The 72,089-nt window shown below is 48.3% G+C and overlaps 1 protein-coding gene across 1 annotated transcript; it reads left to right on the forward strand.

Annotated features, from left to right (window-relative positions):
- Positions 1–21,526: 21,526 nt before the first annotated feature.
- LOC146768987 (uncharacterized) lies at positions 21,527–54,514 on the forward strand. Its single transcript, XM_085640581.1, has 3 exons — positions 21,527–21,633; positions 52,676–53,105; positions 53,933–54,514. The coding sequence occupies exons 1-3, from the start codon at positions 21,527–21,529 to the stop codon at positions 54,395–54,397; spliced, it is 1,002 nt and encodes a 333-aa protein (XP_085496707.1). The 3' UTR covers positions 54,398–54,514.
- The last annotated feature ends 17,575 nt before the right edge of the window (positions 54,515–72,089 follow it).

Below are 72,089 nucleotides of genomic sequence, written 5' to 3' on the forward strand. Positions count from 1 at the left end.
ACTCCTCCCCTTCCTCTGACCTCTTGGATCCGCCCTCCTTAGCCACTAGACTGCTGGCTATCTTACACTGTGTGAAGTCACTGGGTCCATCGAGCCCCTCGGATCTCCCCCAGTTCCAATGACCAACTCTGTAAACGCAGTTTGAATGCAACAGGACTGGGAGTCCAGGGTGGGCTTCGAATGTTGAACCACTCAGCGTCTGGAGAGAGGAGGCACCGGCCGGAGGGGGAGCGCACGAGAGAAGGAGGGAGGGCCGAGAGCAGGGGGAGAAGTGAGGTCTGCGAGGGAAGCGAGCCGAGCCCCACCCTGCCTGCCTCACAGCAGCGCCGAGCACACCAACACCCTGAAATATATAGCACCACACCGGAGGAGATGGGGGGATTGCACCCGAGAGCGCAGAGTGGAAGAGGGGGGGAAGGAGGAAGGGACGAGGGAGGGAAAGAAGTAAAGAGAAGGGAGATGCATTTAGACAACAGTAGAGCAAGAAAGGGGTGGCTTCTAAGAAGCAGGCACGATATATTGCAATTTGTAGCACAATACGGTTCTTTAACAAGTAGACGCCAGAACAGCGGCTTACACGCGCCGTCATTGCCAAAACCTCATCCTGGAAGCCTGGAGGCTGTGATAACCAGTCGCAAACCAATCTGAGAGTCGACCCAGTGCATGCTCCAGGCGTGAAGGCAGCGTGCTTGCACGAAGCCTGGAGCATTGGCTCGTCTGCTTTATGGCTGTGGTAAAGACTTTTCTTATCTGCTTTTTAAAATAAATAAGCAGATAAGAAAAGTCTTCACAACAGCCGCAAAGCAGGCTATCGTGTCCGGAGGGGCAGTCCGAAAAGCGGACAGGGTGTCAACCAAAAACCCCCTTTTCCAATGGGAAGCCACCGTTTACCATAAACGCTGATGCTACCCAATGGAAAAGAGGGGCGTGGCTTAGAGTCCCTTTTACAAATCTTGTATTTACAATATCTCTCGCAGAGGCAGAGCAGGGCTTTGCGCTGCCACGCCCAGGCGAGACCTAAAAAAGGGTGACAATGAAGCCAACCAATAGTGAGTAAAGGGGGACTAAAAGATACATTATATGTGCCTCTTAGTTGCCACTTTCTAAGAGTTTAGCAGTGCCTGAAGCCAAGTTAGACTGAACGACGTGTCCAGGATCACACTACCTTGAGTGGAGGTGGAGGGGTAGCCAGAATAGAATACACTGTTTGCCCGTAAACTGGCTGCAGTGAATACCTGGTCTTTTCGTCTCATTAAACACAGCATTATTCAGACACAAACAGCAACGAGTAAGGGAAACTCTCAAAAGTGTCAAGGAAAATTACTTTGGTTGTCTTGGAAGCGAACAACTAAAATATGAGTTTGTCCGAGGAAGAGCTGTCGCACAAAACAACGCACTGTTTTCAAACATCCTTTCGCTAAACTGTGCAAATAACTGAATGCTGGTGAAAAATGGGTAGGTTTGCCTACACAAAGAAAAAGCAATGAACACCACCACAAAAGGTTAACCAACATTGGCAAATCTGACCTTTACAGTTTCACTGTGGAAAATTAGAACATATGTGCATTACAGCGTCATTGTCAACACTGGGCAAAAAAGTGCCCTACTGCTCGCATCTGGATAGTGTAAACCTAGGCATAAGATCATTCATATAGGATTCTAGAAAAATAGCACCCACATGCTATGGTGGGGTACTCTGTTCGCACTGTGTTTAGAATGTAAAATTATGTTTTAATAATGGGGCTTGTAATTATTATGGTTTTGTGCTCATTTGAGCCATCATGAACACTAATACCAAAGACAAGGTGATGTGCTGGCAGTGACATCTATTAAAAAGATATGTCACTGCTGTCACCTCCTGTGACAGACAGATTTGTGAGGAAAATTCTAAGGAAGGTTAAAGAGTAGCAAGGTTCGCTGAGGATTTGGGACAGCCTTCTGGTGGAGTGGGGTCTCATCTTATGTGTTTGCATTAGAGCCCACGGTCACCAAGTTATGTTACTGGTGAAAAGAGATGTCTCCATCCTACAATACCTAGACAGCACCCTAATCTACCTTAACATGTCTTTACCACTAGACATGCTCATTCTGTACCTGTAAACGTTTACAACATTTAAAGAACTTCTTTTTTCTAAACCCGCAAAAAAACCAAATACATCCTCTTCTTCTCCAAGAACATAAAGTCTTTCAGCCCTAACCTGCTCAAGCAATTACACACTATTATTTAAAGATTTCTAAAGTACAACGGCTACTCAATAGAGTGTCCCAGCGCTAAGCAGCAAGTCTGATCCCTAAATAACAGAGGTACTAAAAGACAGAACCAAAGAGAAAGGTCTTAAGAAAAAGTCTCTTATAGGCCAGAATGTCTCTGGAAGCAGGGAGCTAAATTGGGCGGGCATTCCACTCCCTGGCAGCCAGATAATAGAAGCAGCTACTGCCCTACTTTTTTCGTCCAAGTTGGATGACCGAAGAGACTGAGCTGGTTGGTACGGTGCAAATCTGTTGACAAATACGGAGGGCCTTTGTGGTAAAAAGCTCTGTGTGCCAGATCCAAAACTCTGAACTTTACACATTCTTTTATAGGCAACCACTGCAGTTCCTTTAGGCCTGGCTGAATATTGTGGGCTCTCCTGGGAAGGCACAGTAGAAGCCTGGCAGCCGCGATCTACACCAGCTGTAATCTATTCAGGAGATAGGCAGGTAGGCCTCAGTACAGAGAGTGAGCATAATCCAGCCTTGAGGTGGTCAAGGCCTGGATCACTGTTTTCTGCTGCGGGAGAGGGAGAAGTTAGAGGAACATTAACATTTTTAGCAGGCCAAAGTAGGTGCCTACCACCCCGCCACACGGGGGCTAAAGAAGCAGTAGTATTGAATTTTACCCCAAAATTGCACGCTACCGTGGTAAGGGGAGATGGCGCTGGATATCCTTGGGCCAATGGTCATTGTCCCAGCTGGGTGGAGGGACCCCAAGTAGCAGAATTTCTGTCTTGTTAGTATTACATTGAAGGCCACTATCAGATGTCAAGCAGGTTTGAAAGTTACGCAGTTCATTAGGTGAATGTCTGTAAAGGGTGAGGAGCAGTTGTGTATCATCTGCATAAAATACTGTCTGTACTCCAAAGGATTCAATTGGGGTGCCAAAAGGTGTCATATACACATTGAAAACAATGTGGGGCCTAGAGCAGACCCTTGAGGGACCCCATAACCCAATGGATTAGAATCAGAGGCAATTGGAACAATCCAGACTGACTGGGACCAGTCTGTCAAAAAGGAACAGAGTCATGCCCATAACCGCAGACACCTATGGCTTCGAGGTGATGCAGGAGTATCAGATGTGAGTTCAGGTCAAAAGCCACGGATAGATCAAGGAGGATCAGTGCCACCTTCTTCCTTTGTCCTACCACAAGCCTAATTGTATCGGAAACCTCTAACAGTGTGATCTCGGTGCTGAAACCCAGGCAGAAGCCAGACTGGGCAGGGTGAAGAAGTGCATTTTGTTCTCAAAAAGCAGAGAGCTACTTGTTTATGAGCTTCTGTAAAATCTTGGTAAAGAGTGGCGGCAGAGAAATGGGACGGAAATTGGCAAAATTGGTCTTGTCTGCCGAGGGATTGTTTAACCCCTTCGCTGTGGCGCGAATTCCGCTGCAGCGCTGGGGGGGGTTTGGGGGCAGTGCGGTGGCGCTGTGCTCATGACGGGACCACGCCGTCATGAGTCACGGGCGAGCTGTGCTCATGATGGCGTGGTTCCGTCACGACTCCGCCCACTGCGCTAATCGCCCGCACAGGCGGGGAATTAGCGCCGCGTGGGTGGAGCGGCCGCCAACGGCCGCAGCATGACGGAACCACGCCATCATGAGCACACGCCGCCCGTGGCTCATGACGGCGTGGTCCCGTCATGAGCGCACAAGGGGTTAAAAGAGGAATCAACTTGGCCAGCTTCCAACCACTGGGCACAGTAGCCAAACGAATTGACCGATTTTGAAGCTTGTTTAGAACAGAGGTGATGGCTGTACAATTGGCGGCACAAATGTGAGGACGACAGGGGCCATCTGGTAACCCTGATTTGCAGGCACTAAAGGTCTGAGTGGACTCCTCAGGTAAAATCAAGGCAAATTCCTGTAGCAATTGACCGTGAGAGGGCTCTAGTCCCACCTGCAGTGCCGTGTGGTCACTGACCCTCATTGAGTCAGCATCCGTGAGATGTAAAGCATCCACGATGGTTTGGGTTTTAGTGTCAAAGAAGTTGAACAATTGGGGACATAGTTTAAGAGAAGGTTTTAAAGGCTAAAGCAAGGCTTCCGGGTCCATAAACTTTGATGATTTGAAATATCTCCTCGTACTTGTTTTGAGACATGTACCATCTGTCTGTAACACCGTCAGACTGAACTTTCTTAATTGCACAATGGTAAATATTGAGAGCGTTCTTGTAGAGTGCTTTATCATTACAGAGGTAATAAAGACCCCAATCCCTTTCCATTTTCTTACAGGTGCTTACAAAGCACCATAAGCTCCTCACTAACACAAGGGGTTGACTATCTTTTTCTTGAAGAATTAACATCTCTTCGTTTAATAGGTGTGATGTGGTTAGCCACCTGTGTAAGCCAGGAGTTGATCAACTGACATCGACCTCCGTGTCTCCAGCTATAGGTGGAGTGAGTACTTGCTCGTATAATCAAAATCTTTAAAGTGGCAAACTATTACCTCTGAGTCCTGACAAGATTAAGCTATTCTTGTCTCTTTTCTACTAAAAATACTGTCATGACTGGACTTCGGCCATGCCGTCCTTTTGGGCGTCCTACATGCCAAACTAGATGTGTGTCTTTATATCTGAAATTCGATCACATTACTTGAATTCCCATCGAGTTACACTGGCCTCTTAATAAGGCATGGATAACATTTAAAGTTGATGCCTAGCAAACAACCAACACTAATTATCCATTATACTTCTCCCACCAAGGCACAAGTCCTTAAAAAAGAAGTGGGACACTAACCAAGTTATGCAGTATGTAAGTAACATCACAGCACATGGCATCGCACGTGACATCACAACCCATGACCTCACAGGAAGTGATATCACAAAAAAATCACATCAGATTGTAAGACCTCACATATGTTAAGCAGGTCTATCATGAGTATATTTGAGTGCATTACAATATTGAACAAATTAGATTTTGCGTCGCAGTTGTGCCAAAAAAGTGATGCAACACGGTGAAAAATCTAGGTCTCCACTTATACATTTATTTATTAAAGCTCTGCCAGAAAGAAATTTGCTAAAAGGAGAAACATTGCAGTAAATCTGTTCTGCTTAATTGGTTGCAATGGCTGTATTTTAAAATATCTAATGGGGTTAAGGTACCTGCTGCAGAGATCTTTGTATGGCAGCTAAATCTCAGGGGAATAACAATGGTAAGACAACTCTGGTGGTTAAAGCAAAAAGGAGGTGCAACAGGTACCGAAGTCGAATCAGTCTTGTTATTTCAGAAACCTTTGTTGATACCTTTTCTTTCATTGAATACAGTTCCTAATAAAAACAAACAGCTTAGCCAACACGTTTCGTTCCAAACTGCGGAAAATTCGTCAGGGCTTGAAAAAGGATATCGGAAAATTCAGAGGTCACACAATAGAATATAAGTAAGTAAATAGACAACCACTTAAGTACAAGTGAAAAGGAGTTTATAACAGGTTGAGACAATTGTGCACTTCATGGTTTTTCAGTATGCATGCAGCTTTGAGCAAATGTGCAGGTCTTTTTGTGGTAAAAAAAAAAGAACACCCCCATCCTCCTTTCCAGCCTCCCAGTTAAATGCCTGATGCCCGGTCCGGCCTGTGCAACCTTGCTACCACCCTCCAATGGTGACCCTCCTCTTCACATAGACCCTCTCTCATGTGTGTTTAATTTATTTTATAGTGCTCCTCATCCCAACTAAGTAGGACAGGGTGTCGGAGTGTGTTACATCACACACATATTATATAGAGACAATGACTCATCTATATAAATGTGAAAGTCAATCTTTAGGAAATGTATTTAAGATAATGGGGGTTACAAGGTGCAGTCATTCTTTCATCCATAATTCATTCATTCTGTCCTTCCATCTGTGTGCCCATCCATATCAATATTCAACCATTTGCAAACCTACCCATCATCTATCCTTCCATCCATCTATCATTCCACTCATCCATCTCTCCAACCACCCTTTCACTCATCCATCTCTCCGTTCATCCTTTCACCTTATCCATCCGTACACTCATCCATCCACTCTTCCTCTCATCCATCCACCCAGCCAGCCTTCTACCCTTTCACCCATCCTTTCACTTACTCATTCATCCACCCAGTCACTCATCCTTCCACCCTTAGTCATCCATTCATCCTCCCTTTCTTTCTCCATCCCCCTTTCATTTAGCCATCCATCCATCTACTCATCCATTCAGGAATCCATCCATTGACTATCACTCATCCATCCTTTCACTCATCCATCATTTCTCTCATCCATCATTTCTCTCATCCATCATTTCTCTCATCCATCCACCCTTTCACTCCTACACTCATCCATCCGCTCTCATCCATCCACCCTTTCACTCACTCATCCAGGATTACATCCACCCTTTCACTCATCCATCCATCCACTTATCAATTCATCAATCCATCAGTTCACTCATCCATCCACCCAATAACTCGCCTGTCATCCACCCTTTCACTCATCCATCCATCGACTCATCCATCCTTTTACCCGTCCATCTACCCTTCCACCCATACATCCATCTATTTACCTTTCCTCTCATCCATCCTTCCACTCTTCCATCCATTCACCCTTTCATTCATCCATTCACCCTTTCACTAATCCATACAGCCACCCACCCATCCCTTCACTTCACTTCCACACCTTTAAAATTAATTAGGAGCTGAGCCTTTGTCTGCAGAGTTGCAGACAAAAGAGGCCCATCAACTACTTCACCCCTGCTGTAGTTTAATGCAAGGGGTGGGGCAGGGGAGAGCCCACTATGCCCCTGTACATAGGCAATCCGAAAAAGTGGAAGTCATGAGTCATGCACGATGCACAGTGCCACTGTCACATGGTGTTGTTTGCAGGGCTTTAAGTGGGATGAAAAAACTGGGGGGGGGGGGGGGGTCTCTCTAAAGGAGATTTTCCATGTAATTAAGGGCATGGCTTAAAAGACCCAGGCTAAAAATCTGTGCTTAGCATAGTGCGCTGCAGGGCACAAGTCCTAAACAAGTATTGGCATAGCCAATAGGTCTCGCTTTTGGGACCTTATAAGTGATTAGCCATGCAACACTTGATGTGGTTTAGTTGAAGGATATTGTGCTGGATAATGAAATACTTATAATGTCCCAAAGGCGAGACCTATTGGCTATGCATTGGGGAGTCGTTTAAGTGTTTATGTAGAGCTATTGACTTTGCCAATGTTTCTAAGCTGTGCTGTAGACAAGTGTGGCTGCTGTGCAGCATGCTGAGAAGTTGTAATTAAAATGTGTAAGAAGCACTGACTGAGGCTGTGGCAACCCCAGCTGAGGCTGTGGCGGCCCCGACTGAGGCTGCTGCTGAATATCTCTCCCATTCGGACTCCCATTTCACTGGACTTCCGCCGAGGCCCCTTGCCCCTGGATTTCCACTCAACCGCGTGGGCTGTGCGGGCCTTCGTGTAGGCTGTGCGTAGGGGTCGCTTCAGAACTCCCAACAGGGCCACGGCTTAGTCTTGCTTTACCCAAGCACTTTCATGAACACACCTTTTTTCTGCACATACAAAAATTAACACATCTCATGAATATATACATATTTTTCTACAAAGGCACCCACAGAATACATGTTCTTGCCATAGTACTAGATGTCTATTTAATTCCATCTGCAACAACGGGGCTGGTGCGAGAGGGGAGAGTGGACTGAGAATGTGGGATGGTACGAGGAGGGAGAATAGGGCTGTGGCTTATGGGTATGGTGCTGGTTTGAGGATCGTGTGACACCTCCAGCCATTCCGGGCTTTCCATTCACTGAAATGCTTCATTACGTAATTTTTTTTTTATACATTGCGAGTTGGGTCTCAAAAACACAAAAAAGCATATTAATAATAATGGATAAAATCCATGGTTGCCAAAGAAGTCAAGCTTTTCATAAAATCAGATGGATGCTGAGATATATGTTGGAACGTGGATTTCCAATACTGTAACTGCTTAATCCACATTTAAAGCAAACATAAGCCCCGCACAGCTACTTTAAGGAAGTGCACTTTTCATTCACGTCATACTAATAAACAATGAAATGGCAATAAAATATTTTTGAATAGCGTATAGAGAATATGTTTTATTAAGCTATACTAAAAAGCAACGCTGGTATAGTAGAAGCCGCAGGGCAAGTTTTTCGAACACAATAAAACCAGATTGACTCTATTCGTTCGGTTGCATCCGGCAAGGCCATGGGCCCCAATGGTATTCCCATCGAGCTCTACAAGCTACGCCCGGATGTGTTGGCGCCCCACCTGCGCGCGATGTTCCTGGCGGCCCACTCGCAGGGTTCCCTCCCGCCGGACCAGCGTCTGGCCACAATTGTGGTGATCCACAAGGAGGGGAAGCCCCGTGAACGGGTCACATCCTATAGGCCGATTTCGCTTTTGAACGCGGAGCCCAAAATCCTCGCCAAGGTGTTGGCCAACCGGTTGGTTGGCGTGGTGGGCGATTTGGTCCACCAAGACCAATCAGGCTTTATACCGCACCGCAACACGGCGCTCAATCTGCGGCGCTTGCACGGGGTGCTCGCGCGTGTCCCATTTGTGCGGGAGCCGGCCATCTTGGCGTCCTTGGACGCCACCATGGCGTTTGATACGCTTGAATGGCCATACATCTGGGCGATGCTGGCGAAATTCGGGTTCGGCCCGGGTTTCATTAGCTGGGTCAAATTGCTATATTTGGGCCCATTGGCGCAGGTGGTAGTGAATGGGCGAGTCTCGGCCCCGTTCGCGCTGGGGAGGGGTACGCGACAGGGTTGCCCCCTGTCGCCTCTCCTGTTTGCCCTGGCCCTGGAGCCCCTGGCGGAGTGGCTGCGGTGGCACCCTTCTATCCGTGGTCTCCGCTGGACCCCCGAGCATGAGGACCGTGTGTCCCTCTATGCTGACGATATCCTTCTGTATCTCGCCTCCCCGCGTAAATCGCTGATCGTCCTGGTTGATGTTTTGCGCTCATTTGGTCGCAACTCAGGCCTGGTCATCAACTGGGCGAAATCCTGTGTCTATGTGCTTTCCGGGGAGGCTCCGGCCCTACCACGGGACTGTCCGATCCAGATTGCCTCCCACGGTTTTCGATACCTGGGTATCTATATCACACTTGACCCGGAGGCCCGCTATGAGCGGAATTTGCTACCCCCCCTCCAGCGCTTGAGGGAGGACGTGGTGCGCTGGCGGCGTCTGCCGCTCTCGCCGCTCGGCCGGGCGGCCTTGTTTAAAATGATGTCCCTGCCGCGCTTCCTCTACGCCCTCCAGAATACTATGGACTTGGTCCCGGCACGCTATTTCCGTGAGGTGGAGGGCCTCCAGCGGCGCCTGTTCTGGGACGGGAGGCCGCGCATTGCTCTGGCTAAATTGACGCTCCCGTGGTACGATGGGGGGGTCGCCCTCCCGGACATTAAACGGTATTACTGGGCCTCCCAACTAGCTGCAATTAATCATGGCCTTTATGGGCCCGCCTTGAACCCGGCATTTGAGATGGATAAGATGCTCCTACCCGGTGGCGATTACAATCGCGCGCTCTACTCTGGCGCGCCCGACTCCCGTTTGACGGGACCGACGCGTGTCATGGTGCGTGTCTGGCACGCGGCTAATGCAGCTATGGGGTGGAAGGACCGTTTGACCCGGGCGTCACCGCTGTATGCATCTGAGAGGTTGGGCTCCCTGTGGACGTCGAAGGGCTTCGAGAAGTGGGACACGATCGGAATCAGCACGGTGGGAGATCTCTGGACGAGGGGGGGATTCAAAACTTTTGAGACGCTGCAGGCGGAGTTTCAGCTGCAGGGCAGAGAGTACTTTCGGTACCTACAAGTCCGCCATGCGCTGGGCTCCGTCTTCCCGGACGTCGCATCCATTCCGGAGTCTTCCCCCCTGGAGGACAGAGTGCTGGACGGCCATGTACCGGACAGCACGATCTCCCTCATATACAAAAAACTGATCAACGATAGATCGTGCCTGCTGACTAGTCTCCGCGAGGCCTGGGTTGCCGACGGGCTGGAACTGGACGACGAGGATTGGATTTCCGCGGTGGCCTCTCCGAAAGAGGTGGCCATCCCGGCTCGCCTTCGTTTCGTCCAGCTCAAGATCCTTCACCGGGTTTACGTGACGGGGCCAAGGCTTCTGCGTATGGGTTTTGCTGGTGACGGAATGTGTAAGCGTGGCTGTGGTGCGTTGGCGACTTTCATGCATATACTGTGGGAGTGCCCGAAGGTGGAGCGATTCTGGCGTGGTGTGCATGAGGTCCTGCGTGTGGTTACGCGTGTCGCGCTGCTGCCTGAAGCGAGGAGATGCTTGCTGAATGTATGGGAACCGAATGACTATTCGGTCCCGCAGACGCGGTGGGTGACTCTGGGATACATGATAGCTAAGCGTGACATTGCTCAATTGTGGGGATCCCAGAGGCCCCCTGCGGTGTCGGCCTGGAAAGAGCATATGGATTGGTGTATGTTTCGTGAAAAGGTGGTGTATGTGGCGAGGGGTAAGCCTGGGGAGTGGGTGAAACTCTGGGGCCCCTGGAACGCCTACCGCGGGGGTATTTGTGAGCCACCACTGCTACCGGCTGCCTCGCCTGCTCCGTCTCCCTAGATGGCCCCCCTCCCTCGGCCGCGGGCGCGCGGTCCCCCAGTCCCTGATCTACTCCCATTCCCCTCCTCAGAGTTCTGCTGCTGGTTTGGATCCCCCACTTATGGAGCACGTGCTGTCACTTTGGATCGCGGGTTGCCTTGCGGGTGTGGTTTTTTGGTGTTGTTTTGTTTTAAGAAAAGGGAACCGTACTGTGGGCTTGGAGCTGTGTGGCCTGCACCATTGATTACTCCTGTTTCACTGCTCTGTACTGCCGAGAGACTTTTACTGTATGTATGCAATATGCTTCTGTCATTCTAGCGGCCGGCCGGGTGGTTGTAGGCCCATACCTGTAACTTTTACAAACTGCAATAAACGGTTTCAAAAAAAAAAAAAAAGAAAAAAAAAAAAAAAAAAACCAGATTGACTAATGGAAGTGTGAGTGGCAGTGTCTGTGTGTGAGTGTGACAAATTTCAAATGTATGAAAGAGTGCAAGAGGTATAGTGAGAATGTGTGAGTTTGTTTGTTATGAGTCCTAGTGTGCTGCTGGTGTGGCATAACTGGAGGTTATTCTTGCCTAATGGACAAGGGCAGTAATAGCATATGGATGGGGAGGGGGAGTGTTACCTATGGCAAACTGCAGGCCCTGGCATGCTTCTATGAAAACATGATCATTGGCTGTGGGGACTCAAACCATCTTACTGAGAAAGCCGCTAACCCAGTCATACCCATTGGGAGGGACACATCACGCGCCACCACACCTGGCCGAAGGCTCTGACATGATGAATGTAATTCTTAGCATATGGGGTGGATCCATAGCAAAATATTTGAACTCATATTTGAGGTAACTCTTGTCATAAGATTTCCTGTACTCATTTTATAGGTGGTGTCAATGGCAAAACGCTGACCCTTGTATACTGGAGGGAATTTTTAAAGGTGCCCATGAGTGTGACTTAAGTATGCATGGTAAAATTTGTGCCACTGTTTTATTGAATGTACTCCTTGGCATAAGTGGCTCACCCATGAAAAATTGATGACCGTGGTATAGTGGAAGTCATTTCTGACTTAAGACATTTGAAAAAAAACAAGATCTACTCCTAGGAAAGGCCAGGCTTCCCTGGTGCACCATGAAAGTACTGGAATATTTCATGAATGCCCTATAAGGGTCTACAGCATTTTAGAAATATGATCCCAAAAGTTTCAAAAAACGATCTTGGTAGAAGTCTACTTACTCTCCCTTAAATCATCTACAAGAGATCTGTTCACTTGTTTTGCTTGCTGGGATTTGGGGGGAGTATCACACCCCATCACTTACATAGATCAGTTTCCTCATATAATGGGTATGAGGAGAGCTTGCACCCCATTTCTGGAAATGCTTGTCCTGCCCTATTCCTGGGAGCAGGACTGGCTGTACGGCAGTGCGACTGGTGCAGCAGCGCCTGGCATGGACTTTGGTGGAGGACTCTGCGTTTAAAAATAATTTTCGGTATAAAGGCTCATGAACTTCCTTGTGCATCAGGCAGTTTTCAGGCAACAATACAAATGTCAAGATAACTCTGGGGATTAATGTTCTTACTGGTGAGAGTTCGGAATGTGGTCCAGTTGTAGTTTTGGTTCATCGTACAGTAGATCGGAGGGTTAATGTGCCTGCTGCAAAGAACATGTACCATGCAGATCACAGAACTGAGGGTGAGTGAACTATGAGTAGCACTATTAAAAAAAATGAAATGTACATCAGAGAGGCTATGGAGAGATGAGGTGCAATGTTGGAGAGTGGTAGTCAGGGAATTCATGGAGAAGGTGGTTATGGGGGAGGGGAGTGCCCAAAAAGACTGTCTTAACGGCTGCCACCAGTGCACCAGCCAGCCCTGGCTGGGAGTCTGAGGCCCCCACCCAACCGAAGTTCGGGTCTAGTTGTGCCTCTTAGGAGACGGTCCAGCCAGAAGATTCAGGGAAGGGAGAACAATTGTAGCAGAAGAAAGAAGAGAGTGAGAATCGCTGGAAGGAAAAGAAAGCGGCTGAACCTCGAGCGACGAGGAAAGAGCAGATGGAAAAGGAGATAGCGCTACAAAAGTTTGTAGAGGAATCATGGAGCGACAAAAGAGAAGCAGAGTGTAAAAAGTGGGAATAAAATCATAAAAGATACAAGCAAGAGGTCGTGGATAAGGAACAAGAGGAAGTAATCTCTGGCAGTTAAAACTAAATTTACAAAGCGTCTCAAAGCCATCTCTGACCGTTTAGACGCTACAGTGCATAGAATGTGACTTCTTATACTCCGAATGAAATAAGAGCTGCAAGACATGATGCAGTTCTTGGGCCATCAGGTAATGTGTACACTAATACTTCAAGTCAACGGTGAATGGATTGAGACATTTTGTACCAGGCTTTAGACCTATTCTCTGAAGAAGGGTTTGTATTCATGGACGTCATTTAAGGGTCGCAGCTGCAACCCCTGTCGTGACCCTTGCTACCCCTGGCACTGCTTTTGCAGCCCCTGGCCTCAGAGGTGGTAAACTCAGTCCCTGGAACGCAGGGGCAGCTCTTCCTATTGGACACTGGTTGAAGCTCCACTTGCCTGGTTTTCTGTCAATTTGTTATTATACAAACAGTGAATAATATTATCCACTATTAGTGTAATAAAAAAAGGGGCATATGAGCTGGAATATGACCCTATTTGAGTAAGAAATGCTGTTAAATGTATGTTGTATGCATGCTTGCGGGTGAGAGTCTGTTTATGAGCGCAAGAGTGTGTAAATGTGTTAGTATGTGTAAGCCATGCGGGACTGGCACAGATAACAGTTGTGGGGCGGGGGCGTGTGAGGGGGAAAGTAAACCAACTGTAACCACTTACCTTACGCTCTCCGCATTGCAAAGAAAACCACTTAACTTGCGCTCAGCGCATCACCGACTTGATGATGCGGCGAGCGCAAGGTAAGTGAATTTATTAATTTTATTTTACTTTTCTTATCCCGTCGTATATCCACTATCCCCCCCCCACCCCCTGCTGTTACTTCTGCCGGACGCACCTGGTGTAAGCATGTGTGTGTGATTTAAAGTAAAGGTGATATGGCTTTCAATGTCACTTCCGCTACCCCAGGTATTTTGGTGAATTGACGTCAATGTTTGTATTAGCCACATCTTCTCTGGAAAATTAGATTATTACTAGAGGTGGGCGAGCCAACAGATTAACAGGCAGAGCCGAGCTGAGTTTAAGGCCAGGCTCGACTCTTCCAGCCTGTGCATGAGCCGAGCCGTGAATAATATATTTGCTATGTAAATGATACAACAAACATCATGAAAAATCTTGATAAAGTCTACTCAAAATTTTAAAAAGTAAATCTTTAACATGCGAAAGTTTTGACATTAATATGTCACATTATTCTTCTGAACCGAGAAGTACATAAATACATACATTTGAAGATAAACCATTAGTGAATTTAGTAAACTGAGAGGCAAGACAGTTGTCATGTAAACCCTGTACTGGCTCAGATTATTAAGAGCAACATTGTAGTCTATTAAATCAAACACAATCGTTTTTTATACAACTGGCATTCCAAACTTACATTTGAAAGTGCTTGTATATGGTGAAATAAAGAAACAGATGTTACAGTGAAATAAAATATTTGCCCAAGATCACACAATTTAAGCAGGGAAGCCACGAATTATCAACGTTTCCTGGTGTCACATTGTACAAATCAGCTACTAAATAGGTATCTATTTGTCTTCCCTTTTTTTATGTTAACACTTTGTTTTTATCTTTTTGTCCATTTTTTTGCAGTTTTTATATAGTTAACTTGACCCAAATGTATTGAAGCACTTTACATGAACATCAAATTACATTATACAAGGTTGCAGCTGTGTTTTATAGGCTTCAGAAGATTAAGTGGTCAGGTGAGCAGCACAGTATTTTGAGCCGACGCAGAGACTCATACCTGGTTCCCCCAATTCCAAAGTCTGCAGCTCTGGCCATAACGCCACATCCTGATTGCTAGGTAGAGGGAGGACGGGCGGCAGAAGCCGCTTGAAAGTCCAGCTCGTTATGGGCTTGAGGGTCCAACAGGACCGCAAACTGAGCCAGAGCCAGGCTTCAGGCTCGAGCCTGGCTCGAGCCTTCAGAGACTCACCCAACGCTACTCATTACCAGCGTTTGCAGGTTGTTGTGCCAAGTGATATCCTGTAATTCACTGTGTTGCAAAAGGTACGGATCACGGCAGAGCAAACTCTTGCCCAAATTGTATCTTCTCATACTTATTTTCTGCCCATTTTAATCTCTGATAATGGTGAACCCCACCTGACTTTAGGAACTTTACTTATGTTGATGCTAACTCTTGTTTTCTGGCTCGTCACATTGGTTTTATTTTGTGAGCGTAGCAGTACTGACCACTGATCCTCAGCACTGATGGCCCACTAATGAGTCTACTATCAGGAGCCACGGATACGTGTACCGCAAGAGGCTCAGATGCATGTACTGTGAGGGCAGCACCGGTGCATGTACTGCCAGGTACCACTGATGCATGCACGGATTATGGCCTCTCATGGAGGTCCAAGGTGGGACTACTGATGCAGCAGGACCAGGGTGAGGACACTATTGAAGCTGGACCAGGATGGGGACAAGGATGGAGCAGGACCAGGGTGAGGGCACTATTGAAGCTGGACCAGGAAGGGGCAAGGATGGAGCAGGACCAGGGTGAGGACACTATTGCAGCGGGACCAGGAAGGGGCAAGGATGGAGCAGGACCAGAGTGAGGACACTATTGAAGCTGGACCAGGAGGGGGACAAGGATGGAGCAGGACCAGGGTGAGGACACTATTTCAGCGGGACCAGAAGGGGGACAAGGATGGAGCAGGACCAGGGTGAGGACACTACTGCAGCGGGACCAGGAGGGGGACAAGGATGGAGCAAGTACCAGGGTGAGGACACTACTGCAGCTGGACCAGGAGGGGGACAAGGATGGAGCAAGGACCAGGGTGAGGACACTACTGCAGCGGGACCAGGAGGGGGACAAGGATGGAGCAGGACCAGGGTGAGGACACTACTGCAGCGGGACCAGGAGGGGGACAAGGATGGAGCAAGGGCCAGGGTGACGACACTACTGCAGCTGGACCAGGAGGGGGACAAGGATGGAGCAAGGACCAGGGTGAGGACACTACTGCAGCGGGACCAGGAGGGGGACAAGGATGGAGCAGGGACTACTGACACAGCAGGACCAGGGTGAGGACACTATTGCAGCTGCACCAGGAGGGGGACAAGGATGGAGCAAGGACTACTGACACAGCAGGACCAGGGTGAGGACACTATTGCAGCTGGACCAGGATAGGGACAATGATGGAACAAGGACTACTGACACAGCAGGACCAGGGTGAGGACACTATTGCAGCTGCACCAGGAGGGGGACAAGGATGGAGAAAGGACAACTGATGCAGCAGGACCAGATGAGGACACAATTGCAGCTGGACCAGGAGGGGGACAAGGATGGAGCAAGGACTACTGATGCAGGAGGACCAAGATGAGGACCCTATTGCAGCTGGACCAGAAGGGGGACAAGGATCGAGCAGGACCAGGGTGAGGACACTACTGCAGCGGGACCAGGAGGGGGACAAGGATGGAGCAGGGACTACTGACACAGCAGGACCAGGGTGAGGACACTATTGCAGCTGCACAAGGAGGGGGACAAGGATGGAACAAGGACTACTGACGCAGCATGACCAGGGTGAGGACACTATTGCAGCTGCACCAGGAGGGGGACAAGGATGGAACAAGGACTACTGATGCAGCAGGACAAGGGTGAGGATACTATTGCAGCCGGACCAGGATGGAGCAGGGACTACTGACGCAGCAGGACCAGAATGAGGACACTATTGCATCTGGACCAGGAGGGGGACAATGATGAAGCAGGACCAGGGTGAGGACACTATTTTAGCTGGATCAGGATGGGGACAATGATGGCGCAAGGACTACTGATGCAGCAGGACCAGGGTGAGGACACTACTGCAGGGGGACCAGGATGGAGCAGGGACCAGGGTGAGGACACTACTGCAGCGGGACCAGGAGGGGGACAAGGATGGAGCAGGGACTACTGACACAGCAGGACCAGGGTGAGGACACTATTGCAGCTGCACCAGGAGGGGGACAATGATGGAACAAGGACTACTGATTCAGCAGGACAAGGGTGAGGATACTATTGCAGCTGGACCAGGATGGAGCAGGGACTACGGTGAGGACACTATTGCATCTGGACCAGGAGGGGGACAATGATGGAGCAAGGACTACTGACACAGCAGGACCAGGGTGAGGACACTATTGCAGCTGCACCAGGAGGGGGACAAGGATGGAGAAAGGACAACTGATGCAGCAGGACCAGATGAGGACACAATTGCAGCTGGACCAGGAGGGGGACAAGGATGGAGCAAGGACTACTGATGCAGGAGGACCAAGATGAGGACCCTATTGCAGCTGGACCAGGAGGGGGACAAGGATCGAGCAGGACCAGGGTGAGGACACTACTGCAGCGGGACCAGGAGGGGGACAAGGATGGAGCAGGGACTACTGACACAGCAGGACCAGGGTGAGGACACTATTGCAGCTGCACAAGGAGGGGGACAAGGATGGAACAAGGACTACTGACGCAGCATGACCAGGGTGAGGACACTATTGCAGCTGCACCAGGAGGGGGACAAGGATGGAACAAGGACTACTGATGCAGCAGGACAAGGGTGAGGATACTATTGCAGCCGGACCAGGATGGAGCAGGGACTACTGACGCAGCAGGACCAGGGTGAGGACACTATTGCATCTGGACCAGGAGGGGGACAATGATGAAGCAGGACCAGGGTGAGGACACTATTTTAGCTGGATCAGGATGGGGACAATGATGGCGCAAGGACTACTGACGCAGCAGGACCAGGGTGAGGACACTACTGCAGGGGGACCAGGATGGAGCAGGGACCAGGGTGAGGACACTACTGCAGCGGGACCAGGAGGGGGACAAGGATGGAGCAGGGACTACTGACACAGCAGGACCAGGGTGAGGACACTATTGCAGCTGCACCAGGAGGGGGACAAGGATGGAGCAAGGACTACTGATGCAGCAGGACCAGGGTGAGGACACTACTACAGCGGGACCAGGAGGGGGACAAGGATGGAGCAGGGACTACTGACGCAGCAGGACCAGGGTGAGGTCACTATTGCAGCTGGACCAGGAGGGGGACAAGGATGGAGCAGGACCAGGGTGAGGACACTATTGCAGCGGGACCAGGAGGGGGACAAGGATGGAGCAGGCACTACTGATGCAGCAGGACCAGGGTGAGGATACTACTGCAGCTGGACCATGAGGGGGACAAGGATGGAGCAAGGACTACTGACGCAGCAGGACCAGGGTGAGGACACTATTTCAGCGGGACCAGAAGGGGGACAAGGATGGAGCAGGACCAGGGTGAGGACACTACTGCAGCGGGACCAGGAGGGGGACAAGGATGGAGCAAGTACCAGGGTGAGGACACTACTGCAGCTGGACCAGGAGGGGGACAAGGATGGAGCAAGGACCAGGGTGAGGACACTACTGCAGCAGGACCAGGAGGGGGACAAGGATGGAGCAGGACCAGGGTGAGGACACTACTGCAGCGGGACCAGGAGGGGGACAAGGATGGAGCAAGGGCCAGGGTGACGACACTACTGCAGCTGGACCAGGAGGGGGACAAGGATGGAGCAAGGACCAGGGTGAGGACACTACTGCAGCGGGACCAGGAGGGGGACAAGGATGGAGCAGGGACTACTGACACAGCAGGACCAGGGTGAGGACACTATTGCAGCTGCACCAGGAGGGGGACAAGGATGGAGCAAGGACTACTGACACAGCAGGACCAGGGTGAGGACACTATTGCAGCTGGACCAGCATGGGGACAATGATGGAGCAAGGACTACTGACACAGCAGGACCAGGGTGAGGACACTATTGCAGCTGCACCAGGAGGGGGACAAGGATGGAGCAAGGACTACTGATGCAGGAGGACCAAGATGAGGACCCTATTGCAGCTGGACCAGGAGGGGGACAAGGATCGAGCAGGACCAGGGTGAGGACACTACTGCAGCGGGACCAGGAGGGGGACAAGGATAGAGCAGGGACTACTGACACAGCAGGACCAGGGTGAGGACTCTATTGCAGCTGCACAAGGAGGGGGACAAGGATGGAACAAGGACTACTGACGCAGCATGACCAGGGTGAGGACACTATTGCAGCTGCACCAGGAGGGGGACAAGGATGGAACAAGGACTACTGATGCAGCAGGACAAGGGTGAGGATACTATTGCAGCCGGACCAGGATGGAGCAGGGACTACTGACGCAGCAGGACCAGGGTGAGGACACTATTGCATCTGGACCAGGAGGGGGACAATGATGAAGCAGGACCAGAGTGAGGACACTATTTTAGCTGGATCAGGATGGGGACAATGATGGCGCAAGGACTACTGACGCAGCAGGACCAGGGTGAGGACACTACTGCAGGGGGACCAGGATGGAGCAGGGACCAGGGTGAGGACACTACTGCAGCGGGACCAGGAGGGGGACAAGGATGGAGCAGGGACTACTGACACAGCAGGACCAGGGTGAGGACACTATTGCAGCTGCACCAGGAGGGGGACAATGATGGAACAAGGACTACTGATTCAGCAGGACAAGGGTGAGGATACTATTGCAGCTGGACCAGGATGGAGCAGGGACTACTGACGCAGCAGGACCAGGGTGAGGACACTATTGCATCTGGACCAGGAGGGGGACAATGATGGAGCAAGGACTACTGACACAGCAGCACCAGGGTGAGGACACTATTGCAGCTGCACCAGGAGGGGGACAAGGATGGAGAAAGGACAACTGATGCAGCAGGACCAGATGAGGACACAATTGCAGCTGGACCAGGAGGGGGACAAGGATGGAGCAAGGACTACTGATGCAGGAGGACCAAGATGAGGACCCTATTGCAGCTGGACCAGGAGGGGGACAAGGATCGAGCAGGACCAGGGTGAGGACACTACTGCAGCGGGACCAGGAGGGGGACAAGGATGGAGCAGGGACTACTGACACAGCAGGACCAGGGTGAGGACACTATTGCAGCTGCACAAGGAGGGGGACAAGGATGGAACAAGGACTACTGACGCAGCATGACCAGGGTGAGGACACTATTGCAGCTGCACCAGGAGGGGGACAAGGATGGAACAAGGACTACTGATGCAGCAGGACAAGGGTGAGGATACTATTGCAGCCGGACCAGGATGGAGCAGGGACTACTGACGCAGCAGGACCAGGGTGAGAACACTATTGCATCTGGACCAGGAGGGGGACAATGATGAAGCAGGACCAGGGTGAGGACACTATTTTAGCTGGATCAGGATGGGGACAATGATGGCGCAAGGACTACTGACGCAGCAGGACCAGGGTGAGGACACTACTGCAGGGGGACCAGGATGGAGCAGGGACCAGGGTGAGGACACTACTGCAGCGGGACCAGGAGGGGGACAAGGATGGAGCAGGGACTACTGACACAGCAGGACCAGGGTGAGGACACTATTGCAGCTGCACCAGGAGGGGGACAAGGATGGAGCAAGGACTACTGACACAGCAGGACCAGGGTGAGGACACTATTGCAGCTGGACCAGGATGGGGACAATGATGGAGCAAGGACTACTGACACAGCAGGACCAGGGTGAGGACACTATTGCAGCTGCACCAGGAGGGGGACAATGATGGAGCAAGGACTACTGACACAGCAGGACCAGGGTGAGGACACTATTGCAGCTGCACCAGGAGGGGGACAAGGATGGAGCAAGGACTACTGATGCAGGAGGACCAAGATGAGGACCCTATTGCAGCTGGACCAGGAGGGGGACCAGGATGGAGCATGGACCAGGGTGAGGACACTACTGCAGCGGGACCAGGAGGGGGACAAGGATGGAGCAGGGACTACTGACACAGCAGGACCAGGGTGAGGACACTATTGCAGCTGCACCAGGAGGGGGACAAGGATGGAGCAAGGACTACTGATGCAGCAGGACCAGGGTGAGGACACTACTACAGCGGGACCAGGAGGGGGACAAGGATGGAGCAGGGACTACTGACGCAGCAGGACCAGGGTGAGGTCACTATTGCAGCTGGACCAGGAGGGGGACAAGGATGGAGCAGGACCAGGGTGAGGTCACTATTGCAGCTGGACCAGGAGGGGGACAAGGATGGAGCAGGCACTACTGATGCAGCAGGACCAGGGTGAGGATACTACTGCAGCTGGACCATGAGGGGGACAAGGATGGAGCAAGGACTACTGACGCAGCAGGACCAGGGTGAGGTCACTATTGCAGCTGGACCGGGAGGGGGACAAGGATGGAGCAGGACCAGGGTGAGGACACTACTGCAGCGGGGTCAGGAGGGGGACAAGGATGGAGCAGGCTCAGGGCGAGGACACTACTGCAGCTGCACCAGGAGGGGGCAAGGCTGGAGCAAGGACTACTGACACAGCTGGACCAGGATGGGGACAAGGATGGAACAAGGACTACTGATGCAGCAGGACAAGGGTGAGGATACTATTGCAGCTGGACCAGGATGAAGCAGGGACTACTGACGCAGCAGGACCAGGGTGAAGACACTATTGCATCTGGACCAGGAGGGGGACAATGATGGAGCAAGGACTACTGACGCAGCAGGACCAGGGTGAGGGCACTATTGCAGTTGCACCAGGAGGGGGACAAGGATGGAGCAAGGACTACTGATGCAGCAGGACCAGATGAGGACACTATTGCAGCTGGACCAGGAGGGGGACAAGGATGGAGCAAGGACTACTGATGCAGCAGGACCAAGGTGAGGACCCTATTGCAGCTGGACCAGGAGGGGGACAAGGATGGAGCAGGACCAGGGGTGAGGACACTACTGCAGCAGGACCAGGAGGGGGACAAGGATGGAGCAGGGACTACTCACACAGCAGGACAAGGGTGAGGACACTATTGCAGCTGCACCAGGAGGGGGACAAGGATGGAAGAAGGACTACTGATGCAGCAGGACCAGGGTGAGGACACTATTGCAGCTGCACCAGGAGGGGGACAAGGATGGAACAAGGACTACTGATGCAGCAGGACAAGGGTGAGGATACTATTGCAGCTGGACCAGGATGGAGCAGGGACTACTGACGCAGCAGGACCAGGGTGAGGACACTACTGCAGTGGGACGAGGAGGGGGAGAAGGATGGAGCAGGACCAGGGTGAGGACACTACTGCAGCTGGACCAGGAGGGGGACAAGGATGGAGCAGGGACTATTGACGCAGCAGGACCAGGGTGAGGACACAACTGCAGCGGGACAAGGAGGGGGACAAGGATGGAGCAGGGACTACTGATGCAGCAGGACCAGGGTGCAGACACTTTTCTTGTGCTATGCATTTACAGTTGGAAGCGTGGCGGTAAGCGAGGCGCATGCCCCTCTGAAGGGCCTCAACAGGAAAGGCCAATAAAATACCTATTTTAAATGACAATTTTTATACCAAAACTATAAAGTGCATTTTAATTTAATGCTAAACTATTTTATGTTCATGTCACCCAAGTCACTAACAGTAATCTTTCACAATAGTGGAAGGAAGACATGCTGGAATTCGAACCTATGAAGGTGGCACGAAGGTCTCGCAAGCAACAGGAAGAGACGCTTTGGGGACTCTGATACTAAAGTCTTGGATTGTCCTATCTGCCAGCCCTTACAGGAAGCAGAACTGTTTCTGAGGCTGCGAATACAGCTGTCTTGCATTTTATTAGGAGAAACTGGCAATGGAATGCAATGAGAATCACCATGTACCTCTCTTGTGTGAAATTCTTTGGAGTGTGCCTGTAAGCCCACAAAGTTGATGTTGATATACAATTGGTTCTGCTTTGATAAACAGATCAAGAACGGGCACAAAAATGTACAAATGAATTAATTTTCAAGCTCTTGTTTGGGAGCCACACCTCAACTCTCTGCTCATTATATTTACTGCTCTTAAATGATTGGTGATTGAAAACTTTGTGCGTAGAGCTCATACCAACTGAGTAAAACAAAAAATGTGATCAGGCCTCCCAAAGGATTAAACTGATCATGTTTTAATAAACTGGTCTGCATAATGTATGTTGCTGACCCATATGACTGCCTCCGAGGGCTTATCTATAGTCGGAATTTGCATATTTATTCCTAGAGTAACCACAAGACATCAAGAAGAAAAAAAATCCTCAAAATGTAACATCTGTTCGATCCCTCCTCTCCGACTTATCCCTAATGTACAAGGATCATCCTCAAATTTTCCCCTCCCTTTTTAGGTCTCGCCTGACCCAGCGCTTATCTGGCGAGACTTTAAGTAAGGGCTTCAAAAAAATGCTACCGCCGGCTACAGCTTGAAGTGCATGTGCGCGGGTGCGTGCTTGAGCAGAGGCGCAATATGGCATTCTTCGTGCTCATTAAGCGCATCGCTCGCCGCGCGCTTGATCGCGATCACTTTCGTGTCGCGCGACGGCCGCGCGCGCACCACTCGAGAAACTACCACTGCCACCCCGTGGCCTTAAATAGCAACGGCATCTCCTGTATTTAAATGCTTGCAGGTACCGGTTGTGTAATTCAGTGATATTATGCAATAATAAACATTGATATTATGCAATAATAAACATTTTACAATAACTATGTGCAGATCGGATTCTTCTCGGAAACCAGTCCCTTTGTCAAGCCATGACATCCCCAATGTGCTAAACAGTTTAATATTACTAAAGTTACGAGTGTAATTAACTAGTGTGCATATTTACATCTCGTAATTAAATCATGCATAACAAGACAGCTTCATAAAAGTTCAATACATCAAGCCAGTACAGGAATCCAAGTCTAATAACCTATGATACAGAGCCATCCGATTCAGCTAATCAAAACCAACGTAGACCTTCATCCGATTCGAAACCTCCGTGCTTCAATGTGTGCATTGTATTAATTGTGTTTGTAATTAGCAGAGTTAACACCCAATTCTAATGTTGTGGAATGGCAGGGTGCCCTACACACGCCTACAAACCTCGAGTTGGAGTCATATTCATGTTTTCCACGAAACACATGCCTACAGGGGTTCGAGGGTTGCTGTGGGATCCCCAACATGCTCTGCCATGCAGCATCAACTCTCTCTCTCTTTCACGCACACAAGCTCTCTCTCTCCCTCTCACACACGCATGCATGCACACATGCACATTCTCTCACTCACACAAACACACGCACTCTCTCTCACACACACCCACACACAGACACATGCGCGCTCTCACTCTCTCACACGCATGCACGCACACATGCACGCAATCTCCCACACACACCCACGCACACGCTCTTTCTCTCTCTCGTGCACACACTCGTGCACTCACACACATGCATTCTCTCTTTCTTTGGTGTGTAGTGCCTAAGCACCATGGATTCCTGCTACGCACGGTAAGTCATTCATTGTTGCTTTTATTATGATACAAGGACCCCTTGCTCCCTGCCAGGCCTCCAGCACTGGTGGCGTGGTGGGGGTAGGTACAGTAAGACCTTCACTGGTGCTTTTAGCTTGATTGTGGTATGATACAAGGACCCCTGTGCTCCCTTTCATGCCTCCAGAACTGGTGGCGTGGTGGTGACGGCAGTGTGCAGTGCCGAAGCACTTTTGACTTCTGCTATGCACGGCAAGGCATTCGCGAGCTTGGCAGTGCCTAATCTGAACACCTTCATTGCTGTCTCTTGGAGTACCGAAACACTGCTGTGAATACTCACAATATGTTTGTGAGTAAGTCCTGCATGTTCGCTCTGCTTGGCATGCCAGTTTAGGGCCTAGCACTACTGTAGTAGTACTGTACTGTACTGTAGTTTTTTTCCCTGTGTGCTTCTACCCGCTCCACGTTGCTCTCTTTATCCCGTGTGCTTCAGTTCTCAGGTGCTCCACGTTGCTCTCTCTCGCCCTGCTTGTCCAGCCGCCATCCGTGTGGCTTCTGACCCCATCCTCTGTAATCTTTCCTGCACCAGTACCCTCCGTGTTGCTTCTGAGCCCTGCTTTCATTATTTCCCTCCACTAAAAAAAAAAAAAAGCTTTGGCACTGCTTTATTTTTCTTTATTTACCAGTTTAACTTGGATCAGTAAATAAAAAAAAATAAAACTTCACACGCACGCTGTAGGTGCGTTCATGTGTTGTGCTTTTACCTACAAAATGACACAGCTGCTGCGACTGCATAATAGCATCTTTTTTTTTTTTTTTAGTGCGGGGGTTCCTCTATATCTATGCTGCACAACATCGCTAAACAAGCATTGGCATAGCCAATAGGTCTCGCCATTAGGACATTAAGGGGCAGATTTACAAGCCTCTTGCGAGACATTTATGCCGCCGTTGCATCACTTCTGTGACGCAGCGGCGGCGTAAACCATGCACCATGTTGCGCCTTATTTACAACGTGATGCATCTAGGGAGATGCGTCACGTTGTAAAGCCCTGCGCTATATTAAACCTGCGTCAGGTTTAATGTATGCACGGTGGGCGTTCCGTCGGAAAAAGCCTCGGAAAACTGACACAGTAAAATCTACAAGATTTCACTGAGTCACTTTTCCAACGCTGCTGCGTCAAAACCCTGCGCCTGCTTGAAGCAGGCGTGAGGCATGATGCAGCATGTTGGGTATGGGCAGCCCCTGAGCATTGCTGGAGTTGCGTCGTGCTTGCGACACGACTCCAGCAATGCGCCGCCCTTATGCCATCAGATGCGTCACGCATCTGTTTATCCTTGCGCCACGATGCACTGCATTGTAAATGCGGCGCATCTGTGGTGGAGCAAGGGTAAACTTGCGTGACACATCTTTCCTGGCGCATCCCTGCTGATTTGCAGGGATGCGCCAGGAAACATAAATCTGCCCCTAAGTGTTTAGTTATCCAGCACAATATCGTTGGTGCAACAACATCAACTGTTGAATGGGTAAACACTTATAAGGTACAAGGCTTAGCCATGCAACAGCTGATGTTGGTGCACCAAGGATATTGTGCTGCAAAACTAAATACTTATAAGGTCCCAAAAGCGAGACCTATTGGCTATGCCAATGCTGGTTTACCCAGGTCACCCAACTCTCATGGCCACAAACCAATTACTTACAAAAACAACTTACAATTTTGCCTTTCAAATCCATTCTCATCATTCTCTCTCTACGCTACAATCTAAGAAACAAATAAGAAAAGAGCACAAACCTAACAAAACGACTGACGAAAAAAAATAAAGATTACTAATCTACTATTAACCTCTTTTCTTGGGATCAGTAGTAGTGTGCTAGTGACCGCATAGCACTTTAACGCCTCATCAGGGGTAGTAAACACTACGTAAATACAATTTACAATATCCATATTGCCAGAGCTTCGTCCACCAGCAAACCTTCCATTACCCCTCCCAGCCACAAAGGGATTTCCCACTGGTTGGAGACCACTGCCATGGAAGAATAGATCCGGTCATTGCTGTGGTTGAGGGGTGACCATCTGTGGGGGGGAGGAGGCTGGAAGAGATACTCGCCAATTCAATGTATTGCAGCAGTGTCGAAGTGCAGGTACTCTCCCTTTTAAAGGAAAGTGCAGGGCTCAGAGCACTTAATGCACCTTTAAAGGCTTCGGCTGGGAGGCCGACAACAGAGCCAAGGGAGCAGCTGGGTCCATCGGGGTGTAGGAGCTTTTCCTCTGTGTATAACATGAGTGACGTGTTCTGCCCCACGTTGCGGGTGCACACAGAGCCTGGTCTCCTCCCAGTGTCTTGTCCCTGTAAGGTATAACGTGCTCTGCCTGACCCTGAGGTGTGTGCAGGTCTCTCTGGTGCTTGCTGAAGGCGGCCGGCCCAGTTTGGGGTTGTAGCAGCAGGGCATTCAGTGCATCCAGTGGGTTTCATTTTGAGAGGTGGGACAGGGCGGACATAGTGCGCTGACGCAATTCATGTGATCAGGAAATGTACATAGAAAAATAATAACTCTTGCCTAACTGATACAGCATAGCAAGACAGATTTGATTTATACATTTAATGTGTATTCAAGAGCGGTCTGAACCTCTCTCAGCATCACGACATAAAAAACATCTGTCTTAGAAGTTAACATCTTAAGAAACGTTTTATTTAGACCACCCACACACAGTACAGGCAGACTCCAGAGGGATGTTACCGTGAATGGAGCCTTTGGCACACAAGAGGGACAGAGATCCAACACTGCAGTTCTGGTATGAAATTATATTTTATAAATTGAGTAACATCAGAACACCAATAACGGAGAAGAAAACAAATCACGTCGTGGGGTTGAACTAGAATTCAAAATGTCCATATTATAAGCACGCCAACCTCCTTAAGGCGCTATAAAAAGTGTTCGTCTCTAACACAAGCCTCGGCAACAGATACGGGGAGATGGGCCCAGAGCTCCGGTTCTGGAACGAATTATAACTTAAATATCCAATAAGATAAGCAGGCCAGCCTCGACCGGGCGCTATGATATATATATATATATATATGAATGTATGAATGTATATACATGCATACATACATACATACACAAATGGTTTTTGTGCCTTGTTATCGCGGACCTCGGACACACATACGGATATGGCATCCCACGTATGAAATGTTGTAATTATTCAGTAATATACCCTCACCAATCGGCAAAAGACGCTAGGTAAAAAAATAAATTCGTAAATACCCAAGAATACATACACAAAGGCCCAGGATCGAACCCTTCCGTTCTGGTATGTACTTGTAATGTAAATATTTAGTAATATAAACACAGCGACCCCATAAGGAGCTAGAATAAAATACACGTGTTGGGGCTCTAGTGAACCCCAGGGTTAGACATAAGCACAGGGCTGGTCCAACTCACTGGTCCCGTTATGAAATGCCAGTAAATATTCAGTAGTTATAGCGCACCACCCTCCGCCAGGCGCTATTAAAAACGTGTTTTAGACTCAGTCTCCAACATACAGCCGAGGCTGGGGTCCAGCGCTCCAGTCCTGGAAGTGATTGTAATTTAATTATTCAGGAATATAAACACTCCAGCCTCACGAGGCGCTACAAAAACATGTTTCCGAGACCTTGTAAACAGACTCCTCAACCATAATTACGGGCACAGAGGTCTAGCGCCTCGATTCTGCAGTGTAATTGTAATTTAACTATTCAGTAGCATCAGAGAGTGTCCTCCGAGCGTCGCCCCACTGCTTTTAGAGCAGTGAAAAAGAGTAAAACAAAACGACAATAACAAGGCTGTTATCGTTTTGTTTTTGGTTTCTGCGGGATGGGTCCGGGAGGGGCGGGGCAGGTGGCACAGGGTGGGAGGAGAGTGGACTACGCACACTAGGGGGCATATTCACAAGGAGCTATCACCGAGTTAACAGCACTTTAGCGCAGCCAAAGTTGCGATAAACCTATCGCCCCATTCACAAGCTGGTGTAAACAGCCCATAGCACCAGATTTCCTGCGATAGCAGCCGCAAAAAACGTCGCCACAGATGACCACAGCAACTATCGCTAATGAGATGCAGAGTAGGCGTTACCGTGCCAAAGCCGCGACAACACCAATCCTCAACATTCACAATGAACAGCCACATCGGCGATAAGAACCCAAAACAGGCGGTAAGGCACGTTAGCAGCAGGGATTTAACACCTGCCCTGACCTGGTGTAAAGTCAGACAACAAACAGCACCATGAAATGGAGCACAGCCCAGAGCCACACCTGAAGAACAATAGATGCCATGGAGCAACCAATCATGCAGTCCACAGCCCCAAGAGGGACACAACATCCACCGCCACCACCTCCAGGACACACCCCCCCGGCAATCCCCCCCTCCAACAAAGACATGCCACATCAACCACACCTAAACATGTAACATGCATGTGTCGTCACAAAAATGAGCACCACAAATACAGTATCGAAGCACCAATGACAATTTATTAACATCTAAACTGAACAGAAATGAAGACACATGGCGGCTCATCTCGCGACAATCTGTAGGCCACAGCCTGCATGAAAAAATATCATAAGAAGGTGTGTCCTGCACACATCAAGGGCCAGAGAGGGAGAAGAAGAAGAGAGGGGGCGCGAGAGAGAAGAAGAAGAGAGGGGGCGCGAGAGAGAGAGAGAGAGAGAGTGGGTGAGAGAGAGAGAGAGGGGGCGAGAGAGAGAGAGAGAGAGAGAGAGAGAGGGCGAGAGAGAGAGAGAGAGAGAGAGAGGGGGGGGCGAGAGAGGGAGGGAGAGAGAGGGGGCGAGAGAGAGAGAGAAGAGAGGGGGCGAGAGGGAGAGGGAGAGAGGGGGCGAGAGAGAGAAGAAGAAGAGAGGGAGCGAGAGGAAGAGAGAGGGGGCGAGAGAGAGAGGGGGCGAGAGAGAGGGGGCAAGAGAGAGAGAGAGAGAGGGGGCAAGAGAGAGGGGGCGAGAGAGAGAAGAAGAAGAGAGGGGGCGCGAGAGAGAAGAAGAAGAGAGGGGGCCGAGAGAGAGAGAGTGGGTGAGAGAGAGAGAGAGAGAGGGGGGGGGGGCGAGAGAGAGAGAGAGAGAGGGGGCGAGTGAGAGAGAGAGAGAGGGGGGGCGAGAGAGGGGGCGAGAGAGAGAGAGAGAGAGAGGGGGCGAGAGAGAGAAGAAGAAGAGAGGGGGCGCGAGAGAGAAGAAGAAGAGAGGGGGCGCGAGAGAGAGAGAGAGAGAGAGAGAGAGAGTGGGTGAGAGAGAGAGGGGGCGAGAGAGAGAGAGAGGGGGCGAGAGAGAGAGAGAGAGAGGGGGGGCGAGAGAGGGAGGGAGAGAGAGAGAGAGAGAGAAGAAGAGAGGGACAGGGAGAGAGAGTGCCGCCCCTGCGCACCAAGGCCACACTGCTTACCTGCTGCCACCGGTGTGACTACAATCACGTGCCGGCATGTAGTGCAGTTCACCAGGTCACACATCTGACACATGTGAGAAGATGGCCTGGTATATGCTGTTCACAAGTTAAAGTGGACACCTTGCACCAGTCCAATTCGACTCTTATGGTAGATAGGTTTAAGACAACCTTTTAAAGAAAGCTATCCTAGTGGTAGCTGTGGAGAGCAGCCTACAGGCTAAGTCTCAGAGGAATGTAAAGCAGCTTGATTTACCTTATAATCTCTTGAATTACTAAATGAAAGGACACCACACAGGTATATATATAAAATATATATATGTATTTGTTACTATCTCTCTGCTAATCTCTTTATGAGATTAGAAGTCAAGAACATATGAACAAATCAACATTTCACAACAAGTTAAGCACAAATATGGTTGGGGCCCTAGGGACGTACCAGACCATATACTAAAAAAAGAGACTTGGAGATAACGACTTGCAAGGGGACAAGGCCTAGGGCCTTCAGAAGCGCTGGGCCCTCACTAATCCACCCAAGGCAGGTAAGTAAAGGACCCACGGTAGACGCATGCAGTGTGAGAACACAGCCGCGGATCCCAATTGACTTCAATGGAGTAAGTTGCGGTTGGAATTTTAGAGTTTTAGGATACTTCGGGAGAGTCTACAAGCAAGTCACTTACAGGGTAAGTAGTTATAGATCCAAAACACACACAGGAGCACCGTAGTGCTGGAGTTACCTCACCCAGGGAAGCCGGGTGCATAGGTGTCTTTTGGTGTCAGGTTGCTGTGTCGTTTTCAATGGGAGCCAAAGAAGACTAGCTGCTTGTGAAGACAGGAGAAGTGTCCGGTGGAAACCAAGGCTGGATTCAGAATAAAGAAGACCTGAAAGCAGAGGGGACAGTGTTCAAAGTCACTTGGCAGTGACCCGGGGCAAGGAAGCTGGATGCCCACAGTCGTCAGGTGATTTCAGGTGATCACGGGTGTCTTGACTCTTCAGCCACGAGGTCCAGGAGGCGTCGACGATGACCAGGAGCTGGATTCAGTGTGTCCCACGAAGTCTGCAGCTTACTGCGGTGTCGGCGACCAGATTGAAGCCAACAAGCCTTGGTAACAGCAAGTCTTGTGGAAAGTGTAAAAAGTCAGCGGTGCAGACCAGCAAGGTTTGAGGGACTCACCCAGGAAGGGTAAGTCAGAGCAGGCATGGGGCAACCAGGAGAGCACTTTGGAACTGTAGAAAAGTCTTCTGGGGACCCACAAGCCAACCGGCAAGGGATCGCGAAGACGCCTCAGGAGGATTCACTCAGGGGCCCACGGTCACTCGGGACGGGGTAGGCCTCTGATCTTTGGTGAAAATTCTGCTGGAAGCTTGGACCACATGTGGTCCAAAGCACAAATTCGTAGAACGTTATGAAGGTGTTGCACTCGAAAATAGTGTCCAGTACCCAGGGATTGCGGTTCCTCATCCCTCGTGGGGTCCTCTTGCCTCAACGTCGCTGAGGACTCACGATGGCCTTCAAGAAGTCAGGAAATCCTCTTCCTGGGCTGCAGGGACTTCGGACTCCGGCGGGAAAGTTTGTGACCGTTGATTGTAGTTTTTGGTGCCTGCCAAGCAGGGGAGTCACTCCTTGACTCCAAAGGAGATTCTTCAGTCTTCCAGAGGTAGTGGAACATCGAAGGTCCAGGATTCTTCTTCAGAGCATCGTCCAGGGATATCTAGTTTGGAATGGCAAGGGTTCCCTAACTTATACTGTAAGGAAGGGAGGGAGGGACTAGCTCTATGACCCCACCTATGGGAGGGTCAGAGGAGTGGGTGGCTACACCCACTTCCCTTTGTCCAGTTTAACGCCAAAGCAGGGGAAGGTAGCCCCTGAACCAGTTTGAACTGGTGTATGCACAGAGGAGCCTACAGCTCCCCCAGTGCAGGACTTCAAAGCACTCTAGGAGTGGACCCACCCAGCCCCAATACACTAAACCCTGTCTGGGAGGTGACCACACCTCCCTGTGACAGGATGCCTATTGTTGGGCCTCCTCCACTGTGAGTTTCGGTCATCAGCAGGAGGGCAGCCCAGTGTCTGTGACTGGTGGCATCCATTTTGTGATGCCAGGGCTCTTCAGGATTCTACAGTGTTTCCACAGTGGGTACATGTCTATCCCTCTAGAAGGGTGGGATCATTCTCCCACACCAGTTACTGGTGTGGGGGTATGATTCCAAAGCATTTGACACCAAACACGACATGTTTTGATGCAGCCATTCCAGAGTTAGCATTTACCACGAGGTTATAATGCACTTAAGAGTATATGGTTTGACCGCATTCACAAACAGCAACAGAGAATAGACTCGGAGAGCTGCAGAGGGGCCCTGCTCAGGCAGAGGCACCCCCTCACATGGAAACCAAGCACCCTGCCCTCAGGATTGGTAGGGCCTGCCTTAGGGGTGACTGATAGGTTTAAATGTGTGTGCAGGGAGAGATATAGTGAACCTATATCTCAGTGAGGAGTGCTAACACTATCTCACCCAGGCTGCAGTAGCAGGCCTGTTGTGTCAGATTTAGTCTGCTTCCCAGGGGTGGCATAATACATACTTCAGCCCCTGGTAGGCCTGTGAAGTACCTATGCCCTTGGTACCTAAGGTACCATATACTAGGGGCTCATAAGGTACCACAGTATCCAATCACTAGTGCATCTAATACGCACACCAAGTTGTTTAGAGAGATCAGTGAGACTGGGGCCCTGATTAGCAGGGACCCAGCCAGACTATAGCCAGAAACCAGTGTATACATCAGAAAAAAAGTGGGGGCAACATAAGTGCAGATCCTAGTCTCCTACACAACCCCCCCCCCCCCCAACGCAGGGACACTAAACTAACCTTGACCAGTTGAGTCTTCGTGTTCTAAGTGGAAATACCTTGAGAGTCCATCTGCATTGGCCTGTTGGGTCCCAGGTCAATGTTCCACTGTATAGTCCATCCCCTGTAGGGAAATTACCCACCTTAAAAGTTTTGGGTTTTCACCTTTCATCTGTTTAAGCCTTAGGAGGGGCTTGTGGTCAGTCTGAACTATGAAGTGAATGCCAAACAAGTATGGCCTCAGCTTCTCCAGGGCCCACACCACAGCAAAGGCCTCCCTCTCTATAGCTGACCAACGTTTCTCTCTAGGGGTCAGCCTTCTGCTAATAAAAGCTACTGGCTGGCCTTGACCTTCATCATTCAGTTCAGACAGTAAAGCTCCCACACCCAGCTCAGAAGCATCTGTTTGGACAATGAACTTTTTGCTGTAGTCTGGACTCTGTAAGATAGGGGCAGTGCACATGGCCTGCTTTCGGTCTTCAAATGCCTTCTGACAGCTAGCTGTCCACTGAACCTTTTTTGGCATTTTCTTTGAGGTAAGATCATTCAAGGGGGTCACTATAGATCCATATCCCTTCACAAACCTCCTATAATACCCAGTCAGGCCTAAAAAGGCTCTCACCTGTGGCTGGGTGGTTGGAGCAACCCATTCCATGATGGTTTGGATTTTGCTCTGCAAAGGCTGAACCTGGCCACCACCTAGAAGGTGGCCCAGGTACACAACCTGACTCTGCCCTATCTGGCACTTAGTGGCCTTGATAGTGAGGCCTGCTTTCTGCAGGGTCTCCAAAACATTTTTGAGGTGGACCAGGTGATCCTGCCAGGAGGAACTAAAGACAGCAATAACATCTAGATAAGCTGAGCAATACGTTTCCATCCCTGACAGAACTTTGTTCACCAACCTCTGAAAAGTGGCAGGTGCATTTTTCAATCCAAAGGGCATCACCACAAAGTGGTAGTGCCCACTAGGGGTCGAAAATGCTGTTTTAGCTTTTGCATCATCAGCTAAACTGATCTGCCAGTAGCCAGCTGTTAGGTTAAATGTACTCAGATACTCAATCAGCTCATCTGCCCTTGGGATGGGATAGGCATCAGTCCTGGTGACTGCATTGAGGCCTCTGTAGTCTACACACAACCTCATTTCTTACTTACCACCCTGGGTATGAGGTTTGGGTACTAGGACTACTGGACTAGCCCAAGGGCTATCTGAAGGCTCAATCACACCTAACTCCAACATTTTCTGGACTTCAGTCCTGATACACTCCCTGACATGGTCAGGTTGCCTGTAGATTTTACTCCTGACAGGCAGACTGTCCCCAGTGTCCACCTCATGGGTGCACCAGGTAGTCTGACTAGGGGTCAGGCAAAACATATGTCTGTACTGTTGCAGAACTTGTCTGCATTCAGTTTGCTGATGGTCAGTGAGGCTGCTTGCCAAAGCAACACCATCTACTGACCCATCATCAGGGTTCTGTGAGAGCAGGTCAGGGAGAGGGTCACTCTCCTCCTCCTGTTCCTCATCAGTTGCCATGAGCAGGCCCATGCCAGCCCTGTCAACATATGGTTTCAATCTGTTGACATGGCGCACCCTAAGGGGGCTCCTGGGAGTTCCAAGATTCACCAGATGGGTGACTACTCCCTTTTGCTCAACAATGGTATGGGGGCCACTCCATTTGTCCTGGAGGGTGGCTGGGGCCACAGGCTCCAACACCCACACTTTCTGTCCTGGCTGGTACACAGTCAGCACAGCCTTTTGGTCATGCCAAGTTTTTTGTAATTCTTCGCTGGCCTCCAGGTCTTTGGTTGCCTTCATATATTCGGCCATCCTGGAGCGGAGACCAAGTACATAGTCCACCACATCCTGTTTGGGGGGTTTGAGAGGTAACTCCCAGCCCTCCTTCACCAAACATAATGGACCTCTTCCAGGATGCCCAAACAGAAGTTCAAATGGGCTATAGCCAACCCACTTCTGTGAACCTCTCTGTATGCAAATAGAAGGCAGTGAAAAAGGAGGTCCCATTTTCGCCTAAGCTTTTCTGGGAGTCCTTTAATCATTCCCTTAAGGGTTTTGTTGAAACGTTCAACCAACCCATTACATTGTGGGTGATAGGGGGTGGTGAATTTATAAGTTACAGCACACTCCTTCCACCTTGCTTTCAGATATCCTGACATGAAGTTGGTACCTCTGTCAGAGAGGACCTCCTTTGGGAAACCCACTCTGGAGAAAAATCCAATGAGGGCTCTTGCCACAACAGGGGCTGTGGTGGTCTTCAGGGGAATTGCCTCTGGGTACCTGGTGGCATGATCCACTACCACCAGGATAAATCTGTGCCCAGATGCAGTTTGAGGGTCAAGGGGACCAACAATGCCAATCCCTACCCTTTCAAAGAGCACCCCCACCACAGGTAGTGGTATCAGGGGGGCCTTTGTTGTGCCACCTGACTTGCCACTGGCTTGGCAAGTGACACAGGAGCGACAAAACTCCTTGGTGTCTTCTGACATATGTGGCCAATGAAAGTGTGGAACAAGCTTGTCCCAGGTCTTGTTTTTGCCCAAGTGACCTGCCAAAGGGATATCATGTGCTAGGGTCAAGAGGAACCCCCTAAACTTCTGAGGTATTACCAATTTCCTGGTGGCTCCAGGGGATGGATCTCTACCCTCAGAATATAGGAGTCCCTCATCCCAATAAACTTTATGGGACCCACTAGCACTCCCAGCAGCCTCAGCAGCAGCCTGCTGTCTGAGGGGTTCAAGAGAGGGGTAGCACTGTTGCTCCTTACTCAGATCTTCCCTAGAAGGGCCCCTTGCGCCCAAGAACTCAACCTGATCAGGCTCAAGTCCCTCTGGGGCAGTTCCTTCTTCAGGATCTGCTTCTCCTCCCTCAAGAGGTGAATCTGTGATCTGAGACAGAGGGGAAGGCACTGCCTTAACCCTACTGCTCCTCTTCTTGGGAAGCACCTGGTCCATGGTTTCAAGATCCAGAGCTGGTTCAGTGTTATGCATTCTGGCTTGTGACCTGGTCACAGCAAATACCTCTGCAGGGATTCCCAACATCTCAGCATGAGTCCATAACTCTACTTCAGACCAGGCTGAAGTTTCTAGATCATTGCCCAATAGACATTCGACAGGGAGGTCTGCACTGACTACCTTCTTGAGGCCAGTTACCCCACCCCAGGAGAAATTCACAACTGCCAGACTATGGTTGGTCCTGACATTGCTTGCATTGGTAACCTGGTACATTTCACCCAGGAGGATCTGTCCAGGGTCCACAAGATCCTCTGCCACCATGGTGACACTAGCACCGGTGTACCTGAATGCCAAAGCCTGTTTGCCATTTATTACAGGCTGCTGTTTGTATTTGCCCAGATAACTGGGCTCACTAGAAAGGACATATCAATGTCTCCATCACAAATTAGCAATGCCTGAGTGGGTACTCTGACTAGGCCAGAGTCCACTTCAGAACCCAGGGTCAACCCTGCTACAACCTTATTCTGAGTACCACCTCCACCAGTAGCTGCACTGGGGGAACAGTTGCCTTAGGGGCAGGAGTGGTGGTGGTTTGGTCTTTGGACTTGTTACAGTCAGAAGTCCAGTGCCCTTTCTGTTTACAGAATTTGCACCAGGGCTTCTTTTGGCCCTTTCCCTTGTTGTACTGTGAATCCCCACCAGATGCAGATTTTCGAGGCCCTTGTGAAGACTTCTGGTCTTTTGACTTATCCCCACCTTTCTCAGAGCCCTTAGAATCCTGCTTCTTAATGTCACCCCCTTGGTTCTGGGGTTTCTGCCTCACCCTGGTTCTGACCCATTTGTCTGCCTTCTTTCCCAATTCTTGGGGAGAGGTCAGATCAGAGTCCACCAGGTATTGATTGCAACAACTGGTTCTGGCAATTATTAAGGATCTGTTCTCTCATCATCAGATCATACAATCCCTTGAAATCAGTAACCCTACTGCCAACCAGCCAACCCTCCAGAGCCTTTGTTGCACAATCTACAAAGTCAGTCCAGTCCTGCGTCTGTACTTTCTGGGTGTCTCTGAACTTCAACCTGTACTGCTCAGTGGTTAAGACAAAACCCATCTATCAGTGCACTCTTCAGGACTTCATAGTCATCAGCATCCTCTTCTCTAACAGCGAGGAGCTTGTCTCTACCGTTATCTGAAAAGGAGAGCCACAAGATTGCTGCCCACTGCTTCTGGGGGACCTGTTGTACTCAACAGGCCCTTTCCATCGCAGTTATCCACTTGTGGATATAATCCCCACTCTGGTAGGGAGAAACAACCTTGCTCAGGTTCCTATGGTCTGGAATATATTCTCTGCCTCTAGGGACACTATTGCTTCCACCAGGGGGTTCTAACCCCTCTCTTCTAGAAGCTCTCTGGAGCTCAAAGGCTTCTCTGTCTAATGCCAACTGCTTGGTTTTGAGGGCAAATCTGCCAGAGTGATAGGAGTGGTCAGATTGCCTTGAAGGGGACCTAGGCCTTTCCTCCACTCTGTCAGTTCTCTTAGGGAGAATTCCTCTGTCCTTTTCAGACCCTTGTGGGTCTGGCCCTTCAACCACAGAGTCCAGGTAATCCTGATTTTTATCATCTGACCCAGACGCTGTAATTGACCCACCCCCTGATTCAGACCCATTAGCTCCTAGAGCTAATCTAAGATCATCTGCTGTCAGCAGATCTATCAGGTGTAGTGTGGAGGGACTCTGTCCTATCCTCAGGTGCCTTGCAGCACACATGGCTTTCAAGTCAAAGAAAGTCATGTTCTTATACTGAGGCTGGGTGGACCCACTGGTTCCAACCCTTAAGGACATTCTAGTGTTGTGCAGTGTTGTATTACCTACACTAGTTTGTGGCCTACTGATCCTAGCTTGAGCTGTGGAAAGGGTGTGCTATCCCTTGGCACACAGCTCTAAGTTCAGTAGAACTTATTGATACTAAGCTTGACTTTATATGTACCTTGAGTACCTATAGTGGTTTTCAGTTAGTAATTCAAATAGAGATTTTCTGGTAAAACAATGGCAAGCTGTAATCCTACACGCTGCCCACCCATGTGAGAAGTTGGTCTGGTATATGCTGTTCACTAGTTAAAGTGGACAACTTGCACCAGTACAATTCGACTCTTATGGTAGATAGGTTAAAGACAACCTTTATTGAAAGCTATCCTAGTGGTAGCTGTGGAGAGCAGCCTACAGGCTAAGTCTCAGAGGAATGTAAAGCAGCTTGTTTTACCTTATAATCTCTTGAATTACTAAATGAAAGGACACCACACAGGTATATATATAAATTATATATGTATTTATTAATAAAAACTCTCTGCTAATCTCTTTGAGATTAGAAGTCAGGAACATATACACAAATCAACATTTCACAACAAGTTAAGCACACATATGGCTGGGGCCCTAGGGGCGTACCAGACCATATACTAAAAAAAGAGACTTAGAGATAACGACTTGCAAGGGGACAAGGCCTAGGGCCTTCAGAAGCGCTGGGCCCTCATTAATCCACCCAAGGCAGGTAAGTAAAGGACCCACAGGAGACGCATGCAGTGTGAGAACACAGCCGCGGATCCCAATTGACTTCAATGGAGCAAGTCGCGGTTGGAATTTTAGAGTTTTAGGATACTTCGGGAGAGTCTACAAGCAAGTCACTTACAGGGTAAGTATTTCTAGAGCCAAAACACACAGGAGCACCGTAGTGCTGGAGTTACCTCACCCAGGGAAGCCGGGTGCATAGGTGTCTTTTGGTGTCGGGTCGCTGTGTCGTTTTCAATGGGAGCCAAAGAAGACTTGCTGCTTGTGAAGACAGGAGAAGTGTCCGGTGGAATCCAAGGCTGGATTCAGAAGAAAGAAGACCTGAAAGCAGAGGGGACAGTGTTCAAAGTCACTTGGCAGTGACCCGGGTCAAGGAAGCTGGATGCCCACAGTAGTCGGGTGATTTCAGGTGATCACGGGTGTCTTGACTCTTCAGCCATGAGGTCCAGGAGGTGTTGACGATGACCAGGAGCTGGATTCAGCGTATCCCATGAAGTCTGCAGCTTACTGCAGTGTCAGCGACCAGATTGGAGCCAACAAACCTTGGTAACAGCAAGTCTCATGGAAAGTGTAAAAAGTCAGCTGTGCAGACCAGCAAGGTCTGAGGGAATCACCCAGCGAGGGTAAGTCAGGGCAGTCCTGGAGCAACCAGTGGAGCCCTTTGGAATTGTATAAAAGTCTTCTGGGGACCCACAAGCCACCGGCAAGGGATAGCGAAGACGCCTCGGGAGGGTTCACTCAGCAGGGGCCCACGGTCACTCGGGACGGGGTAGGCCTCTGATTTTTGGTGGAAATCCTGCTGGAGGCTTGGACCATACGTGGTCCAAAGCACAAGTTCGCAGAACGTCGTGAAGGGGTTGCACTCGAAAATAGTGCCCGGTACACAGGGATTGCGGTTCCTCGCCACTCGTGGGATCCACTTGCCTCAGCGTCGCTGGGGACTCACGATGGCCTTCAAGAAGTCAGGAAATCCTCTTCCTGGGCTGCAGGGACTTCGGACTCCAGCGGGAAAGTTTGTGACCGTTGATTGTAGTTTTTGGTGCCTGCCAAGCAGGGGAGTCACTCCTTGACTCCAAGGGAGATTCTTCAGTCTACCAGAGGTAGTGGAACGTCGAAGGTCCAGGATTCTTCTTCAGAGCGCCGTCCAGGGATATCTAGTTTGCAATGCCAAAGGTTCCCTAACTTATACTGTAAGGAAGGGAGGGACTAGCTCTATGACCCCACCTATGGGAGGGTCAGGGGAGTGGGTGACTACACCCATTTCCCTTTGTCCAGTTTCATGCCAGAGCAGGGGCAGGTAGCCCCTGAGCCGGTTTGAACTGGTGTATGCACACAGGATCCTACTGCTCCCCCAGTGCAGGACTTCAAAGCACTCTAGGAGTGCACCCACCAAACCCCAATACACTAAACCCTGTCTGTGAGGTGACCACACCTCCCTGTGACAGGATGCCTATTATTGGGCCTCCTCCACTGCGAGTTTCGGTCATCAGCAGGAGGGCAGCCCAGTGTCTGTGACTGGTGGCATCCATTTTGTGATGCCAGGGCTCTTCAGGATTCTACTGTGTTTCCACAGTGGGTACATGTCTATCCCTCTAGAAGGGTGGGATCATACTCCCACCAGTTACTGGTGTGGGGGTATGATTCCAAAGCATTTGAAACCAAACACAACATGTTTTGATGCAGCCATCCCAGAATTAGCATTTACCGCGAGGTTATAATGCACTTAAGAGTATATGGTTTGACCACATTCACAAACAGCAACAGAGAATAGACTCTGAAAGCTGCAGAGGGGCCCTGCTCAGGCAGAGGCATCCCCTCACATGGAAACCAAGCAACCTGCCCTCAGGATCGATAGGGCCTGCCTTAGGGGTGACTGATAGGTTTAAATGTGTGTGCAGGGAGAGATATAGTGAACCTATATCTCAGTGAGGAGTGCTAACACTACCTCACCCAGGCTGCAGTAGCAGGCCTGTGGTGTCAGATTTAGTCTGCTTCCCAGGGTTGGCATAATACATGCTTCAGCCCCTGGTAGGCCTGTGAACTACCTATGCCCTTGGTACCTAAGGTACCATATATTAGGGACACATAAGGCACCACAGTATCCAATCACTAGTGCACCTAATATGCACTTCAAGTTGTTTAGAGAGAACAGAGAGGCTGGGGCCCTGATTAGCAGGGACCCAGCCAGACTATAGCCAGAAACCAGTGTAAACATCAGAATCAAAGTGGGGGCAACATAAGGAGCAGATCCTACTCTCCTACAACACAGACCCATCATCTGAAACAGAGTCCAGATACATGAATGGCACAGTACATAAAACTGAGCAAGACATCGCCTTCCGCCCCTGCACACCCAGCTAGAGGCCCCCCAGCCCCTCCCGCCACCCATCAGAGCATGCCCGCCCCTGTGCACCCAGACCTCACTGCTCACCTTCCGTCACCGGCGTGTGGAAAGGGGTCCCACCATTTGCCACTGCAAGACACAAACCCGGGGCCCACGGACAGGGCACCCTCCACATCATGCAGCCCAGCTCCGCAGGCCACCGGGTCACACATTTGATGCTGAATCTTGATAACGCCATTGCCGCGGACATACCAGTGCACAGGGCATCATCGTAGGCTGCACACCCACTGAGCCCAATAGGTGCCACTAACTCTCTGATCCCAGATGCGACGCCACGTGGCGGTAGGCCCACGTTGTCCACTGGCTCTGGCCTACACTGCGGTCCAGCAGGGCACACAGAACCTGAGCTGTCCGGACCGCCGTGACGGGGCTTCATCGCACACCAGCTCAGCACTTAAGGTGCCACTACCTCAGTGTACCCATAGTCATCGTCCCGCGATGGTGTGCCTGTGCCGGCCGCAAAGCTTCAGGTGCCACTAACCCTGTGTAACCCCAGACAGTGCCACATGGTGGTAGGCCCGTGATGGCCGCAAGGCTCCGAGTGCCACTAACCCTGTGCGCAACAACTCATGGGCCCTTTATGATTGAGAACCGTGGAGCATCCGTCATACAGTCACCACCAGAAGAGGGGGATGTGACGCTGTCAGCCACTTATGCTGGCAGAGTCACATGGCCTGTGATGCTGTGCTGGATGGGTGTGGTGTGTGTGCAAACCTGCCCTCAGGGAGTGGCTGTGACATGCTGACAACTAGACCAGTGACCTGCACACCACCAGCGAGTACGTCTGCAACGGGTAGCAATGAGGGCCTCCCTTGAAGCGTAAGCGGATTGGTCTTGCCTGGCGTATGCCGGAGCAGCGCAGGGCTTGCAACAATGATTCGGGGGCCCTTGGCGTGGTTCAGTCCATGTCCGGACAAGGAAGTGTCTGATGTGTGTGTCCCTGTTGTGTCCACGTAACTCGGAACACAATAGGCAATGTGGCACACTGACTGGCATCCCACTAGATCAGCATCATTGATGCAAGGGAAATCACTGTCTCTACATTCATCCACACATTCATACATGAATGATGAGAGAGATAACAGCAGTGCGTTACAGGATGTTTATTGCACATCCAGTGTGGTGGTGCAGCTGGAGCGGTACAGGGCAATGCCAAGCACACTACACAACATGGGCCCGTGGAGGGCCAGCCAGAGTCCATCCGGGGATGAGAAGTATTGCGAGAGAGGAAGGGTATAGTCCGCAGTCTGGTCGCCGTGTCATTGGTCATCAAACAGGTCATGGCAGTCCATGTCACGGTCCAAGGTGAGTGCAGCGGAGTGTGTCGTGGGTAAGTGGAAGGTCATGGGGCCATGTGCGGCACCAAGCAGAAACAGACCAGGTGACGGAAATGAATGCTAGTGCCTTAACCTTCTGACCGCAATCCCATCAATGTCCTCATCCTCGGATGTATGCTCTGCACCACCTGTGGCTGTTGCAGTACCGGCTGCAGCACTGTGTGCCACTGACACATCAGGGGCCGGGGAAGGATTGTCGATCGCACTGTGTGGCAGTGACACATCAGGTGCCGGAGTGGATACGCCAGCCGCACTGTGAGGCACTGACACACCAGGGGGCAGAGATGTGGATGGTGTGGGGGCAGCAGCATTCATCAGCGCCACGCCTTGTGGCAGCAATGCCATGATGAAGATCTACAGGGCATGATAGATCCCAGCAACATTTCGCTGATGTGCAGCGGTGGTTGCCATCCTTTCCGCCTCCATCCGCACCATGTCCTCCATGAGCCTCCGCATGTGTGCCAGCTCACGGCGGGCATAGCTGGAGCCACTCTGAGTGGACAGGTGTTCTTTTCTCCACGTCATGACTCCAGCAATGTCTGTCAGGGCTCTTTGGAGACCATGGAGCAGGCCTAGACACCCAAGGATGGCGTCCAATTTGGTAGCCATGAGGTCGAAACCCCACCCGCACCTGCTCAGCCGTCTCCCTCTGGCCCTCTATCACACGACGTTGGAAGGCCGTGTGTTGTTCCTGGGGGTCTTGTGTGACTGCCAGGGCTGTGGGTACCTCCTGTTGGGTGGTTTGGGTGGTGGGTGGGGTCTCCTCGATGCAGCTGGGCTGCCCTGATCCTGGAGGTGAGTTGCAGATGATGTCAATGATGTCTAGGAGGGTTTGGGCATCGATGCTGGGGGTGTCCTCCTCGTCATCAGTTAAGAGTGGCTTGGGCTGCTGCACAGGGGGTGTGGACGGTGGCCTTGCAATGTGAAGGGGAGATGGGGTATTACAATGTGTCCACAAGTATGTAGCCTCATGGTACCGGTTGACATTCAGACAGCATGGCATTGTACGTTGTGACAGTCTGTAGATCAGGGCCCCGACCCAAAATCATTGTGGGTGTGCACTGTGCTCTGCTTGATTGTGCATGTGTGCCATCGTGGCCATCTCCACCCGTCCTCCCACTACCTGGTGGTCACTGACCCTGTTGCGGTTGTGTTGTGTCCTGTCGAGCAGTATCTGGTCCCCCGACTCCGGCCACAGTATCCATACTGATGACTGTCAACACCAGCTCCTCCGTATCATCCAGCTCCAGCTGTGGCGCTGTGCTCCCACCTCCAGTCTGCATTGCTGCCTTCTGGTTGGCTGCGAGTTTCTCCTTGGTCTTTCGCTTGATGTCATTCCATTGCCTCTTGACCTCGTCCATTGACCTCTTGTGCTCTCTGACGGCATTTACCTTGTTCACGATGTCCCACCATATTGCGTTTCTGGTGCCCAATGACACATTGGAGGTGACAAACAGTTGTTAATGGTGTTCCATCACCTCCCTGACTATGATCCTGTTCTCCTGCGGACTCAACTTCGTCTTCCTCTTCTTCTTGCCCTTCCCTGTCCCCATAGTCCCGGTCTGGTCATCCGGGGCGCTTGTGGTGTTGCGCTCGTCCTCTGCGCCTGCTCCGGCTGCCTCCATGGTGCTCGTGTGTTGGTCAGTTTGTGTTGGTGTGTTTTTTCTGCTTTTATGGAGATTTTTCCTGCCTGCCATGTGTGTATTGCAGGCCTGGTGTTGCTTATCACTGATTTCCTTATCGCGCTTTGGCCCATCGCAGGTTTTTTCGCGTTGAGGTTTGTGTTTTTATCGCCGTCGAGGTGGTTATATCGCGTACATTTTGCGCGGTGTGGGCGGACTATCGCATGGTAACGCCTTGTTGTTAATTCCATGTTGACACTGGGTTATTTTCCCACGATAGGCTGAGATGTGTAAAGTTGCGTTCGCGTTTTTTGTTGTTGTTTAGCACACGTTCTTGTGAATATACCCCTAGGTGCACATGACTGCTTGGCTGGTCATTTTTGCCGGCCAAGCAGTCATGCACACTTTGAATATTACTACCAGGCTGTAATAGGCAGCCTGGTAGGAAATGTGCACAGGCTCCCTGTTCAGATCTGAGCACATTGCAGCGTTGTGATTGGCTCAGGGGAGCGTGTGAGCCCGGGAGCTTCTGCAGCTTCTTCCGGACAAGAGTCAGGAAGAGCAGAGAAGCGCATGAGAGATGCGGCCGGGGGAGAAAAGGTAAGTGCATTAAAAAAAATATATTTTAAACCACCCCCCATTGTTGTGTCCCCCCAGCCTCACCACCCCCATTCCCTACTAGCCGCCACTGGCGGTTGGGGAGGGAAAAAGCAGCAGATGATGTAGAGCAATACAAGAGCAGGAGACAATCATACGAGTGAGAAAGCAACACAGTTACTGGGAGGAAGGGACATTCGACGATTGAGACATTGGGAGAAGCACGCGAGAGACCTATTCGTACTCAACGGAGACCGCAGCATGGAGCATAGGTATTTGATGGGAAGAGGAGGACACAGGGAGAGAGCTGGAAAACATGTGCACCCTCATGGAGTACTTAAGAAAGAAGAAAAAAGGAGTTCCCCTAAATGTGTGCAGTGGAAGGATAGCAGCTAACCAATCAGAGAGATGGTAAAGAGCCTATGCTCCAGAGAGGTACAAAGAACATGGACAAGCTCGGCCAATGAAAGCCAAGAAAGAACAAGCAAGCAAATGAGTGACAATAAAGCAACCAATGGCGGAAAATGGTCATGCTGTAAGTCCCATTAACTTCTCGTTGGGTGCACAACAGCCTCTTGCAAACAGACAGCTTTTGCAGTTTGGTACACTTGACCTAAAATTGCATTATGCACTAAAAAAGTTTGGCAACACTGGGCCAGATTTACGAAAAACTGATCCCAAGATGCTGGTCTCAAACTGCGAATTGTGAGAACCAACCTATGTGCTCATTGGTTTGGTTCATACAATCCTGAAGCATTGTGGGTCACAGTCGTACCTCCCTCGTGAATATTTATGAGGCACGGTGCAAATTGTAACTCGCTACAATTGGAGACCATCATGTGGATTGTGGCATGCTTGAGTCAGCAATTGCTCTTGAATGAAGCATTTAATTTTTTTTTAATGCTGACTATTTTAATTAAAGGAAAGCGGTCTGCATTGACATAAAAAGTATTTAAAAAATTAAAAATTATGAGTGATCAATGGTTTCCTGGACCACTGCCTACTCTTTAACACATTTTTTTTTCTATTCGCAAAGGGGAAGGGTCCCAGTGGTGTAACACAGGCTCCCGCAGCCCCTGCGGTGTGGGCCCCATGCCAAGTTCAAGGGCCCCCTCAGCACAGTACTCTGCCCGGAGAGCTCCTTGATGAGTCCAGAGGGGGCCCCTCCACGTTCCTTGCAGGGGGGCCTCGTCAAGTTTTGTTACTCCAGTGAATGGTTCAGAGAGCCCTAATAACTTGTGCAAATACATAACCACTTCCTGCGAGGGGTTAGTAGATTTTCAAATTTTTGCAACCAAAAATGATATATGAGACACTGATTCGGTATTTGGAAGGGACACAAAGAACACGCCCCTTCCAGAGACCGAATCTGCATCTTTTAGGAATACCATTTGAGGAGTTGGAAAACTTTTCCAACTCAAGAAATGGGATTAGTGCAGAGGAAAAAGCAAATGGCAAATTGGAGCATTTGCGAACGTTAAAATGCTTAGTACATCTGCCCCCTAGTTCCAAGTAGACCACTTAGACCACTGTGCTGGACTCTTGAGTGTCCTGCACTAACTGCAGCTTGTGCATTATCCCTCTCAGCTCTCTTGGAAAATTGTGCTATTGGGACTGAAAGCAATGTGCAAGTTAGAAACTACATTCTCACATAATCTCTCTTCACTCCCTTTTCAGCCTCCCACTCTCTCACCTTTCGTTTTCACCATCTGATCCCTCCGACCCTTGCCAGTTGTCTCAGTCTCTCAGTCTCTCTCTCTCTCCTTTTGAATGTCCCCTCTGCCTTTCTCTTTCCATTCTTTTTTCTCTCTGCATCTTTCTATATCTTTTTCACTATTTTATCTGCCCCAGCTCTCGGTGTGATCTTTTCTTTCTACTCTTATTTATTTTTCCTCTCATCTGGCCAACCCTCACTTCTCTCACTGTTTGTTCAAGCTTTGAACGTCTGTCCCTCCCTCTCTGTATATATCTCTTGCTCCGTTTTCCACCATCATTTCTCTCTTTGTTTCATACTCTTCTACCTCCCTAGCTTCTCTTCTATTTCTCCTTTTCTCGCTCCCCTCTACTTCACACATTTTGTTGGTTCTTTTCTGGCACTTTTATTCTTGCTTTCTCTGTCCTACGATGCTTCTCACTCCCCACTACAAGGTGGTAGCAGTAGCAGGCAGAGAGGCTGGTGATGCTAGAGCAGGGTTCCTCGTAGTACGGCCCGCTTAAAGTACACTTCCTTGGAGTAAGCAGGGAAGATGGACGCTGGAGCAAACGTTGTGAATACGCCGCAGTACCCCCAGAAATAATAATGCTTGAGTTCAGAAGGTGGATGAGCAAGAAAGTAGATTTTGTTTCTCATTAAATTTTTATCTTGTCAGATTTGCTGTGCTCAAAGAGAGGTCAGATGTCTGCCCATGTCCTCTAACAAATTGCTGCTTTTATTTATTTTTATTTTTTAATCATGGAAACTGATGTTTACTTCTCATTCTCAGACTGAACAATGAGAGGAGTTTTTAAAATGAACTGACAATCTTGTGGTGTAAAAGGAAAGGCAGTAGGATGTCACTTTTTGTAACAGCAAATTTTAAAAACCTAAAATTCAACTGTACAAATATTTCGAAATATATCAGCACTTCAAAAGGCAGAAATGAAGCGCTTTTTTACAATTATGAAGTGTGAGGGAAACAAAGATTTCAATAGTATTAAAACAAAAGAAAACACTCTGCTTGGTGATACACAAAAGACAAATATTCACTGAAACTTGATTTTTACACATTATCATTGTTTTATCAGTAAAGGTGTATGGGCAAATTTAGTGGCCATTACAACAGAACATGGGCTGTCTGCAAATGACAGTGTCTACCACACCATGCTTTAGTAAAATATCTGTGACATGGTGAACCCTATAGCACCACCAGCCACATTCCGCACCCATATCACTATAGCAGCAGGGGGCGGTTGTGGTTCTTAGGGAGGGACAAGCAGCAGGGGGCGGCTGTGGTTTTTAGTGAGAGACAACCAGCAGGGGCTGCTGTGGTTCTTAGTGAGGGACAAGCAGCAGGGGCTGCTGTGGTTCTTAGTGAGGGACAAGCAGCAGGGGCTGCTGTGGTTCTTATGGAGAGACAAGCAGCATGGGGCAGCTGTTGTTCTTATGGAGAGATAAACACAAGGGGCAGCTGTTGTTCTTAGAGAGGGACAAGCAGCACGGGGCGCTGTGGTTCCTATGGAGAGAGAAGCAGCAGGGGCTGCTGTGGTTCTAATGGAGAGACAAGCAGCAGGGTTTGCTGTGGTTCTTATGGAGAGACAAGCAGCAGGGGGCAGCTGTTGCTCTTATGGACAGACAAGCAGCAGGGGCTGCTGTGGTTCTAAGGGAGAGAGAAGCAGCAGGGGGCGCTGTGGTTCTTAGGGAGGGACAAGCAGCAGGAGGCGCTGTGGTTCCCATGGAGAAAGAAGCAGCTGGGGCTGCTGTGGTTCTAATGGAGACACAAGCAGCAGGGGCTGCTGTGGTTTCAATGGAGAGAAGCAGCAGGGGCAGCAGTGGTTCTTATGGAGAGACAAGTAGCAGGGGCTGCTGTGGTTCTTAAGGACAGAGAAGCACAGGGGCTGCTGTGGTTCTAATGGAGAGAAAAGCAGCAAGGGCTGCTGTGGTTTCAATGGAGAGAAGCAGCAGAGCTATGGTTCTTATGGAGAGACAAGCAGCAGGGGCTGCTGTGGTTTCAATGGAGAGAAGCAGCAGGGGCAGCTGTGCTTCCTATGGACAGACAAGCAGCAGGGGCAATGGTAGTTCTTATGGGGAGAGAAACAGCAGGGGGCGGCTGTGGTTCGAATAGAAAGACAAGCAGCAGGGGGCGCCGTGGTTCTAGGGAGAGAAACACCAGGGGCAGCTCTGTCTCCTAGGAAGGGACAAGAAGCAGGGACAGCTGTGGTTCTTATCAAGAGAGAAGCAGCAGGGGCGGCTGTGGTTCTCATCGAAAGACAAGCAGCAGGGGGTGCTGTGGTTCTTTGGGAGAGAAACACCAGGGGCAGCTCTGTCTCCTAGGGAGGGACAAGAAGCAGGGACAGCTGTGGTTCTTATCAAGAGAGAAGCAGCAGGGGCGGCTGTGGTTCTCATCGAAAGACAAGCAGCAGGGGGCGCTGTGGTTCTAGGGAGAGACAAGCAGCAGGGGCGGCTGTGGTTCTTATCGAGAGAGAAACAGCAGGGGCGGCTGTGGTTCTTAACGAGAGAGAAACAGCAGGGGCGGCTGTGGTTCTTATCGAGAGAGAAATAAGCAGGGGCGGCAGTGGTTCTTATCGAGAGAGAAACAGCAGGGGCAGCTGTGGTTCTCATCGAAAGACAAGCAGCAGGGGGTGCTGTGGTTCTTATGTAGAGAAGCAGCAGGGGGCACTGTGGTTCTTATGGAGAGAGAAGCAGCAGTGGGCTGCTGTGGTTCTTATGGAGAGAGAAGCAGCAGTGGGCTGCTGTGGTTCTTAGGGAGGGACAAGCAACCAGGGGCAGCTGTGGTTTTTAGGGAGAGACAAGCAGCAGGGGCAGCTCTGGTTCTTATCGAGAGAGAAGCATTAGGGGTGGCTGTGGTTCTCATCGAGAGAGAAGCAGCAGGGGGCGGCTATGGTTCTCATCAAGAGAGAAGCAGCAGGGGGCGGCTATAGTTTCAATGGAGAGACAAGCAGCAGGGGCCGCTGTGATTCTGGTGGAGAGACAAGCAGCAGGGTGCAGCTGCGGTTCTGGTGGAGAGACAAGCAGCAGTGGCAGCTGTGGTGCTTAGGAAGAGAAAAGCAGCAGGGGCTGTTGTGGTTCTTAGGGAGAGAGAAGCAGCAGGCGGTGCTGTGGTTCTTTGGGAGAGAAACACCAAGGGCAGCTCTGTCTCTTAGGGAGGGAAAAGCAGCAGGGGGGCTGTGGTTCTTAGTGCGAGACAAGCAGCAGGGGGCAGCTGTGGTTCTTATGAAGAGACTAGCAGCAGGGTACAGCTGCGGTTCTGATGGAGAGACAAGCAACAGGGGGCAGCTGCGGTACTGATGGAGAGACAAGCAACAGGGGGCGGCTGTGGTTCTAATGGAGAGACAAGCAGCAGGGGACAGCTGTGGTTCTTATGGGAGAGAAACAGCAAGGGTGGCTGGGGTTTACTGGAATCTGTTGCCCAGGAAGAGAAGCAGGGTTGGTGAGGCTGGTTACACAGCCAACAATCAGTGCCACTGCAAGGTATCTATGAGCCCGGGGGTAACTCCTCCTCACCACAAACCTCAGCGTAAAATTTGCTCCTAAGGAGGTTTCAGTGCCCTTTAACCACAATCTCTGGCCCCGGTGCCACCACACATGCTGCGGTATCGGTAGGTGCCCCCCAGCCGGGAATGAGTTAAAAACGTCGCTCCCTCGGGTACTGTCACTCTTCTCAGAAGTGGGGACCGCCTGTGCAGGCGCGGTGCGTCCATTGGGGCGTAGGGGCATTGCCCCACTTACCACGGAGAAGAACTTCACGCCGGGCGCGTCCTGACTTGAAATCCGACTCAGTCAGGAGGACGCGCCGCTGAAGGGGGTGGGGCAGCAATGGAGGGTTGGGTTTATTGTGGACTACTTCACTGAGTGACAGCAGGGCAGGCACAGTGTGCATGGTCAGGTTTGGGCTGATCATTTTTCTGACCAGCCCGAACCTGCACACTAGTAGCCTGCAGTGCCCTGCATTAGGCGAGAGAACTAGGGCGAGGGCGGCTACTGGCCAGTGGCCGCAGCCCCCGGTCTCCTATGGGCGGAGACAGACAGTGCTCTAGCCAATCCTGGTGTCTGGATTGGTTGAGAGGCGGCGGCGGCGGACCACCCCGGCACAGGAACACACAGCAGATGCGAGATGCGGCGCGGACCCCCGGCGGCAGTCAGGTAAGTTTTTATGGTTTTTTTTTAAACTTTATTTTTAAACTCCCGGCCCCCCCCCCCCACCCTCGCACGAAGCCCCCCGCGCACGTGTGCGTATTGCGAGCCACAACTGCTTATCTTGTGGAATGCCTGCGCGTACCCATGCCCTATTACAGGTATTTGTGGCCTCGATGACACATAACAGCATGCGCGATTAAAAAATATAAAACATATTGGTGTGTCTTTTGAGTGCAAAACTGCTCACAGAGTGTGTATTGTGGTCAGTTAACACAAACGTATCACATTGGGTGGACGCATGCAGACAACAATAATATCTCCACAGCAACTTTTATGCAAAACCACAAACGTCATCCTACGCCTACGGAGACATTTCTGCACTGCACCATTGCACCTCTAAGCAATCAAGTTGTCCCAGGCAGGTGTAACGCGGTCAGCCAGTTTCGGCTGATCGGGTATCACCATTTGCATTCTGGTGCATGTAGTTTTACTCCTTTGGAAGTTAATGCACCAGAATGCAAAGTGCGGGAAAGAGGGCACCTGGCAAAAAAAAAAGAAAATGCTATTAATTTTGAATTTTACACACACAAAAAACTGATCTCGCAGGGGTGGTAGTGGCGGACTAGCAGTGTTGTGGGAGGGGTCAGTGGGTGGTGAGAGTTGATACGGTACAGGGGAGTGGCTAGGGACACCTCTCTGGTCGCCTTGTAATGAGGGTTTTTGCGACAGACAGACAGAACAATTCACCTCATGAGTGTGTAGTAGGAAGATCCATATTGTTGCGCTTTTTGCTCTGAGTTTGTTTTTTTCAAAATGAAATCGTACATCTGACCCCCACTCTCAGGGACCATTTTGTTTTTCAAAGTCTGCTGACATCCTTTGGGGCTTGGCTGCAACAAACAATTGTAATACGATGTCGGTGACACAACTGCCATTTGTTAAGGTACATGAAATTAGAACAAGGTTCATGTGTTTGTGCGGTGAATCATTTCCTTTCTAGTTTTCCCTTAACGTAATTCACAAACTGTGTTTTTTTTCCAGATTCAAACCCATTACTTCAGGCGCAAAACAACCAGGCCCCGCATGAACATGGGGGCATATTAGCAAGACCGGCGATAAAATTATCGCCGTTTTTGCGGCAGGAAACTGCCGCTAAAACGGCGATAATGGGCTTGCTAATATGCGTTATAGAATTCCAATGGGCTTCTATTGGAATTCTATAACGCATATTAGCAAGCCCATTATCGCCGTTTTAGCGGCAGTTTCCCGCCGCAAAAACGGCGATAATTTTATCGCCGGTCTTGCTAATATGCCCCAATGGAACTTGGACTACAAGCACTCTTACATTGTTAATGTCACAAAACGCTGGTTTATAGACCCGCTATGGGCATTACTAACACGCTGTAGGCACAGCCTCTTGGATTTCCTTTATTTTTACATTGCTGCTTACTGCCAGATCTACGGGAGCTCTCATGTGCCACAACACCAGCCTGAAAACTCATTTCGATGTTTCTTAATTCTAACTTTAATACGTTGTGTGTATTTCAATATGACTGCCACAGCTTGGATTTGCCCGACTGGCTCCCGTTTCAGAGGCAGAATGGCCACAACCTTCAGGGGTTAGAATAGATGTTCCAGGCTCATTCTTTGAAACTGCACGAGGGTTTGTGGTCGCCTTTAAATGTTTGCCAACATTTACCAGATTTTAGAGTTAAGTGAGCTCTTCCACCAAGCGGCATTTCCATAACCTGAAGCAGATGAGTGCATGTGGCTGTACCTTTGTAGTGCGTTCTGTAATACTTAGATCAGTGAGATTACACTACTGTGCGCCTACAGCATGTTCACGGAGATCAAACACAGCTGAATGTGGCTCAGAACGAAACTGTGGTAATTTATGGTGAAGCCGAAGTATGTCGCTCGGGTCATATAGACTGCAAGATGTCTGTCCCTCTGTGCCCGGTGTCTGTATGTCTGTCTGCTTTTTAAAAACGTTCTTTTGTATATAACGATCTATTTATAGCTTTTTGTTTATTTGGATCCCTATCTGACCTAATATCCCCTATGAGTCAGTATGTATATCTATCCGGTGAGGATCATCGCCTGCAAAGCTCTTCATTTATCATTAGGTTCAGGTTATGGCTCTGTTGCTGGGTCGAGCTTATGCACTTTAAATGGATTTTTATAAATTATAGATGAAGGAGCTTAATAAAGCCAGCAGCGTGCTCCAAGGAGCATTACTGCAGCTCTGCCCTTGGAAGAGATGATGCAGAATGTGTTGATTAATGACGCCGCTATCAGTGAATACTCTTGTTGGCTCCGGTGTGACAGTCTCTTCAGTCCGAAAGTAGTATAGGTTGTATACTACTCGTCACCATGTATTTTTTGACAGGTGGCCACGCCCCTTTGACCACGCCCCTTTGGTCCGTGTGTCTATATTGGACGCGTTCCAAGTCTGATTTTAATCGGGGTTTTAATCGGTCCTTATAACGCATTGATAAGATTATAGCATTTTATTGTTTTATAGGTCGTTATTTTGTGAATCATGGCTTATAAAATGATACGGCGATGAAATCAAAAAGCGTATAAAACGATAAGTTAGGATTTGTGAATCAAGGCTTATAAAATGATACTGCGATGAAATCAAAAACGTATGAATCGACCACGCATGCAGGAGGGTTGCTAAGAAGTGGGGGTAGTGTGAAATACGAGTCTACAAACATACCGCGGGGCGTGTCTAGTATGTTCACAGAGGATATAAGCCAGCATTCCGAGGACCGTGTGTTAAGAAACCCCCGCTTTTTGCCGACAAAGAAAAGCTCGAGCTTTAAGACAACTTTGAGAATGTCTTGCTCTAGCGTGGAAGCGGGACCCCTTGGAGAAACTATAACAGCGATGCTGAAGGAAGCGGCAAATGCTGCAGACGACGCTGCAGAACTCGACGATAGTGATAAGGAAAATTGCGCGCCAACAACGCCTGCGGGTACTACGTCGGAGATGTCGTCGGCGATGCTGAATAAAAAGCCCGAGACAGACGTCGAGGCATCGGCTATGCCGAATATAAAGCCCGAGACCGGAGCCTGCGAAGAGGCGGTTGGTGGCATTGCTAAAATGGCGAGCAATACCTCCGATGCTACAGACGGCGGTGGAAGAGCGGAACCAAGTGAAGATGACGAGGGTATTGACCTGCAAGAGCCTGAACCCGAGGACTCCAGCGACTGTACAGAGATGGATTCCGGAGAAGAATCTGTAAACGAAACAGAAAAGTGCGAAGTTGGAAAACGAAAAGTAAGTACGAACCGCAATTTTTCGGCAAATCCTCTGGGGTGTTTAAGAGTGTGATGATGAGGCGTGTAGTTGTGAGGAAGGCTGAGGTCGAAAAACCCCTTTTTTCTTTTTATCAGCAAAAGAGAGGAGGAGGAGCCCCAGGCGACAAAACCGCTAGCACGACTATGGAAGTCACACAGCCATCGCTACGTTTTTCATGTCTCTGCTGCTCAAGACAGAAAAAACTTGCCGTAACGCATAAAAACTGCAGCTGTAAGCGCTTAGACGCAATTGTACAATTTTGTCGTGGTGAAAGTTGGAGCACGGATCGATATCGCGGACTTTTGACAACGATAGCCGCGATCATAAAATTGTGCTTAAAGGCGGGGTGGTACGACGAATGCGAAGGTTGTAAAATTGACGACCCGAGTCAGTTGCATCACGACTGTCTCACGACGGGTGATGAATATGAAGACAGTTTGATACGGAAACTATGTTACAAGCTGGACCCCTATAAGATTATGGCGACGTTGGGGGCGGTCTATGGCTTGAAAGAAATGTCAGTACCCGAAGATTGTAGTAAGATGATTGCGAATGTTTTAAAGTATATTAAGAGAGTACAGTCCCCATCAGAGCATGTGAAAAGTATGTATGAAGCGGGTGATGAAGACATACGCTTGATAATGAAACAGCATTTGAGAAGGAAGAATTACCGTAGATATTTTAAGATCAAGTATCTTTACAGGAGTTTAAAACCGAGGAACATGACATTTCTTAATGTAGAGTAAATGAAAACATGATGATCTTCGCGATTGCTACTATTATGTATGTGTGTTTTTCCGTTGCAGGAAAGTGTGTTTCGACACATGGTTGAGATCGGCGTGCGACCGAGCGTTAGATGCCTGGAAGACGCTTTTTATTTTCTGATCAGAGCAAAGATGGCGTACCCCAAACCAGTGTTTCGCCCGACCGCGCTATGTCGTAACAAGCGATGTGAAATCATCGAAGAGCTTGAAAAAGAACTGGGTCAGAAACCTAGAGGCTTTTACGACGTTGAAAAGAGCAAAATCTTCTTGGGCGCTGACGACGTGCTCGAAGATTGCATCGACAATTATATCAGGCGGACATTTTGCACCCTAGGAACTACTCTGAATAAGAAACAGTTTTTCAATTTCATGAATACAATATCTGATTTGTTTTGTCGAGCCTTCTTGAAGGGGCGTGGGGAGGATGTAAGAAGACTGGTACCGTTCATAGCTAGCAAAATCCAAATATTGATTCTACGTCACGAGTTTTTGAGAGCATTGTGTTAAATATCTATGTTTTTATCGTTATTATCGTTTATAGCGCTGTACATTCCTATATTACCAGTTTAAATCATACACTGTTTAATTCGTGTGTTATTAAATAATCTACTATTGTAAAATAAACCGGCTTCTAGTTCTGATTATTTGATAAAGAAAAATAATAAAACAAAAGTGAATTAATAGAATAGGGGGGCGGGAGTAGGGGTTGCGGTATTTTAGTTCAAGAAGCGCTACGATGCAGAAGCTTTTCAAAAGAGTTTATTACAACCCCTCGAAAGTTGGTAGTTTTGGCGGTGTAGAAGCCTTGTACAAGGAGAGCAAAATCCACAACGACGGTGTTAAAAGAACACAGGTACGCGACTGGTTATCGGGCGAAGATGCCTACACGCTACATAAGGGGTCGAGAAAGCGCTTTCAAAGACGGCGTGTGATAGTCAGCGGCTTAAATCATCAATGGCAGGCGGACCTTCTAGACGTCCGTGAACATGCCGCGGTTAATGATGGTGTAAAATTTATATTAACGGTGATAGACGTACTGTCAAAGTATGCATTCGCCGTTGGCCTGAAGGAAAAATCGGGGAGCTCGGTCACAAAAGCCTTTGATTACATTTTCAGCAGCGGGAGAATTCCTAAAAAGTTACAAACAGATAGAGGAAAAGAGTTTGAAAACAAGACGCTAAAAGCTCTGCTGAACAAGTATGGTGTAAAACATTTTGTTACAAACAACGAAGTGAAGGCGGCGATTGTAGAAAGATTCAACAGAACTCTCAAGGCACGAATTTGGCGGTATTTTACAGCGTACAACACATTTCGTTATATAGATCGTTTACAAGATTTTATTGAAAGTTACAATCATAGCTATCATAGAACCATTAAGACGTCCCCTGTAGAAGTATCCCCGCAAAATGAGTTGAAAATTTGGAGAACTGTGTACGGGTCCGTGTTCACCAACAACCCTGTTTCAAAAAACACGCTCAAAAAAGGTGATCATGTTAGGGTATCTAGATGCAAGGGGGTATTTCAAAAGGGGTATGAGCAGACTTTTACAGATGAGATCTTTGTGATAGACAAGATTTCCAAGCATTCAGGCGTTACAGTTTTTAACTTAAAAGACTATGCTGGGGAGGAGGTCGAAGGGTGTTTTTACAAAGAAGAGCTGCAAAAAATAAAACAGGATCAAGATCGTGTGTACCGTATTGAGAACGTTTTGGCAAAGAAGGGGCACGGGGCACAAAGACAGTGCCTAGTTAAATGGCGGGGATGGCCTGATAAATTTAATAGTTGGGTCTCTGAGAGTGAATTAAAGGATATACAAAGTCTACAACAGCGGATATAGGCATTTAGGTACCGCGGAAGCGCCATGGAGGTCGGACCTTTTTATCTGACGCTCCCGAGTAACGCGTCTTTGGACACTTTCCCTAATAACAAAATTTCAAATTTTACGGTGAAACTAGCAAAACCTATTCATCTACAAGGAGATTGGGAGGTGGCCCTAACAGAAATTCAGTACCCGCACACGTGGGACACTTTTGAAACAGAGGATGTTAGATTTACGGTGGTACGCAAGAAGGAAAGCGCCCACGAACTTTCTTTCCCGCCGGGGCACTATGACAACATACGAGACATTGTAGAAGTAATGAATAAATCCATTGGTAACATATCGGAACTTGTTGACCTTAGATTAACGTATGAACCACGACTTCGAAAAGTGCAGTTGAGGAATGCTCAAGACTATGGTATTTTGGTGCGTGAAAAACTGGGGAGAGTGTTGGGGCTGACGCCTAACGTTCACCACTCTTCATCAGCGGGGAAAGCCTACACGGATGTACACGGCGGATTTTATATGATGTTTGTATACTGCGACGTGATAGAGCATCAGAGAGTGGGGGATAGCTACGTGCCTCTCCTCCGGTGCGTGGAAATCACAGGCAAGAATAATAGCATGATAAACATCATTTACACCAAAAGAGATTATGTACCGATCAGCAAAAAACATTTTCACACAATAACTTTGGAACTGAAGGACGATTTGAACACTAATATAAGATTTAAAGTGGGTAAAGTCATAGCGAAGCTTCATTTCAGGCCGCGACGTGGTGAAGTGTACTAGAATAATGATTTTACCTGAAAATTACGGCGACGCGTCGCTCTATAGGGATTACTATAGAGCACAAGCCGGCTCAGGCCTCCCGGGGTTCCACGGGGCACCTATTATGTACGGGGCGGGTGTTGGCGGTATATTCAGAAGCCTTTTCAGAAAAGCAGTACCGCTTTTAAGAAGAGGGTTCCAGTTGGTAAAACCGCACGTGAAAACCGCTGCAGCAAATATTGCCCGAGACGTCGCAGGGCACGTTTCGGGGGCGGTGATGAAAAAGTTTACCAAAACGGGTCAAGAAGGCTCAGGTTTAATCTATCTCGAAAGAGGAAGGAAGAGAAAAAGGGGTGTATCACTAAGGGGGCCGCCCGCGTTCCTTCAAAGCGTTGTGAAGCGCCGGCGACCGGCTCAAAAGAGTTCGCTTAAGACCCGGAGAAGACACGGAAAAAAACGAGTCTCTAAGGGCAACATATTTTAAATCGGACCATGGCCTCCGTCCCTTGCGGTTCCCAGGAATGCACAAAGTCAGAGTTGGACCTATTCCAAGTACCACCAACGCAAACCAGCATTGAAAGTTCTCTATATGTCGAAGTACCGCCACTTTCAGCCCTGTCAGACACAGCCCCCTTAGAGTTCTTCATAGCTCGGTCGGATGACTACCTGGACCTTTCAGCTACCCTGATTTATCTGTCGTGCAAAATTACTAACGCAGACGGATCCGATTTGGACGCCGCAGCCCGAGTGGCGTTTTCTCCATACCCCATAGCCTCACTTTTTAACCAACTGGATGTGAGCCTCGGCGACCGGCTCATCAGCCAGTCAAACAACACGTATCCATACAGGGCTTATCTCGAAACGGTACTTAATTATGGGGACCCCACTTTAAAACGCCAACTTTCTGCAGGTCTCTTCTACAGAGACACCGCTGGAGAGCACGAGGACACGACTTTAAACGGTGCTAACGCGGGATTTAAGAGCAGAGCTAGCTTTACAGCCCGAAGTCGTAAAGTGGAACTGATTGGGCAATTACACTGCGATTTATTTTTCCAAGACAAATTAATGCTTAACGGTCTAGATGTGAAGATTAAACTGATTCGAAATAAAGACACTTTTTGCTTAATGAGCGGCGACGCAGAAAATTACAAAGTGCATATCTTAGCGGCGTCACTATTTGTGAAACGTGTCAAAGTGAGCCCGGTGGTGCGTTTAGCTCACGCCGAGACTCTGTTAACCAGTAATGCCAAGTACCCCATCGAAAGAGTGGAGCTCAAAGTGTTCAGCATCCCAGCCGGTGCGCTACTATCGAATACTGAGAATATTTTTTTCGGATTTTTGCCAAGAACTGTAATAGTAGCGCTGGTCGATAACGCAGCATTTAGCGGTGAATATGGCAGAAACCCCTTTAATTTCAAGCATTATAATATATCTCACAGCAGCCTCTCCGTAGACGGCCAAGCTATACCGGCAAAACCATACACGCCGTCATTTGGAACTGGGGGTGTGGCTAGAGAATATTTGGGTGTGCTGCAAGTTGCTGGGAAGTACGCATCAGACCGACCCTTCTTTGTGGATCGTGTAGAGTATTCGAAAGGCTATTCTATGCTGGCTTTCGATCTATGCCCTGACAACGACGTGGGTGGCGGCCATTTTTCGATACAAAAATCAGGCAATGTACGTCTGGAGCTCCGTTTTAGCGCCGCTCTACCGTCTACTATAAACCTTCTGATTTACGCTGTCTTTCAGAATGTTATACAGATTAACCATAGGCGAGAGGTGCTAATCGACTATATGTGATGAATACGTGGCAACTGGAACGTTTTCTCGCCAAAGACGAGACGGCAAAACATTCATTTTTAGGTGTATTCGCAGCTGACACTCTACCAATGTATCTGGGTAATCGCCAGCGACCGCTTCATTTAATAGTCAATACAGACGGTAAAGATCAAAGGGGTCGACACTGGTTAGCAATATTTCTAACGGAAAAGGACTCTGAGTTTTTTGACTCCTATGGCGTGCCACCAAACAGTTATCTGTACCCCAATACCATATGGCAATTTTTAAAAAGAAACACTTCAGGCCTAATAACATTTCATGAAAACCAGATTCAGGATGATGTATCATTTACCTGCGGGGCACATTGTTTGTTTTATTTATTTCATAGATGCCGTGGTGTAGACTTTGAAAGCATTTTAAAAATGTATTCAGCTGATTTGAAGGCAAATGATGCTCTAGTAACAAGGTTTGTGTTGAGGCAATTACGCAGATTGAAAAGAGGCCGTGTAAATAACAGACCGATGCAAAATTGTATTTCATTCACTGATAATATGCATGTTTACAGTGTTTATGATAACTAGCAGACATCCACAAGGTCTATTTTACGCTCTCATTGGACTTTTAAAATCATATTTGTACCGAACATTTTTACTCTGTGATATAAAATGTATCTAAATAAATTGCATGAAAAAAGCCCTTAACTTTACGTGTCGGTCTGACTTTTTTCAGCACCTAGATGCCACGTTAATGCACCGTGGTTTATATTCATCCTGAAATGCTTAGACAGGCTATTGTCCGCATATGGTGCCTGGTGTGCTGTCGAGGTTTGCAAAAAATATGAATAAAAAAAGGGGGGCCTAACTTTACGTGTCGGTCTGACTTTTTTCAGCACCTAGCTGCCACGTTAATGCACCGCTGTTTATATTCATCCTGAAATGCTTAGACAGGCTATTGTCCGCATATGGTGCCTAGTGTGCTGTCGAGGTTTGCAAAAAATATGGATAAAATAAGGGGGGCCTAACTTTACGTGGCGGTCTGACTTTTTTCAGCACCTTGCTGCCACGTTAATGCACAGCTGTTTATATTCAACCTGAAATGCTTAGTGGATTATACCGTTTAATTCTCGACACACGAAGACATACGTGGTATTGTGAGTTGTGGCGGGAAACTGTCGGGTTTTGGGTATAAAAACGTGAGGTCTGCAAGAACATTCAGGCTGGAGCTCTCAGGAAAGCTACGACGCTCCAACCAACGGCGCTGGTGACACCTTCATTCTCCCACCACATCGGGCGCTTGAAAAGCTGAAGCCCCTGAAAGATTTCACCACCTGATGACTGAGCACCGTTTCCATTTATGAACATGTCTGAGGACCAAGAATTGTTGGTAAGAAGATTGTTTTATGTTTTTTATATAATCCTCTAGCTCTTTTTGAAGTTGCGCTTCTATTAGCGTCATCTCTCAAAGGTTAAATGCTTTTTTATCAGGGATGTAAGCTTTTTTTCCGGCTCAGACTGTCACACTAAGACGAATTAGACCGAAGTCCCGGGCAATGTTCTAACATGTGGTTCTAATTAAGTCTTTCGCTCCTCTGTCAAAAGGTTTTAAGCAATAGATAAAATTAGGTGAAACTCGGGGTGTTTTGAATTAACTGTAACTGCTAGTCAGGAACCGTGAAAGATGCATAAAAAAAAAAAAAGTGTGTGTGTGTGTGTGTGTGTGTGTTTGCGTTTTTTTTTTTGCTTTGCCGGACCCCGTCTGAAAAATGCTCTAGCATGTGGTTCTAATTCAGTCTTTCACGTCGTCGTCAAAAGACTTTTAGTACTGTTACAGCAGCTGGCATTTTAAGCAATAGGAAATATGACATGACTCTCGGTGTGTTTAGATTTTGCACATGCTCTTACCTCAAAGACTATCTGCTCATTGATCCGTGTTTTTAAGTCAAGGACTAGTCCGCCTCCTTGCTTTACAGATCATGATTTAATAACGCCCGAGGTCTTAAATAATGTCACTATATAGCCTGGGGCCAGCGAGCCGGGGTTGAGCTGCGGCTTGAAAAGCAGCTAATTTGACAACTAAGGTCTGGGTCTATTTCTGCGGTCGTGTGTGTGTGTGTGTGTGTGTGTGTGTGTGTGTGTGTACTTTTGTTTGCATGAGCTTGTAAATACGTATAGCGGTGCTTTCAAGTAATTTAATTTAAACCGATATAGGAAATGTGTTACAGCTGTTTGCATTTTTGTCTTCGCAGGAAGTGGCCGAGGCGGCAGACGCACTTTTATTCGACACTGCGCTTGAAGGCCCTAATCCTATCGCAGCCAGTCAAATTTGCGGCTTCAGCGCGCATGCTGGTAAGAATTAATTCTCTTTTCTACTGGTAGTATGTTCTACCATAGACCATGCTGATGTGCGCGTGCTTGTGCGTGTGTGTGTGTGTGTGTGTGTGTGTGTGTGTGCTTGTGTGTGTGTGTGTGTGTGTGTGTGTGTGTGTGTGTGTGTGTGCGTGCTTGCGCTGCCACTCTCAGTCTAGTTGTAGCACTGATGACTATTGAGGACTCTTCCGACTGTTCATTGCTTGAATTAAAATTATGTTTTTTGCTCTTACTTAGATAAAACTGATGATGCAATCTCCATCCAACACGTGCAGCAATCAAATACACAACAACCGGTTGTACAAAGGAGTTCAAGGTTGCCGCCTGACGATCTGAAAAGCAAAGGTCAGAAGCGTAAAGAAGCGAGGCGGCGAGGGCCACCACAAACATTGCAGGGTGGTTTTGGGGGGAGTACTGTTGGGGGGCCTGCATTGCATGAGTTTCCACCGGTGTCTGTAAATGGTGGCGGTTTGAGAAAGAGACACTCTGGCTGTAAAGAAAAGGGTGATCAAAAGCGCAATAGGAAAGCGAATGCTAATGATAACAATTCTGCTACTCTACAGACCTTCCAGGTTTCGAATTCAAACACGCCTACCCCTGGTTGCGTTCTCCCCAGCCGAAATTCAGAACAGATTCTAGGTGTCACAACGCACCCTTGCAGCGATACTCCGGTATTAGTGCACCCCCCACCTACTCCTACCCCCAAGTCTCACTCTCAACCATCAAAGAACTTGCATGCGCAACCAGCAAACGCCATTATTCCCCCCGATGAACAAGAAATAATTTCGCTGCTTGACGATGATGACTGTTGGGGGGAAAACGCGAATGTACCCGTTCAACAAAACAGATCAAAAGCAGGGCCAGCTGTACACGGCGAATGCTCCAAGAACCCACGCTCACAAGGGGGGTGTCACACAGATGTTACAATAGGAGGAGGACCCGCCATCACCAGCCCCCCAGTAAGGTTCGCACCAGGTGCTATTCACCATAATTTAAAGACTGAAATTCCCCACAGTGCTGCAGCAAACGGGGCGTCCGCAGCGGCGCTACAAGCTCCTAGACATAACCCCACACCACCCCTAAACATTACCGCAGTAACATCAGCATGCCACGATATTTTACCTTTAATAACAAACCTTAGGGGAAGCACTCTTAACACAGCATCTATCTGCGAAGCTATTATTTTTGCTTTAAGTAATCGTGATACAGTAGCTCAGATACAAGCCATTAAACGCATCAAAGCTGGCATCGTACGTATACAGCAAAATTTAGAGAAATCACTTTCAGCTGCTTTAGTAACTGCTCAACATCAGCTCGAGTCCTCTGTCTCCTCGCGCGCCATAGATGATGTCCTAAGTGTCAAAAAACCACTTAACGTTGAGATAAAGACACCACTTGACCCCCGCAGTGGGGCTGCTGCTGCTGCTGTTAAAGCTTCACTTCCCAGCGACGCGGCTGTACTTCAGGCAATTTACGCCATTTTTCCCCTAATAAATACCCTAGAAGGATTAGGCTTGAACTCTGCACCCGTCAGTTCATCCGTTTTTAATGTTCTACGTGTACAGGAAGCTTCCGGACATATCGGCGGCATAACAGATGTCAAACTAGCAGTAGAGGACGTGATCCAAAATACTCAGACTTCGCTCGCATCTATTTTAGCAGATGCCCAAGCCAACCTTGATTCCTTGAGTCTCGACTCGGGAAACTGATAATGACCCCCAAAGAGCATAGGTCGCCGAGAAGGTCTGAAACTACAGTCGCCAAACGTAAAGAGAAATGGTTAGCCGCTAAAGTAGTCAGAAATCGGTTAGCCAAAAACCTAAAAAGAGCCAAAAACCATTTGAGAAATATACGCCGTAATATTCAAAGCAACAATGGGTATTTACCACCGAGCCCCACGCAGTTAGAGCAAACACCTCAGAGAACAGCTGTCGCTTGCGATAATTCTAGCATCAGTAACAACCCTGCGCCGGTGTTTTTAGAAAGCGTGCGACAATATCAAAGAGTTATCAAAAAATTTAGAGCTATAGAATTTTATGAAGAATTTCGTTTTGTCAATCTTCATCTCATAGATTCTATTAGACTGGCCCTAGAAGCGGTTATTAACTCTATCCAACTGCTGCTGGACCAAATGGCCCCAGACATAGGCCCCAACGATTATGTACAAATTCGCCTGAGCGGCGGTGGTCTGGCTAACTCTTTTTACACTCGCAGGCTACCGCATCACGACCTAGATGCCTCAGATTTCTTAAACAAAATTGTTGACATGATGAATAGCAATGCAGAGATTCTGGGGTCACAAAGTTTAACACTTGTTGTGACTGTGATAAAAAGTAGGGGCGGCGGTGCCAGACGGGCTCTAAATTCTGTATTGTTTACTAAGATCATTCAAAAGAAACGTCGATGGTTGATTGATTTGAACAACACAGCTGGAAATTTGTGCCTGGCGGGGTGTTTGGCAGGGTTATTGGCTCACGGTCAATCTACGGATAGAACGTTGACAGAGCAGGCACAGTTAATGCACGATGCCCTAAACATCCCCCCAGATACGGATGTCTCTTTGCAAGACATAGAAGCATTTGAAAATTACTTGGGTGTGACGATTAAAGTATTATATCACGAAGGCGGCTGGCGTTATTTCACCAGCGGTACCGCCAACAAATCTAAAATTCTGTTTGTTCTTTTACATGAAAGCCATTTTTACGGTGTGAAAGATATAAAAAAATTCCTCGGCGCTAGGTATTACTGCGAATATTGCCATTCGGCCTATACCCACAAATACAATCACTCGTGCGCAGACTTCTGCAAAGCGTGCGTTACGAACGATTGCCATGACATTGCCAACGATCTCCAAAGGTGTCCGCGGTGTCGACTGTTTTGTCGTTCTTCGGAGTGTTTAGAGCGTCATCGTGCTTTAGCCGTGGCGGGGGAGGTGAGCTGTCTCAGCAAAAAGTTGTGTGATTCGTGCGGTCTCTACGGCCCCGAAAGTCATGAATGCGAAGGCCTTGAATGCGGTGTCTGTAAAGCCCGGGTGTTTTCATTTGATTCACATCTCTGCTTTATGAGCAGACTCAAACCGCCGACCAAAACAAATGATTATATATTCTACGATATGGAGTGCCGTCAGGAAAATATCATTCACGAGCCAAATTATATTTTTGCCAGACATATTAATGGTGAGCCTACTTGGGAGTTTTCAGGTCCTACATGCGTCAATGATTTTATCAACACATTCATTACACCCCGATTTCAAAACTATAGTTTTCTCGCACATTTCTCTAAAGGATATGACTGTTATTTTGTAGTGAAAGCTCTAGTGCTTGAAAAGGTGGCAATGTCACTGATCACTCAGGGAGGAAAGCTCATGTGCGTTACAACCAAAGTACTCAATATCAGGTTTATAGACTCTATAAACTTTTTGCCCATGAAACTCAGTAAACTTCCACAGGCAATGGGTTTCCAAGAGTCTAAAGGGTATTTCCCGCATTACTTTAACACTTTGCAGAACCAAAAATACGTTGGTGCTATGCCCTCAGCAGAATTTTACGGTGTAAACTATATGTCACCCTCTGAGAAAACAGAATTTGTGTCCTGGTATGAATCGAACAAAGATCGGGAGTTTGATTTCCAGAAGGAGCTGTCTCATTACTGCCAACAAGATGTGAACATTTTAAGAGAGGCGTGTATCCGCTTTAGAGAAGGCGTCATTGCCATGTCTAGCAAGCAAATCTTGGTGAACCCGGGTCAGGCCAATGAGTATGCCTATGTTGACTTCATCGACCCCTTTCAGTACATCACTTTAGCTTCAGTCTGCTTGGCGATGTTCAGATTTTGTTTTTTAAAACCTTACACATTAGCGTTGCTACCTCGTGATAATTATCACAGACAGCAAAAGAGATTCTCAACACCCGCTATTCAATGGTTGATGTATTTGGAATACAGTGAAAAAATCACCATCCGTCACGCTTTGAGGGGCGGGGAGCTTAAAATTGGGTCCTATTTTTTAGATGGTTATGCCAATATTGACGGGGTCCCTACTGCCTTTGAATTTAATGGTTGCTTTTTTCACGGCTGTCCAATTTGTTACGCCGGAAACGATTTTAACAAGATGACCGGTTGTACATATGGTCAGTTGCTTAACCGCACAACTATTAAACAGGAGTTTTTAAAAAGACGCGGCTTCAACGTCAGAAGTATTTGGGAACACGCGTGGCGTGAGCAGTTAACATGTAATCTAGATCTGCAGACTTTTATCAAGGATCGTGACTTACCCGAGCCCTTGAAACCGCGTGATTCTCTCTACGGAGGACGAACCAACGCCGTTACTCTTTATCGAAAGGCCTCTGGTGATGAAAAGATTTTTTACTATGATTTTACCAGCTTATACCCCTTTGTTAACAAGACAAAAGTCTACCCTGTGGGACATCCTAAGATCCTTTATAAAGATTTTGGAGCCCCTCAAATGTATTTCGGTCTAATCAGATGTAGAATTCGTCCGCCTAGAGGACTTTTTTTCCCGGTGCTTCCTTACAGATTCGAGGGAAAACTATTATTTACCCTGTGCCGCTCCTGCACAGAAGCCAGACAGACCTTCCGGTGTGATCACTCTGATGACGAACGTGCTCTGACCGGCACCTGGTGCACTGTAGAAGTGAATGTAGCTCTGAAAAAAGGCTATGTGATAGATCGCATTTATGAGATATGGCATTTTGAAAATGTTTCTAGTGATCTGTTTACCGACTACATCAACTTGCACCTTAGAGACAAGCAAGAAGCTTCGGGTTACCCCCAGTGGTGTAGTGATAATGCCGAGAAACAGAAGTACCGGAGGGAATATTTTCAGAAAGAGGGTATTCGATTGCGCTCTAATAAAATCCATGTGAACCCCACTAAAAGACAGATTGCTAAACTGTTTCTCAACTCTCTATGGGGAAAACTGGGGCAGAGAGAAGACCGCTCAGAAACTACTCTAGTGACAGAGCCGGATGAATTTGATCAGTACTTTTTTACTTCCTACTGCGAGGTGTCATCTTGCGAGTTCATAGATGATGATACCGCTTGTGTGTGTTGGCGGTATACCAAAGAACATTACCCGCCTTCATGCAACGCTAACATATTTATTGCCAGTTTCACCACCGCTTATGCTAGATTGGAGTTGTACAAGCTCCTGGAGTTGCTTCAAGACCGCTGTCTTTACCACGACACAGACTCTGTGATTTTTGTGAGCAAAAAGGGCGATGTTAACCCTCCGGTGGGTGACTATCTGGGGGAACTCACTAGCGAAACACCTCCCGATGAACACATCACAGAGTTTGTTTCAGCCGGCCCCAAAACCTACGGTTACCGCTTATCAGGCGGTAAAATCTGCTTGAAGGTGAAGGGGATCACCCTCAATGTTCAGAACCGCGAAAAAGTAAATTTTCAAAACTTAAAAGAGCTGGTCACTCAATATGCCAAGCACGCCGAAAGAGGTGAATGTGTTCCAGAAGATGAAAGCTTAGTAGTGCAGCACCCCTGCATTGTGAGAATTAAAAAACGTTGGGATATTGAGACACGCCCGCTTCGCAAAACGTTGAGGGTTGTATATGATAAGCGCGTTCTTAAAGAGGACTATAAAACCCTGCCCTACGGCTTTTAAGAGTTATGCAGCCTCTGTGTAAACACGGGGCTAGCGAGAAAAAGGACTTTCCGCTTTTGGTGTGTATAGTTTATTAGAGGTTGTTTAAAGTATGGATATTAGATTGCAACATCCGTTCTCATGCATCCTCGCAGGTCCTTCCAATTCTGGTAAAAGTTACTTTGTAAAAAAACTTTTGGAAAATGCGCATCAAATGCTGACCCAGCCACCCACCAACGTAGTGTGGGCCTATTCCTGTTGGCAGCGGCTCTATCAAGAACTCGCGCTAAAGCTTCCACACCTCAAATTTGTCGAGGGGCTCCCCGCCGCCTTAAATGATGACATTTTATTTCCACCCTCTAGTGTTAATATGTTAATTGTAGATGATCTAATGGCCTCTGCTTGTGACAGCGGTGAAATTGAAAAAGCTTTTACTCAGTATGTTCACCATCGTAATCTTAGCATTTTATACATTGTGCAAAACGTCTTCTGCCAAGGTAAGAGCTCACGAACCATCGCTCTGAACACCAAGTACATGGTGCTTTTCAAAAACCCCCGAGACAAGCTTCAAATAACGACTCTAGCCAGACAGATGTACCCGGGTCGCTCTAGTTTCTTTCTAGAAGCCTTTGAGGACGCCACTCAGAGCCCCTATGGGTATCTTTTTGTAGATTTAAACGCCGGCACGCCGGAGGATTACAGATTAAGGACCGGGCTTTTCCCACCGGATCTTCCTGTTGCTTATACTCTAAAAAAGTCCTACCCGGCTATAAAAAGAAGATAAATAAAAAGCAGCGCTCCAGTTTAGAGCTCCAACACACTCATGACCATGTCCAGCCGGATAGCGCGCAATCTAGCTCTTTTAAGACTGTTGGTTTCATCATCCCCACAACAAAGGAAAGCTCTTCTATGCTCCGCGTCTGACGATTTAGTAGCAGCGATATCGGAGATAGCCCTAAATACCTTGAAGGGCAATGTCCCTTTGAGTCCTCAACAGATCCGAGTGCTTAAAAAGAAAAGTAATCTTGTTAAAAAACTGAGCAATAAGAGGATCTCTATTAAAACAAAAAAAAGTCTTGTCAAGCAGTCTGGGGGCTTCATAGGATCGCTGCTAGGCATTGCTATCCCGCTTCTCTCGGGCCTGCTGCGCCGCCGGTGATGGCTCACATTGAAAAAATGTATCTCGTTCCTAAACATCAGCTAGACAGAATGCGGAGTCCCCCAAGCGCCGATACCGACATTAGAAAATCAGCCACGGATCTGTTGGACGCTGAGATGCGCGAAATTCTTCATCGTAGTGATTTACCGGTGCACGAGAAAGCTAAGCTTTATACCGCTATCCTTCAAAAGTATCTGAACTTTGTCCATCATGGTAAAATGGAAAAAGAGGGCCTGACTTTATTCATGCCTGAAAGTCAAGAGCCACCCGTTTCACCGGTCAGAGAGCCAGAATCACACGCCTTTAATCTAGTTAACGAAATCCTTGACAACGTTAACCCCCGGCACAAAAAGAAAGCAGAATTACTTCTTAATAAAATTCATCAAAATAAAGACATCGCTTTCTGGAATGATAAGGGGGAACTTCTTTATAAAGGTAATGTTATACGTGGTTCAAACCTGCATGATTTGATCAGAGGCGCCACCCAAACACACTCTTTTGCAAATAATAAAGCGCCTGTCGGTTGGGATGCCTTCATGCAGAGCCTAGCAGAACTGAACATTCCGACATCGGTGCTAGGAAATGGTGGTCATCGTATCCACTTAGAAGATTTAAAGAACAACGCCGTTGCACCATTTGTTATCCCTTCTCCCCCCGCATCACCATTTTCACTGACCCCTCGAAGAGCACCGACGCTTGCCCTCCGTGATACCGCTGACAATGCTCACGAACCCGTAACAACACACGGCCAAGCACTCCCGCCAAAAAAAAGAAAACACTTCGCGAGATTGCCATGGTTGTCTGTTTAGCACCCGTGACTTATAATAGAGACCTATGCTTTTTACTGGGTAACTAAATATTTTTTTATGTAAATACCTCATCTGTATCACAACATATAGTTTTTGTATAATTTTATGCCCGGTGGCCATACTGCGTATTACTGGTTGATGTTAATACGCTATGGTTTCTTGATTTTTATGTACATCATTTTGTTTTCAGTGTTGATACTGTGATTTATATGCCAAGGTGCATAATGTATTTGCTAACTACGGCTACCTCATTATTCAACTATAAGCTTAAATATGTGAATTCTATATTTATATATGTATTATCGCTATCCGTGATTATTATAAGTTAACAACGATAAGCTGTGATTCCTCTTTTAAAAAATTTATGTAACTTCCGCATATTTGATGTCTGCTGTTGATACTGTGATTCATATGTCTTGGTTTATAATGTATTTGAGAACTACCGCTACCTCACTATTCAACTATAAGCTTGACTATGTGTTTTCTATACTTTACAAATGTTTTATAGCTATCTGTGATTATTACCGGGTACCAAAAATATGCTGTGATTCCTTTTTTAATGTAACTTCCGCAGATTTTATGTGTGCTGTTGATACTGTGATTTATATGCAATGGTGCATATTATATTTGATAACTACCTCTACCTCATTATTCAACTATAAGCTTGATTTTCTTTTTTTTTTCTATTGTCACTAAATGCTGTCAGTATATGTAATTCCATATAATGAAACTGTAATTACATAAAATGTGATTTTCTGTTATGTAAAAAATGGTTTCAATTAAATTGTAAATATTGACCCAAAATAAAACTTCTCCGAGCTTTCATTTTACATTTAATAAAAGCAATTTGTTCTAAAACGCGTTATTATTCTTTTCAATAATGTGATGATGGGAAATGTATAAAATATCATTTTAATTCGTAGCTGCACCCCATATATCCGATTACTGAGCCCCCATAAACACGCCTAAAGCAAGACATGCCCGGGCATGCCTGGTCGATTTATACGTACTGAGTCCCCCATAAACATGCCTAAAGCAAGACATGCCCGGGCATGCCTGGTTGTTTTACACGCTTTATGATTTCATCGCCGTATCATTTTATAAGCCTTGATTCACAAATCCTAACTTATCGTTTTATACGCTTTTTGATTTCATCGCCGTATCATTTTATAAGCCATGATTCACAAAATAACGACCTATAAAACAATAAAATGCTATAATCTTATCAATACGTTATAAGGACCGATTAAAACCCCGATTAAAATCAGACTTGGAACGCGTCCAATATAGACACACGGACCAAAGGGGCGTGGTCAAAGGGGCGTGGCCACCTGTCAAAAAATACATGGTGACGAGTAGTATACAACCTATACTACTTCCGATCTAAGAGAGTTTGTGGAGTAAAAGTGCTGTGTATTGTGTCCAAGAAGATAAGTAGCCGACTGAGTACTGATTAAGGGGTGGTAGAGGTATGCAGGAGGGGTGAGAGAGCGACAAGAGTAACATAAAGGAGAGAATAGAGCATGCGGAGGGAGAGAGAGAAAAGTAGTGGAAGAGGGGAGGGGAAAAGGTGTGAATTGCCTCAATAAAACGGCTGCCCTGCAATTTTACACAATTTAAGGAGAACGACAGCCTCCAGAATAGAGGGGTTTCCAGTACAGGGCAACTGAGACTGCAATTTCTGAATGGGGCACGTTGCGCGCTGACTTTTCTTTGTAGGAGGCACGTTTTCTTTTGAAACATAACGCTGATGCCACAGAAGATAGAAGTTACGCCACTTTGATTGTGTGTGAGGAAAGTTTCAGTGCTCATGTTTAGCAGCAGATAAAATCTGACTGCACGAGAATTCAGATTTTCTGGCTGTGACACACACGTGACTGATTCTGTCCCAGCCCTGCCAGCCTTTCAGAGCTACGGCCCGGGCCTGTTGTGATTATAAATTGGACCCTGAGTGTCCCCATGGAACTGAATAATTATTGAGGGAATTTGTGACTGTGGGTCCTTTTCTGCTGTTAATTTGTGATTCTGGGCAAATAAATTAAACTCCCCATGCCTCACAAATAAATGAATGTGTCTGTCTGTGATGCAACTGGTGCTCACATAAAGCCTCTGATACTTTCTGGTCTAGTTCGTGATATATAAAACTAAAAAAAAAAAACTGTTCAAATGATGCATTGAGAAAAAGGAGGTGTGTCGAATGTCGGTGAATAAAGCGCAGTTGTAACGGATGACGGGGTCTGTATTGATCACTTTGGGTTACTATGAGGTGGCTAATAAAGGGCAAGGCAATGATTTATTTCAGGCCAGTGTGCTGGGGAACGAAAGAGGCTCCACTATGGCCTTTGGTTGCACACAAAATGAATAGGTTCTCCACTGAAATCACCCCAGTCAATATTGTAAATGATGAGTATTGGCAAAAGTGTCTGAAACCGGTGACCTGAAGACTGAAGGTGGGGAGCTGGTTTCTGGCGTGTTAAACGTAATACTCCCCTGTGTTTGGTTTCCAGTTCCCTGGGCAAGGCGGGTATGCACTTTAAACACGTGGGTGCTGCTGAGCTCATGTCCTGGGAAGCTTCTGTTCAGGGCTATTTTTCAGCACCTTGATCCTTTTTCATGTTTTTCATGTTTCCATATTGCCTCTTGGAGTCTTGGTACAGCACTGTGGCTCATAAAAAAAATGCTTCCTTTGATATTACTCAGCAATGCATTGTATCTCGAAGTCTCTTATGAAGCTCTGTGGTTATACTGAATAAGCAGCTAACTATGGTATATGACATCTCTTTATTAATGTTTCAGAAAAGGGAATGCACACCTATTCACAAAGTAGTCCTTAAATTAATCCTCATCTTTCTTTGAAAAGAAAGATGAAGAGGGTTGATTTACGGCAGTGACCCCTGACGAAGGGCCCCAGTAGCCCGAAATGCATTGGGTATTTTAATAAAAGCTGCCTTTGGATGAATAAGATGCGTCAGTACGTGTTATTGTAAAGAGGTCCGGATGGGCACATCAATGACATTAGAAATCTGGAAAATTGGCATGATACTGCACCTGTGGATCAAACTGGAGTTAAGAGGAAAAATGTGCAAGCGAGTGATTACATGTCTTAAAATATGATTAATTGGTTTCAACATTAACTGAGGATTCAAGGATTAGAGTGCTGTGCCTTTGGATTGGGGCGGATGTCGCCCCAAACTGTTATTTATCTCTTTATTAATGTAATAACTGCACTTTCACAATTGCTTTATTAACCTTCTTCCTGCCTCAAATTTGCTTGAAAATGCACCATTTGTCCACTCTTTTTTCAAAAATTTCTCAGGGAAAAAAAAACCCCGAACTCCCCTTACGCTCACTTGCTGCAGTGCAGTATGACAATCATGTTACGCCCACCACTTTCAAATGTCACCAGCTGCCCCTGTGTCCCCCTCTGTGGCTCGGGCTCCCTTAGCTTTGCTTCCTATGAAGCCCCCCCCCCCTCCTTCAGCAGGTGGTGGGGACCACAGTGAGTGGTGGTGATGACGCAAAGGTCAGGCAGGGGCCGCCGGCGGGAAGCACGGTCTAGATAGCCTCCGCCGTTTAAAGAGCATCGTAAGGTTTTGGACGAAAACAACCTCGATAAAGGCAGAATTCCATATTATAACATAGCACACAGGCTTTTTTTAGTGAAATATTAAAAACGAAAGGTGGGGATAAACAAACACCTTGTTATCTGCTTAAAGGAAATTAGAAATGACCAGCGCGCCGAAGGTATTTTTCCTTTTTAAATCTTAAATAAAGTAAGACACTGCAATGAAATAAGTTGGGAAGGGCACCGAGTTCGCGCTATATCGAAAGTGCAAAGAAATGAAATGAAAGTTCTCGCTCCGTCGGCAGAGACTTCTT

The sequence above is a fragment of the Triturus cristatus genome, unplaced genomic scaffold (genome assembly GCF_964204655.1).
Source record: "Triturus cristatus unplaced genomic scaffold, aTriCri1.1 SCAFFOLD_706, whole genome shotgun sequence".
Lineage (NCBI taxonomy): Eukaryota > Metazoa > Chordata > Amphibia > Caudata > Salamandridae > Triturus > Triturus cristatus.

What these genes read in the sequence shown, in the direction of transcription:
- LOC146768987 (XM_085640581.1), top strand. Translation starts at nt 21,527, where the DNA reads ATGGAGCAAGGACTACTGATGCAGCAGGACCAGATGAGGACACTATTG. An exon ending in ACTGATGCAGCAGGACCAAG is followed by an intron (nt 21,634 to 52,675) that starts GTGAGGACCCTA and finishes GTCTTGCTCTAG; the next exon opens with CGTGGAAGCGGGACCCCTTG. An exon ending in GCGAAGTTGGAAAACGAAAA is followed by an intron (nt 53,106 to 53,932) that starts GTAAGTACGAAC and finishes TTTCCGTTGCAG; the next exon opens with GAAAGTGTGTTTCGACACAT.